A 72,089-nucleotide genomic window follows, 5' to 3' on the forward strand; every position below is an offset into this window, starting at 1 on the left:
TTATTCAACGTTAGCCACCTTTGAAAATATGGTTTTAAATGTTCCTTTCTAATTTCTCTATATAGAGGAAAAACAAGTAAAAAGTGATACTCGTTTTCTATAGCGTGTCCGGTGCAAAACTTACATATTCTATTTTCGCGTAGTATCTTATTATGACGACCTTAGAACAAACGTCGAGGTGTTTTGCTTTCGGGCGATAGCTTAATATGTTGAGATTAAGCTGTTCGTTGAGACGACTACAAAGACGAATCCAACGTTTGCATTTTTTAAGATTAGTACCCGGTTAATGGAACGGAAAAAACGTAGTTCCATCTTTTAACCGTTCTGGATACATTGTGTCTGAATAACAAGTGCCATAACAGCACCTTTTAACCATTTTCTTTGTTTAAAACACAGCATTACGTATAAGCTTATGTGACGAACAACGGCGAGTTTGACGGACAAAATGGCGGATAGAAACGGGCCTAATCTATGCAGTAATCTGACTGGTTAATAAGCCTGTCAATCAATCGGCTGTCGAAAGGTCAAACCAGAGAACATAAGGCGACTAAGACATTTCTAGTTTAGCTGGTGATTCTATTGTAATGAAGAATTCGAGAAAGACCGTTGAGATGGGAACTTTTGTGTATGCATATTGGTATTAAAAGATGAAAACACTATTAATTTATACTATTGATAAATTACGATGTGAAGCATTGATGTACATCATAAACTCGTTGTTTTGATTGACGCCATGGTTAACACACAAGAATCCGACAATCCGACAGCGAATCAGACAGACAATAACAGGACCCCTTATAAAATAACGTAACAAAAGCAACAAAATGATGACACTATACTGTCTGACTTTGCGGTTTTTAACAACTGGATGAAACAAATGAAGGTAGTCGTCAATTAAGATCAGTTGATTAAAAAAGATTAAAAAATCGGCTATGTTTATTGTTATTAAAATATTTCATATACAGTTGTGTTAAATATTCGAATACCTACTGATTCAGATCTTCAAACGTCCAATCTTCTGTTTTATTCTTTTCAGCTGTGAACTGCTTGGATGCTGGCAGGAGATTACGTAGATAGGCAAGCAAACCGAATATACCAAGGTATAATACCAACCCGAGGTTATAAAACTATAACGTTCGATGTTTGATCCCATATCTTAACTCATAGAAATAAATGAGACTTAATTCAGAAAATTGAGGCGAGTTTGTTCGTTGATGTTTATGTGGTTTGACTTCACAGCTGTAAGATTTGCACATGTTTTATTCAAATCTATCGGTATCAATTCGAACTGGAATAGTTGTTAAGTCCCACCTGTACCATTAAGTTATGAAATTTTCATAATTATTTATACTATATTTTTTTCATTTTACCATTAAATTCAGTTCGATACGTTTGGTAGTAAATTGATTGGACAATATCACAATTTTGCAATCACTTCGATATCATTTTGGAACTTATCTGTCTGTCAGTGCGTCCGTCCGTCTTTCTGTCAGTGCGTCCGTCTGTCGTTCAGTCTGTCTGTCTTTCTGTCTGTTTGTCTGTCTGTCTTTCTTTCTGTCAGTCTGTCTGTCTGTCTGTCCAAGATCTTACGGACTATACCTCAGTAGTTGGTTGAAAATAACTATATATGATAGGCCTTCTGATCATCAATACAAATCAAAAAATACCATTGTAAGATAACATTCATAAGTTTTTGCAAACATATATTTTAAGAGTGTGATGAATAAAACATGTTTAAGAATATCAACAACACAAATACCGGTACAAGGTTTGCTAATGATCCTTATACTGTGGCCTGCACAAGCCTTTACATACGTTGGCGAATAATTCTCTTCGTCGCTCGCGCTAACTAAAAGGGTTGAAGTATGTTGCGTTAAAGGTCATTTTGTGTAAATTTGAAGGCAAAATGACATTAAACAGTACTCTACAATCTATACACCAATATGGTCAAGTTCCAAACGTTCGATTGTCTCTGTTTTTTTTAAACAAACGTTTTGCCAATTTGCATGACGGTTGTGAACCGTGGGGTTTTAAAGCCAGACACTAACTAATGTGGGAACCATCATTTTAAAGAGCGTTCAGTATCTTATTGAACATTTTGATGTGTTTTTTTTTCCGATAGTTTTTTACGATGCTGCGAAGCAGCTCGCCTAAGTTATCATACCATGAAAAAATTCTTCACAATGGCGACCTATGTAAAAGACCGAGATTGAGATAGCTCGATTTTTCTAATCGGCATACCTCCATGATTATCATTGATAAAGGTAAAGGAAGCTCAGCTATAAATAGGACAGCATATTCTAGGAAAAAGATTTAATAATAGTTTGAAAACTTTAATTTTAAATCAGTTATATTCAATCCATTATATGTTTATAGATCATTGAAACAACTATGCATTTTCTGTATTGTATTTGACATTTGTCGTGATTCTGTAAATAATTTGCGAATGAAAACGTGTATAATTAACGTTTAACATGAGTGTAAAGAAAACGAATTATTTCGAACCTGACATTTGTAAACGTTAAATGGGCCTTTTCACTGATTTTGGCATTTTTTGAAGTTTTTCATAAAATGCTTTATATTGATAAATGTAAACATTAGACACAGAAAGCTTCAGTAAAAATTCAATAATAAAATTAAAAAAAGAAAAAAAGGTAACCCTCAGCAGGGCTTGAACCACTGACCCCTGGAGTTGGATAAAAGTAATACCCACTTAGACCACTCGGCCATTATTCCAGATACAATCCCTAATGCATTTTATACTTTATATAAGCAATCCTTGCAGTTTCACAGAATAAAACGACAACAACTGAACTCTCCAAATTATTAATTCGTTTCGCGTTGCAACGCTTTATCATTTTCGGGGTTTTAAATCGTCACAAGATGCATATAATCATTATAATGGTTATTTTAGAGCATGGTAAATGTTCAGTATTTCTGTTTCCTCACAAATATCATAACTATTACGAAAATGTGCGAATCTAAAACAATTTTTTTCAATTTTGTCAGTTTACCCAAACGTGAAAAGGCCTCTTTAAAGCGAGTATGGTATATAAACAGCATAATAGCCTTGCGACATATATGAAACTCGCTCTTATGCGTGCTCTCTCATTTTGCATATTTAATCAACTTTTCAGACAGAAATTAAAGAGACACATCTGTGCACACACTATGTTTGATAATTCATTCGTTTATTGTATATTGTTTTCTGTTTTAAACACATATGAGTTCATATCGCGGAGATTTAGTTAACCTTACCATGTGTTCATGGGCGAACTCACGTATTCAAGTCTTATTCGACTATGTGCTCATACCTACTATCGGGAATCATCATGAAATTATTGCCGTACTTAACGAACAAACATGCCTAAGCTGATTGAATTAGAGAAAAAAACAATAATCAAAAAAGAAAAATTATATGTTCATGCACATGGGCATGCGAAATCACGTCCGTACACATAACATCATTAACTAAGCAAAGGAAACAACGAAATATAAAGTTTGGTATGATATACATGTGAAATTAAAGAGCATGGTGCAATTAAAGAGCAAGTCAAGATTTGAATATATCTGCTACATAACGTAATATTATAACCCACAAACATTTTACTGTAACATAACGTTTTTTTTTTAAAGATAAGTGGTACAGAAAAAACACGTCGAAAATCTTTTTAAAGATATTTCTTGTTTTATTTGATCGAGAATGTAAATCGCCTCCCAGTTTCGCTGAATAGGTCAAGTTCCCCACGGGTACTACTTCCCTGTACCCCCAACAAAATTTGTCGAACCCAATTTTTTTCGTACCCAATTTTGTGTACCCAATTTGTTTTTCGTACCCAAATTCTTTTTCGTACCCAAATTTTTTTCCTATCCAATTTGTTTCCTACCCAATTTTTTTTCGTTACCAAATTTTTGTTTCGTACCCAATTTTTGGGGGGGCATAATTTTTGTACCCAAATTTTCGTACCCATTTTTTTATCGTAGCCAAAATTTTCGTACCCACATATACAATTATGGTGATGTAGAAAAACTTAAATTTATGCTTTATATCCATCCTCTTCAAAAGCATCGTCACACCAGTACTGTGAGTACTTTTTTTCAAAACGTTTCACAAAATGACAAGGGTAGAATGATACGCCATACAAACCAGTGACACATCTGATAAAGACTACATATCAAAGCGCTGAAGGAATTGGATTTGTTCGCTGTTGTATAATCTTTGACGCAACTCAGTTTTACAAATTATGTTATAGCTTTTTATATCGCAAGTTTGAAATGACCACAACCCATTCAAATTTATAAAGAGTGCCTTAAAACACAGGTCGAGATGTGTGTGTTTTCAAAATCATTGAGCTCATCAGTGTGCACATGCTAATCTTATTTGACATGCATAAAGCCCCGTTTCCCAGAAAGCAGCCGATATGTACAGATTTCAATGATTAACACTAGACTGGCCAACGTTGCTTTACAACTGTTAAATACACACTATGTAGTGTACCAGTGAGAACAGGCAGATGAGTTGGTTAGAGCAGACACTTTAAGCATTCGTCGTCTGCTTAAATTTAATGGAGTTATCCACACAGGCAGTCACGGGTTACGGTTTCTACCGTAGCTAAGTCCATACTGAATTGCAAAATTGCGTTTGCATTATTTGTGAGCTATAAACGCTCAAAAATAATAAACCATAAGGTGTAAACTCAATCTGTTGTTGTTGTTGTTGATTCATTTAATGTCAATTTTTCAGATGCTAATACTATACACATCTTTAACTATGAAAATGTCGAATAACATTTATGTTTCGTATTTGCTGCATGTCCAATTAGTTCTCACGAAAATGAACGCGCCAATGTTTCATTTTATCGTCAAAACGCTCACATTTCCGAGTCAGTAGTCTAAATTGTGTCGCACTGCATTTTGGTTCATTTTGAGATGGAGAGTAAATTGGTTCCTTTTTCCTAGTTCCTTATTCCTTATTCGAATAAGGAATAAGGAATTGTTTCTTATTCCTTATTCAAGATTAACATATTTGATGTAGGGTTTTAAATAAAAATAGTGCATACAAAGCGCGAAGAAGAAACATGACTATGTAACGTAATACATAAAGTAAAAGTATTTGAGTTATATTTTTTTTATTTACTTTACAAATGTTTGCATTATTTTTCTTTAAAACCCTATAACAAATGTGTTACGCGTGAATAAGGAATAAGGAACAGTTTCTTATTCCTTATTCGAACAAGGAATAAGGAACTAGGAAAAAGGAACCAACTTACTCTCCATCTTTTTGAGCAATTTTCCTCGTCGATTTGTTCAACCATTGAGTAGGTTATTGATAGAGATCAAGTAGTTCGTGTATCGTTCATATTTAAAAGTGCTATGACGATAAATTCAGCTATCCATTGCTTGTTTTTCAAAATTTAAAATTTAAATCCAATATGGCTACGCTTTTTTGTATGATGTCTCTTTCGTGACCAATTTAATGGTATATTAACGTAATGGTTTACCAACAGTTGGTCGGTCCGTGTATATACCGTCTTTTCCTTTTTCATTTAACATTCGAAGCAACGAAACACGAATATCAACGCATATAAGTTCATATTCCGATTTTCTAATGACCGAAACTTAAACAAAATACGAAAACAAAATTAATTTCTTTATATCGTTTTTCGTTGTACTTATTATAAAACAAAAAACGAAATTGATTTCCCTGTTCATATTTTGTTTCAATTCATATGACAAAAATAAATGTTTGAAAATTGGAAATGATTGTTTGATTTCGTTTACCGTTCTTGGTTTGAAAAAACGGTATACAAAAAAAAAACGAGTGGCGTTTGCGGGATGTGCTGCTGTCTTGGGGAGGTAACTCTTTAGTGGCTTTTTGCGCTTATTTTTCTCCCTTACATAAGACTTAATCACTTATTTCCATCAGCATGACTTCCTACGTGCTTTTTTCGTGGAGGTAAAGACACGCCCGTAAGGGACAGAGACGTGGATATTTTCAGTTGTTTTTCCAAGTATTGTATTTTTCCAATTTATAATGATCATAATCTTGATATCGAACGGTTTTCCAACGTACCGGTATTTCATGCAGATCCAGCAGATTAGATAGGGATATAATTAGCCTCTTGTGACACTTCTTGTTCTTTGCCCCTATGCTATGTAAATTCAGTATTTATTTTACAAAAAAAACAAATTCGTTTTAATCCTATTATCATTGGGGAGTTCCTTACATATTAAGAGCTGCAATACCCCGTCCCCTGAATCCCATATTCCTATTTGTATTACCCGTTAGACCCGCATGATAATTTAAGGACACAATAATCGGCGGCGGCTGCTAAAATGTCCCTATGTTTTACTTTTAACGTCACCTTGCATAATAGAATAAATAAAAAAAATGTTTTAATCTTATGGAACGGTAAAGTGCAAGGTGTCTAATATATAATTTCCAATTCGTTCGATTAATAACAAATACATGTTGCATTTAACAACATTTAGCATTGTGATATGTCTAGTGATTTTAGCTCTAAGACAAGAGTTATAACCAAACACCTTATATAAAACCGCTTTGCATTTGAAGAAAATGAAATTAACTTAAACATAATTAATAAATGTGCCAATTTAATAACTTATTAAACAACATATTTAATGTTCCTGAAAGAGCGCCCAAGATATAGTTAATGCTAACAAGATATATACATTCCAATGATATTATAACGCCGCTTAGTATTTTTTCCTTTAAACGTTACGTTAATTAAAGAAGGCGAATATCATGCGTCATGCATTTAGAATCTACTCGCACGTGTTGAAATGTTCCGTTTAAGGCCTTTGTTGTCTCCTAAAATGAAACTCGAATGCCATTATAGAAAAGTGTTTACATTTGTAACAATACGTGTATGATTTGCTGAGTCAATGATATATATGAGGAGCGCGCCATCAAGCGTTCGCTTGCATGATCTGTTAAAGTACATTTATTAGTCGAAAAGTGTATTATTTTATTCGTTTTATACACATCCAGCTCATTTTAACAGTCCTTCAAAAATTGGACAAAATCTGTACACCAAACAAAAACGTTATTAAAAATAAATAAATAAATTTGTAACAACGTCAGAGTTGTAACTTATAAAATAAAATCCATTGACATAATGTGCTATACTTAGCGTTGATTTTTCTGTTATTTGAATGATGTGTTCTCGCAAAGAGTTTCAAATAATTTTATAATTGTTATAAGCAAATTTTCTTTATTCTATAAAGGGAGCACCAAATATAATCATGATGATAAAATTTAAAAAGAACTCAGTGCGTGAACCGATAGCTTTATAACAACATAAATGAATACATTCAGGACGAGTGTCGCAGCCTACATTTGCAACTTGTTGCAAATCACTGGTTGGATGCAAGAACTGCATGGACACCTGGTACGAGAGCCCACCGCCAGCCAGTTACCCGAAGTGTATGAGCCAGGACGGCACACGACGTGCCATGACAGGGCTTTATCAGGCCGTGCATGCTCTTAGGAATAATTCACCATACTAATTGAATGTAAATGTGTATATGTTTAGCAATAATGTGGATTTTTTATTTCATTTCTTTAACAGATATGAATACAGTGTAGTATATAATTCGATTTTTGTTTATTACTTGAAGAGAAAGTCTACGCCGAACAAAGATATTTTATTGTGCAATGATTATTGTAATGCATGTTATACATTAAATCAAATCCAATGACTTGAAACAAAAGCAAGCATGTATAGTGGTATATAACTTTACTGTTGATCTATTTATTATTCCATTAGACTAGCCAAAAAGAGCTGTGCCAAGACTCGTCTATTCTTCCTCTATAATACATGTAATAGTGAACATTTTATTATTCAAATAATAGTTTCAAAGGGAGGAAACTGCGCACTAAGATTAATCATGAGTTATCAACCAAATAAAGCTGCGCAGCGCCCCTCGTTTTCCGTTTTCCGTGTATCGTTTTATCAAATCAAGAACGATAAATGAGAGCAGGCGCTTTGTTTAAATTTTCAAATATTGATTTTTTTAAATTTAAATTGAAACGAAATAGGAATAGACATACACGTTTCGTGTTTTGTTTTATAATTAGTAAAACGAAAAACGATATAAATAAGTCGATTAGTACTTTGTTTTTTGTATTTGTTTCGGTTATAAGAAAATCGGAATATGAACTAATATGCGTTTATTTTCGTGTTTCGTGTTGTCGAATGCAAAACGAAAAACGAAAAGACGGTATGTACACGGACCTTGGTCGCAACCAATTCTTTGTATTGAACCAATATTTTTTTGTCGGGTTTTAAACCCGTGATGTGCAGATTGTGATGGGACAGGTCTTGGCGTAATGTAATATGTCTGAATATGATATGTAGTTATGTGATACTTCGCAGTGTGATGTCTCGTGATGTGATATGTCATGTTGTGATGTTTCGTGCTTTGATGTATCGGCATGTCATGTGCCGTGTCGTGGAACGATGTTTCGTCATAACGTGATGTCGTAGCGTGATGAGATCTGTCGTGATGTGATGTGTTGTTATGTGATGTGTCGTAACGTGATAAGATCTGTCATGATGTGATTTGTCGTTATGTGATGTGTCGTAACGTTTCGTGCCGTTTTGTGATCTGTCATGATGTGATGTGCCGTGGTGTGATAATATATGAGCTGAGGAGTCTAACTGTGATGTGTTTTTTTCCATTATGTCGTAGCCTGATGTATCGAGTTGTGGTATGTCGTGATGTGGTATATCGTTACAAATCATCTTGTTACACTTTGGGACATTTGTCTTTTATTCAGAGCTTGGTATCCCAATATCAACAACGTTTGTATCTTCATTTTTTTCTTATAATTTCTAAAGGTATATTTAAACTTTGTCAAACTTTACGATTACAAACACTGGTGACAGAGGAATTTATTTGTGAATTTCCATACGCAAATCACTATTTAAACATGATAATACATCTGTGATTAACGTTTCAGAAAATAATGCAATTAGAATTAAAGATATGTATGTACATTAGTGCAATTTAAATAAACAATTTGTGCCTAATGAATGGAATATTATTTTATGATGACAAGGCATACGTTTTTCAAATGTGCAAATAAAATAACAAAATGATTGCACTGTAAAATCAAGCCACACGTTCATAGAGAAATTTATTATTAAATACGCTGGATTAATAACAAACCCGCTCACGCTTTTTTCAACAATAATAAATTTATCAACGGCGTTCAGTATTTAAATAATGCTGATATTTCGAATGCAATAAATATATACCTTATAAGATGTTTGTATTAAAATTCCGTCTTATTAATTTATTGCATTCAACCCCATTCGACGATAAGCCCAGAGCGAGAACCAAATCACGATCCCATGCATCTTATCTTAAATACTTAATCTATTCTTTTGTAACGAAATTATTTAATACATAATAAGTTTATTACTTAACCTGACCACACGAGGCGAACGTACAGGTTTAATATTCAAATAGCATATTCAAGCTGTGCTCTAAAATAACAGGTATATCACCAACGAAGCACGATTTAATTTTCTGAATTCAATCTCAAGCTGAGAAAATATATGAATTCCATAGATCTATAACTTATTAAAAAGGGGCCTCTTAACGTTTTGGTTAATTGAAAAAATTAAAAAAAGTTGTTTCAGATTCGCAATTTACCATGCTTTTAAATATCCATTATATGCATCTTTCGACGATTTGAAAACCTGAAAATTATAAAGCGTCATGCGACGCGAAACGATCGAATAATTTGGATAGTTCTGTTGTTGAAGCTATATTTTGGGAAACTCTTTGCGTGAGCCAGAGGGGGTAATCACGTGAAAGTCAAAATTGCGACGTCCAAGCCGAGACAGTTATTTTTCGCCCGTTTTATAACCTTTAATACTTTTGTTTATTTTTTAAATGACGCTCACTTTCCAGCCATATCAGTAAAAAGGTGATTAGCGTTTATTTCGTATTGAAATTATATCTCGACTTTACTCCCCGTAAATTTTCTTAGTGGAGCACTAATTAGGTCATTCCGCTAAGTAATTTCGCATCTAGTAAAGTCGAGATATAGTGCGAACATCACTATGAAATAAACGCCAACAACGTCCTTGCTAATATGGCTGAAAAGTGAGCGGAATTAAAAAAATATAATACAGGTAATAAAGGGTATAAAATGGCGATAAATACCTGCCTGGGAATGGACGTCGCCATCTAGATAATCACGTGATTACCCCCTCTGATGAGCATGGATGGTCGAGTGGTCTAAGCGGGAGACTTTTTACTCCAGGACCCCAGGGGTCAGTGGTTCGAGCCCTGTTAAGGGTTTTCCTTTAAAAAAATTGTTTTCTTGTTTTTTTTACTGGATATTTTAAGGTCAAATGTTTAAATTTATCAATATAAAGCATTTAATGACATGCTTTAATATATGCCAAAATCTGTTAAACTATAAGCTTGGTTATTGAACATCGATCTATTTGGTTCGCCTGTCTAACAATTTGCGACAGAAATCATCAACTGAGCTTGCAGTTTGCAAACCGAAAATCGAATTTGTATCAATTATGACCTTAATTTAAGCATAGGGACCGTTAAGTAAAAATATTCTATTATACTACATATATATACAAGGGATACAACTGTGAAAATTCCTGCACACAACCATGGTGTAAACAATAGCGAAAAATTTGCTTCCAAACGCAATAAATACACCAATTAAACTGTATTACAACAGCCAAGACATTTATCTTTCAGAAAATAATACACTTGGCAATAAAGTACAAGCTTTTCATTGAACTAAGAGAGAAAGTTTCATTCAAAATGCTCAAAAATCCTTACTTGGACACAGGTGTGCACAGCTGAAAACTTAGAATTCTAGCAGTAATTTTCGTATTCCTTTGTTATAAAGCTCTTTTGCTGGTACATATTCCTTGGATAGTTTTTTTCATAGTAAAAAAAAAACATAATTACTATTTAGTAAGCATATTTTGCTAGAAATTCACATCAATCTGCTTCAATTTCACAATGACAATGTTTTACTTTCATTTTGGATAGTTCACATATATTTCAAACATGCGATTTGATTGGTTGAAATTCCACTGCAGTAATAAATCCAACCATTCACGTTCCACGTAACATTACCTGACAAATTGCATACAAATCCTTGAAGATAGTAGAAATGTAAACAAATTTAATATTTACGGTGTTTTGCATATATGCAGTTACATGCAATTATGGAAGGTGTCTACTTTGATTAATAAAGTGTATATGGATAATAAAACAAGGTAAAATTTGCTCAACTTCTCTGTAATTATTAAATTATGAAACAAAATCTGTCAAAGTGGGTGTGCACACCTGTGTCGCATTTCGAAAATTTTACCGTTTTTCATGAAACTTTCGTTTCAAACACAACTATGAACACTTTTACTGCTATAAACATAGTTATTATCTAATAGATAAATGTCTGAGCTGTTGTTATACAGTTTTTTTGGTGTAATTATTGCTTTTGGAAGCGATTTTTTTGCTATTGTTCAGACCATGATGTTGTGCAGGAAATTTGACAGTTGTATCCCTTGTATATATGTATATAGTATAATAGAGTATTTTTTACCTAACGATCCCTGTGAATTTAAGGATTAAAAAAAGTAGTATATATATCCGGATAAAAAATGAGTCTTTTTGGTTTGATATTGTGTAATATGTGTATTAACAAAACACATATTTTTAAAACATATGTAAAAAGTGTATATAGATCTGCTATCTCTTTTAAGGCAGACAGAACATTGAAGAATTCAAAGCAAGCATACAAACTAAAAATTAGCCATACACAATTGACGAAAGACAAGCTTTATTCAATTGGATATAATACTCTGCTGTACAAAGAAATTCCTTCACGTACTCAAGAAATAATGTGTTGATAAATATCAATTAGAACACAGATACTCGTAATTAGCTGATCCAACCGCCCCCACACCCCAGCTGCTGCCCCCTCCAAAAACCATCAATATTGTCCAGTTCTAATACTCAATAACAAACAAAACAAAAGTTAGTCGGAAACAAATAAACATGTTTAACTCCATATTCTACTAAGTGATTAATATTTACTCCAGTATGCCCGAATATCATCATCTGCTTATTGGCTGTAATGGGGAAATTTCTTCTGTGGATGTGTCCCGCGTTGCCAAGTGGTACAAACAACCATTGTCCCAAGGGTGTGCCTCTACACGCAGGAAGTCCAAAGTGGGTACCCTCATAAACCGGAAGTCTCACGTAATTTCATGGATACATGAAAAGCACACCGACAGCTGACGGTGGAGCAGCATCGTTAACAATACAGATTGATTCTTTCGTATTGTTGTGTCATATTTATTTTCGTATAAACCTCTTCAGACAGACAGACAGACAGACAGACAGACAGACAGACAGCCAGCCAGCCAGCCACTACAGTTAATAATATGATGGTCTAAAGCGAGACAACATTTATTAAATACTTACAACATCTCAAAGAATCAAAACTCAAATACGCTACCAACTAAACTCACTTTGAAGTTTTAAAATCAAACTCCTACTAAGTCATTTTGTTCGTTCATTGTTTATATTTTGTTTTGAAAAGTAAAACAGCTAGTGAACGAACACTATGTGCCAGGCAAACATGTATTATAGGTCTAATATCTGGGCGATCGATTAATATCTGCATATCTGTCATAAATCGCTTTTAAATCGGTCCGATATCGGATTTCAAAACGCGGCGTGATGCCGGTACGACCTCGATTACGACATTCTGACGTCGTTCCCTCGCAGTTGTTCCGAGTTGCAAACAACTCGACCCGACATCGCGCCGATATAATTATGTTTATACATCGTTCCAATATCGGAGTTTTATCTCGGTCCAAGATCGGACCTGAAACACGGAGCGATATCGACATATATATATCTAAAATAGAACAATAATATGTATATGTATCACGTGAAGCGTACCGGTAAAGCGGCAATGACTAGGTAAAAGCTGTGCCAGGACTCACGTTGTTATAATAACATGTGAGACACATCTTTGTCTCTTCCTGATTAAAGCAGTTAACAGGCGCAGTAAATTTAAGTCATTTTATTGCATTGAATATTCTATTTAATGCGTTCAATGTTATTCTTCTTTTAAGCATGCCGTCTTTGTGTTTGTTGTCTTTTTTTGTTATTATATTCTTCCTTGCGGTGGATAGAACTGATTATTTTTATAAATGCAACGGCTTTAATTTATATTTAATAAATTTGGTTACACTTTAATCAGTAAAGGCGTTCGTTTTAATACGAACCACCAAATATAGGTCCGTATCTACGGATTCGACGCATGCATCGCAAGGCACAACACAAATAAATTACACGTTGAAAAACCATTTTAATATCAACTGAATCATAAGGTAATTGATACCGTTTCAACAATGTGGAACTATTCAACCGTTTCCACATACCGGTAGTTGGCGACAGATATTGCATCGGATTCTCACAAGGACACTAGTCCGAGTACTACGCTTCAAAGAGAAATTCAACCAACGTCGACGCTGCCCCTTCTGATTCGATCAAATACAACAAATTTGATGATGTCAACGTCTGTCGGTGTGTCTACTTCAAAAATATTTTAGGAGTGACCTTTGCAAAAACGTAACTAATAAAATCAACAACGTCAGATGAATCATTTGTAACAAACAAAACAACTTTACCTATGTCAATTGCAAGTCCGCGATAACAGTCAATCAATCCTTGTGTATTTACGAAAACGCTGTTTTAACATTACATCTTGAGAGATTTTATTTCAATCTACATTCTTAAACGTGGCACCAACGGACTTTAACGTACAATCAATAAAAAATACATATATTTTCGTCTGCCGGAATCAACATAGCCGATGAACTCTAGAACAGTAATAAATTCACCGACGAAATCAACCCCGGTAACAACTCGTACTTCTGAAGGCTCTCAGAGCATTTTCGCCCCACATGTCGTCTAATATTGCCATATCAAAGTTACTCTGTACGAAAAACATATTTTCGCCGCTTTTAGATATTTTAATGCCTTATAGCCAGAGACGGCATGAAATGCGAATGGTTTTGCACAAAGACTGACTTAATGACCACTAACTTTGGAATGGAATTAGCAAAAGCCATTACGACAAACTGAAAAAATATGTTCGGTCTTATGTAAAAGTCATGGCATTTAAACAAAATGTATGGATACACCGGAAACAAACTGACAGCGTATGGTAGAGCTTCATCCAAAACGAGACAGAATAACTTTTGTGTTGTTTTGTTACCTAGATGTTCGTATATATTAAAAAATATACACACTCAAATAACATTGTTACCCTAAGACGCTGTAAAATGAACATTTATATAGAGAGGTTAACTGTACGGGGATGTTACAGTCCCTGAAAATGATTTTTTAAAACTGCGAATTGTTTAATCCATCAGGATTTATTGTCTGTTATACAATCAATAATTATTTTGATATTTATCTAGCCTCGCTGTGTGAAACATCACACGTTAGGTCAAACGTGTAGAATGTTTATAAAAAACAAGTCGTCATAATATTGCGTACGAATTTAATTATGATTTTCTAACCTTAAATTATGAACACGAGTTGTAATGAACCGAAAAGGTCCTACATGCAACATTTGTGTATCTCTTTCAAGCAAGTATTCATTTTGAGATTACGATTAATGTCGCATTTTATAAAAGAAAAGAAACATAATGAATCTGCATTTTAATTTTTAACATTAAACATTTGAATACATTCTTACGGTATATCATATTACCAGTATAAACCAGTCAACAATGTCAGTGAGCGACAACGTAGCAGTTGATTTAAAATGTTAAATGTTTAACAGGTAAAAAAATGAGAGAATGATAGTATAACTTCACCTTATGTTAATTGAAAAGTGGGCTTACATATGATTTTAGAAGACTGCAAAATAGTCTGAACTGAAAGCATTTATCATCTTGGAGTGAAGACAAATACTTTCTAAAGGATTAATAACTGTAATATAATTATTATGTATGAACACTTCAAGTTTTAGAAAGAAACAAAACTGAACGTTTAAGGATTCTCAGACGTGTTTAGGTGCCAACTCCCTCTATCCCTCCCCGCGCTATTATTGTTTTGTTGTCAAACACTCATTTATTTTTGCAAAATATGTTGTACTATATGAACATCATGAATGATTCAAACTCAACCAATAGTGGAACAAACAAAAGTGTATAAAACATTGAGCATTTTGAGGAAATTCACTTTTAATAAAGGGACTTAACAATAGTTCCTATTTTTTACGTCATATAAGGTATTAACAACATAATAATATCATAAATATTACGAACGGTTTGCATGCCAAACGATTTGTACCTGGGTTCTCTTGTGCTAAAATTGAATGCTCTACCTTTACACCGCGAAGGTAATAGACTCTATGAGGCGCGTTCTCAAGTTCATAATTTATTTTCGCGCATATTTGGGCAATGTTCGGAGTTACGTATATTGACGACTTACGGCGATGTTAATAAAAGGTTTAAATATTTAAAATCCCTCCCATGACTTGCTTTTTTAAATTCCATCATATTAATATTTTCTTTCACATCTCACTCTAAGATAAGCTCGAAGTAATTGCATTGAGGTCACGCGCATCTATATAGAATTAAAATGGCTTTATGAAAATTAGATATTTCATACACATGCAGTCTATGATTTGATGGTTAAAAGTGATTCAAATATTCAAAGAACTTATAACATCTTAAAGCGCTGGTTTCAACACTAAAAACATTACCAACTAAATGCACGCTGAAGTTTGAAATTAGTATCTTATGGGGTCAAGATTTTCGTTCATTGTTTATATTTTGTTTTGAAAAGTAAGACAGCTAGTGAACGAACACTAAGAGCATGTCAATTATTTAATATCGGCCCGATATCGGGGCGATTTATATTTGCATATCGGTCCTATATCGCTGTTTAGATCGAGATCAGACTTGCACCACGGCGTGATGTCTGTCCGATATAAAATACGGCATTCTGTCGTCGTTCCCCCGCAAGAATCTCAGTTCAACTCAACATGGCGCCGATATAATTATGTTCGTAAATCGGTTCGATATTGGAGTTTTGCTAAGGCCCAGATCACGGCGCGATTATAACTTAAATAGAAAAATAATTTTTCAATTAATCACGTGAAGCGTCATTGCGGAAATAACTAGATACGAGATGTAATTGGACTCTTTATTTCCGCTCGCGTCGAAATGTCGAAATAATAACATGTGAGCCATACTAAAATGTTTTCTCCCTAATAAATACAGTAAACAAACGCAGTTAATTTTCATCCTTTTATTGGGTTCATGATGTATTTTTTTTTATCTTTTATTGTTTTTCTCCTTGTTGAGCACGCTATTGTTGTGTTTGTTGTCTAATGCGCTCTACTGCTTCGTTAAAAAACGTCTTTTATTCTGCTATTTAGCATTTAATAACGCCTCCAATATTTACGGCAGATAACACAGGCTATTTAAATAAATGCAACAGCTTTAACAGTATATGTTCATTAACTTTAATTCCACTTTAATCAATTAAAGCTTTCGTTTTATGTATATACAAAATTTTGGCCCTTATCTACGAGCTCGGCGCATGCCAAAGTCACTGTAAGACTCAAGATAAATAAAGAAGGACACATTTGAAAGCTATTTATTATCAACTGATTCACAGAGCAATCCATATCGTTTCTACCATGTGGAAATATTCTACCGTCTCAACAAAGCTGGTGAGAGTTCTGGTAATCGTTTTCCTTTATGGGCCTATTCCATTAATAAGTGCTTCGGGTTTATGCTTCGTGTTGGAAACAAACCAGACGTTGCAACAATATTGCGAATGGAGCAACTGGTTTCCATGGAATTGTGTAATTTGCGGCCTAGGCGTACCCGGAAATCTCTCCCTGGCCTCCCGGACACGAAGCATCTGCTGTGACAAGAGACTTCCACCGGAAACCTGCGGCACATCGTGTAACGTAATACAAAATGACGTCAAAGAAACGGGCATATGTGAAACTGAATGCCCACACCTATATAACACCACGGCAAAAGCGAGTTTGCCTAGTGCAAAAGTTGAAGCGCAGACACTACCTTCGACACCAACAGTCACCAGTAAATCGGATTATAACGAGTACACTAGTCCGAGTACTACGCTTCGAAGCGATATTCAAACAACTTCGACGCTGCCCCTTCTGGTGCGATCATCTACAACAAAAGTGGTTGAAAACAGTGCTGGCCACGGGGATTCGAGTTATTTACGGGCGGTGGCTCATACGCAGGGAATGTCTTGCGATGATCAGTGTTGCTATCTTGGGTCTTGGATGTTGTACAGTAGGGGAAGTTTAAGATGTAAGATAGTTTACTATTTCATCAAACGCATACCACTAATCAGTGAATTAAAGCATTTTTACACGCATCTTAATCGTTGTTTATTTGGAGTAGAAGTAACGATTTTGGTTCATCAGAATGCATTATTTAAATACACAGTATAATCATATACGTATTTTAAATGTATGTATAAGGAAATGCTGTCATAATTATATGCAGAAATATATGAAATACTCGATCTATATTTCTCTTCTTAACTCAATCTTTATGTTTTTTTTGTTTCAGTGTGTCTGTTTATTCTAATGTCCTTCTATGTAACCATAGCCACCACAGGGTTTCTGGCCACCCTGCGTATAGTCAGGGTTTACAATAACCGGAAGTCACGTGTGCATACAAGCGCAAAACCGCCATTCAACGACAGTGTGTGATAAAACATTAACACGATAGAAAAACACGGTAGAAAAACGATCTGCTTTATTGTGTCGTTAAGGTGAAAAGGTTTATTTTGGACCCGAAAATTTAACTCAACAAAACACTTTAAAGCCACACACTTTGCCTCTGACCTTGAAATGAAATACATGTTAATCAATACATATACCGGTAGATGCAATTTGAAAGTGTGCATAATTGTCATTAAATCTATTACCTAGTTTCCAAGTAATTAATTATTATTCAAACGGTACCGCTTTTAAAACCAAAAGTAGGATTTCTATACGTATACGTCCTTTTCGACAAACGCGATTATTTTTTAATTTTACAGCGCAAAAAGAAGGATTTCAACCTAGTAACCACCAAATATTTTCTAATTGGCATAGATAAAATTAAATCTATAGCCTAGTTAGCAAGTAATTTATTATTTTTCAAACGATACCGCTTTTAAAACCGTAACTAGGATTTCTAGACGTAAACGTCCATTTCGACAAACGCTATTGTTTTTAAGTTTTACAGCGCAAAAAGGACGGATTTCTACTTTGTAACCACCAGATATATTCTTAATGGCATAGATAAAACATGTTTCTTATTTATACTTTAATTTACTATGCCAAATAAGTTGTGTGGCTTTAATGACCGTACTAGGACTGTTGCTATACTGGTAACAACTTGACTCTCCGTTACGAATGCTATGTAATTGCTGTTGTTTGTCTGTTTTCGTTTATTAGAATTTCTTTGTGTGTTTGTCTCATGTTTAAGAACAGATAAAACATGTATAATGGTTTTAAGAACGACCAAATAACACGCTCCGTCACAATCAATACAAGTTCAGTTTTTAGCCGGATTTTTTTCGAAAAAATCTCGGCTTATAGATTGATGTTGTCGGGCGGGCGGGGGGGCGGGCGGGCGGGCGGGGTGGCGGCGTGCTCGAAAATGTTAAAGTTCTTATTTCATGGTATAACTTTGGTATGCTTGGACCTAGAGTCTTCAAACTTGACATGAAGGTTGGCCAGGATTAACAGATGACCACTGGTCATTTCAAGGTCATTCATTTAAAGGTCAAGGTCACTGTGACCTTCAATATAAAAAATGTTAAAGTTGTTATAACTTTGGTATGCTTGGACCTAGAGTCTTGAAACTTGACATGAAGGTTGGCCATAACTAGCTAGTAACCACTGGTCATTTCAAGGTCATTCATTTGAAGGTCAAGGTCACTGTGACCTTGAATGTAAAAATGTTTAAGTTCTTATTTCATGGTATAACTTTGGTATGCTTGGACCTAGAGTCTTCAAACTTGACATGAAGGTTGGCCAGGATTAACAGATGACCACTGGTCATTTCAAGGTCATTCATTTGAAGGTGAAGGTCACTGTGACCTTCAATATAAAAATGTTAAAGTTGTTATAACTTTGGTATGCTTGGACCTAGAGTCTTGAAACTTGACATGAAGGTTGGCCAGAACTAGTAAGTAACCACTGGACATTTCAAGGTCATTCATTTGAAGGTCAAGGTCACTGTGACCTTGAATGTAAAAATGTTAAAGTTGTTATAACTTTGGTATGCTTGGACCTAGAGTCTTGAAACTTGACATGAAGGTTGGCCAGAACTAGTAAGTAACCACTGGACATTTCAAGGTCATTCATTTGAAGGTCAAGGTCACTGTGACATTGAATGTAAAAATGTTAAAGTTCTTATTTCATGTTATAACTTTGGTATGCTTGTACCTAGAGTCTTCAAACTTGAAATAAAGATTGGCCAGTACTAGAAGATGACCACTGGTCATTTCAATGTCATTCATTTGAAGGTCAAGGTCACTGTGACCTTAAATGTTAAAATGTTAAAATTGTTATAACTTTGGTATGCTTGGACATAGAGTCTTCAAACTTGACATGAAGGTTTGCAAGCACACTTAGATGACCACTGGTCATTTCAAGGTCATTCATTCTAAGGTGTGATAGAAACCTTTTGGAGTGATCATAAGGCTGTCTGGATTTCTGTGTAGGTATGTGAAAGCAAAACAATAAATAGTATTATTTCATCTAAGTTTATTTTCTTACATTTGATAATGAAATTGATGGAAACTTCAAACAATATGTTACTAATTTGCTAATAAAAAAATTGAGATCAAACTTTCCTAATTGTCAATTCAAGTTCATATTTGTGACCTTAAATGTTATTGTTGTTCATGTATATGCATGCATTCAAAACATAACACAAGGTTTGCTCATGCCTTGAAAAGTACTTACATTTCATTTTGACCTTTGAACAATATTTCAGTAATTTAAGTATTGCATTGACAAAAACACGAAAGGTACTTTCCTGTCATTTAAATCAAAAATCCGGCTTCAATGCGGTCATCTCCGACCGCGGAACTCTTGTTAGTATTTATGATAGAGCGTTGGTGAAGTTCATGACGTTATGATTGATAGCCTGTTAATTTTGTTGCGATGGCAAGGGGATCAATCTGCGTAATCTGTATGCCTTCCATTGATATATATAAGTGTGTTTGTACTCTTGATAATTTATTTTTTGAACGTGACCCAACGAATGAATGGATAAAATCGTCGCAATTCAATTGATTGATATATTATGATAATATGACTTAAACCTCCACGTTCATAATCAATTCCCACAAGCTGAATATGGGAATAAGTACTTCCGGTCGAACAAAAATACAGTGCACTTCAATCGACCACCTATCCCTAACATATTTATGAAATAATAATTTCCGTCGGCATTTATAGAACGTGTTCATCGTGTATTCTACGAGCCCTAAGAGTGATACATAATCAATTATTGCGAGTCCGCACGCCGGAACGGAACAAGAAGGTAGTATTCTCTTTTGTTTTATACTTTCTTACAAAAAAAATATTTTAAAGAGGTTTTTCTCTCAAAACCAATCACAGGTTTGCACAGAAAAGCATACCAACTTCGAATGACGTGCTCAGTCTGGTGCCGTGTCTAAAAATATAACGGGGCTTTCCTTTAGTCACTGGAAGCAAAGGGGGGGGGGTACCAATGGGGGAATGCGTATACGTGAGCTGACCGGGTAAAAGTGAGGTTAGAACTTACTTCCAAGATGGCGTCGTTTTTGTGTTTTTCGTGAAGGTGTAGCGGAGATTTTCACCCGGTAAGCCACTTTATATTTGTATAAATGTTTAATGAATACCGATTCTTCGATTCGGCTCTACGGTGCTTTGTTTGTTTCAAGGTCGTAGACGTCGGAATTAATGAGTTATTGAAGAAAAATCGTCCACAAACCTGTGTTCTACTTTCTTGACATTCCAGAAATTTGGTGTACATTTTCTCTTATTAAACACATTATTGACGTACGTGTACAGTAAAATCACGATTTTTTTCATCTCCCCCCCCCCCATTTGTAGAACTGACTTCCTTTTAAACACATTTTGGGGCCTGACTTCCAAATGACAAACTGCTCTTCCCTATATTGCGCGCCTTAAAGATGTTTTATTCACATACAGACAGAGTTATGTGTAATGACAATATTTAACACGAAGATTCTCACATTGTAATCTGCAATGATAACATTAAGACCAGTTCATTTCGTGGAGTAAATCCAGTACTCATTGTGAGCACTGGTTCTCACATACACATGGAGGATTAGCATTAACTCCGAACAAGGTAACGGCTTCAAGAAAGTCTACTTTAAATGGAGGCTTTGCACTAACCTAGAGCAAGGTACCGACGGCGAGCCAGTCTTCTTGCAATGAATGCTTTGCATTTACCCAGCCCAAGTTACCGACTGTGAGACAGTCTAATTTCAAATTGAGGCTTTGCACTTACCCAACGTAAGGTAAGGACTGTGAGCCAGTCTACTTTCAAATAGACCAGTTTCACATTGCTATGACTGTTGCTAGTTTTAGATATCACGTGACGCGTCAAATTTCAGAACGAGGCTGAACGTGTAACTTTCTTTAGCGGAGAATATCGATGATATTATATCAGTTGATTGTTATAATTGTTAACTTTCGGAAGATTCATGAGCACTGACAATAACGTCAAACATAGGCATACAGACATGTGTTTAGTAAAAACATTTATACGTAATTATAATATAAACATTAAAGCACGATTTTTATATTTGTTAAATTGTAATATATTGATAAAAATATGTTACAATAATGCAAACTAGGCAAGAACAATTATACATTCAAGACGAATTTTATAAAATTCAGCAAAGACAAACTAGCGCCTCGAGCCGATTGTGACGAAGATATTTCGTACATATTTTCCTACAATAACCGGAGCATTCGTCTTTTTATAAGGATCGGAGTTAGTGTTCGTGCGTTTTATGAATAGATATCGTTGCAGGAAATTAAAATGATCCGTAAAACTAAATTTAGATTCACAGCGTACATGCATGATATACATGCTGGCGAATTCGACTGTACAGACATTTTCGATTTCAGAATTAAATATCTGGCTTATTTCGCATATTTCGACACATATTCTTAACTTTTATTTTAATTTATATTGAAATATATGTATTATAAGTTTTTTTCACACATTTGATATAAATTCATAAATATTTGAAAAAATCGGGCATTATCGTTTTTACGGCCTGTAACATGTGTTTCTTAGTCACCAGATGAACTTCAGGTAGCATAACGACATACCTTATAAACATTTCAAACCTATCAGTCTATTTTCATGGTAAAATCACTCTTTTTATTCCAATATTTTGCCCAAATGGGCTTTATCAAGGTTTCCTATATTTATATATTATTATTATATTATATAATATATTGATATTTCAGTCTAGTTCAAGGAGTTGTATGAAAATCTATTTTCAATGACTGCAACAGCTTGTCCAATCAATACAAATGTAGCTCATCAAATTGCAATAGTTGTTATTTAAACGTCATGTATGGAAAAAATGTCTGGCGAATGCAAATGAGCTTTGCTCTGGAAAAAACGGGGTTCAATTTATTTGCTTAAATTGTCGTCGCAGATGAGTACAAAAAGGCTATTCAGGGAAGACACTTTCCGTCTTAACTGGATTTTGCTAGGAAGAAACTGTCTTTAAACGAAACAAACTATAAAAGCGAAAAAGTGTCGTCCCTAAAGGCGAAACTTTATGCACACGTCATATGTTGTGTTATAAAAATCGGGAATATTATGACAATTTTTATGACTTTTAACCTTGTGGTACGACATCTGCAAACAATCTTTAGTTTCACTCCATACTGCACGATAAACGCAAACGACTGGCATTTGTAAAGCCAAATTCTTGCGAATGTGGTCGACACAGCACAACACAAACGTTCTCCATTTTTTCTGAAGTACGATGAGGGACTTGATTATATACACAGATATGGTGCTTTCAAGACGGAGACATTAATTGAACACGCGTAAATCATTTAACGCAACATAAGCGCATCGAGGCAACTTTTAGCTCACCTGATCACAACATCAGTCGTGCGTGGTACGTCGTTCAACGTGCATCTTCAACATTTGCCTTGTTAACACTCTTCAGGCAACATTTATTGCCCGACCGTCATGAAACCTATGTAGAAGATTTGTTACAATGATTTATTGGCCGAGTTCGAAACTAGGTCACATGAGGTCAAAAACTATGTCACTAGGTTAACTAGAAAAAGTTTGTAAATATTCTAGAAGTCACATAAAACTATGCATAACTCATGCATGTATAATGTGGCATGTCTGTAAATTGTTTTCTGGGCCGGTGGCCTTTAATTACGAAGTAAATTGTCTTGTCGTGTCTCTTGTCTTGATTGCATTTGATTGTTTGACTATCTAAGTGAGTATATTTGGTTTGACATCAATTTATCTTAACGTTATTGCTAAAACTTACAATAAGTATGATTTTTTTTATAGTTTTTACTCTGTAGAAAGATAAAAATGTCTGTGTGGAAGCAGAGGCTTAAACACATATTATAATATCCGCTTTGAACTGCGCTTTTACGTAGGCATTATTATGTAAAATTTTTATATTTTTATTCAGCATATGTTGGATCAGTCAATCAGTGAAATACATGCCGATAGAAAAATATAATCCGTATTCTGCTACTCGCTGTTGTTTCGATACCGTATCACCATACTACCGGAAACATTTTTTTCTGAAATAATGTCGGCACTGTACGGCATTGAAAAAACAGTGAACCCCTTGTTCCTTAAATTGACTCATCTACTGCAACACAATAAACACAACATATAAGTGTGCAACGGCATAATAATAAAACCAGTATTACGCGTTTCGATTGTTCCAATAGAATTTATAAGTCTTGTGGTTCGTGCTACTTTGAAACTAACTCGAGACTTCGCCAATAGTAAGTTATATATCATAACAGATTCAAATGCATTGACATAATGTAATATTTCGTCAAAATTATTGCTCTGTGTTTTGTTTTTATTGCATCCAATACAAATTATGGCTCAACAATGCGCCAGACAAGTTTAAAGCGAATGCATATAAAATTTGGTTATTAAATAATGAACACTCGTCTTTTGATGTATGTTCTAGCTACATGACATTTTGTGCACATCGAGCAGTCTTATCATGTTAATAACTGTAGTCACACCAACTGATAGGCGTTCAGATGGTTTATACAATATGGACATTGTTTGTCATAAAGTGTCGCCATTTATAGAGCTGCTATGTTCCACTTGTATGTCGTGACATGCCTTTTTTATATGAGCTTTTCGCTCAACCTCCGCGAAGAGATTTGACTGGAACCAGCATAGCTCGATCAAATCTCTGCCGTTATTACCAACCGCGTGATGATAGCCGAGCCACGCGGTGCACTAATTGTCCCGTTGTTATTTTTACTTTTTTAAATTTATGTAATTTATTTATTAATTATGAACCTAAACCTATACACTAATTGCAAAATATAAAGGAAGTGATACTACTTTTTAATATATCAAACTTAAACAAAATAACACACTAAAATCCTTCCAGATCGATAAGGATTTTCTTCTGATGACAAGATTGTATGTATGAGCATGGCACGACAACTCTGCGTGGATATTGCTTTTTGCTACTCAACTCTACTCAATTTATTGAAACTGGGCCTTCCGGCCTAAAATAGATAAATTACATATATATATTTAATACAAAGTTGTGTAGATCCCATCCAAATATGTTTAAGTATAACGAACTACTTAATAGCGCAAACAAGACAGTGTTTAGAAAGTTATCCATGTTAAGTTTTTAATTCTTTAAAATACGAGAAAATGTCATAAAATATATATGTAGTATAAAAAAAAAAAAAAAAAAAAAACAAGTTCAGAATAATGTTACAGCTTTTGCAATTATTACACAACGTATAGAAATTGTGTGGTTACTATGAATAAACCTCGTCCATGTGACGAAAACTGAAATGACGCATGTTTTGTATTTACTTCAAGCACCTGTTGATATTGTATATGAATGTTAATGACAAGGAACTTTATATGCTTGAGTTAATATAATATGGTCTATTTCTAAATAATAGACCTATTTATTGTTGTGCCACTCTGCTGGGCTGGTTTGGTCAGTTTCCTTTTTGTTGGTGTTGTGTAACCGTAAGTTAAAGTAGCGAATTTAACCAAATAAAATTTCTTTCTCACCGTTATCTACACAAGGACGCGTCGTAATTTTTCTCCTTTTAATTATTTCTAATCTAAACAAGTACACGTTTATTAAATCTGTAAAATAAAGTTTGAAGCAGGTAGTTGAAGGGTCTTTCTTTGCAATTCTTGGAATCTTTAGGATGGATGCTGAATTTACGGGGCTGTATTTTATGGATTTTCTGTAGAGTGGATTCGATGGTTGGGAAACAGTGGCATGGTCGCATGGCGCCTTACCTACGCATAATCTTAAGAGCAAAAAGTCAATCCAAGCGTTATGAGAAATCGTAGTTTATATGTATTCATGGATTCAGTGTAATAACCATATTTTCTGGAAATAGGCTAATGTTTGCCTTAGTGGCAGTAAGAGAGTACATTTCAAGCTGTCAATGTGACCTGTTCTGAGATCTTTGGTCAAATGGGGTACATGGACGTAATTGAGAAGCTTCCAGATATATTGAACGTGGAACAATTAAGATTTTTTTCAATTTTTCGCAATTTAAGGTGAAAATGGCTGCTTAAGAAATTCCTATAAAAACGCAAAAATTCTGTATTTATTTTCATGTCAATAAAATAAGTTTATACATTTTTTTAAATCCACAAGTGCAGAAATAAATCCATAGCATACACATTTATAATATGTTATACAGTAACATGTAGTTAATACTACTCAAGAATAAGAATACACTATACAAGTTATATTGGTAACCATGGAAACACCATAAATAATCAAATTATTGTATTCTGTGTATACAAACACATTTTTCTTAGGTTTTTGTTTAAATAACTGATGCAAGAAAAAACTACTTCCATTCAAAATGCAGATACAAAGTCATAGTGTCTGTCTCAATAGACCCTTGTGTTGAATTTCTCTAAAATTAGTTTGCTGTTTGCTGTAAATTTGGATCAGGTAAGAAAACTAGCAATTATATCATTAAATGTTATGACACTGAAAAATATGTCTTAAAAACTCTACCATGATATTCCAAAGTTTGTATCCACTTTTCCCAAATATAATAATTGTTTACAAGGTATATCAAGGATTAAGTTTATCCTGTAACCATGGAAACCAATTTCAAAACAAACAAAAAATTTATTTACAAGATGTGAAACTAGTATCATTTATTTCAAAGAGGTGAAACTAAAATAAGTTATTTAAAAGTGGTTACACTTAAATTATTTATTTAAAAGACATGACCATTAAATATAATGTTTATTAAACCTTGCAAACACTAATACACAGCCTAATTAAACATTGCAATGTTCAATCTCTCAGTAATTCATATGTAATAGTAGTTCAATAATATAAATTTATAAAGAATTCAAAACCACCCCCGGAAACCCGATATGCTGTGAGAAGTTGGATGTGCTAGAAGTTGCCGATAGATTTCGATGAATTTTGGTAGGGTAAGTAAATTCAGTTCTATAATTGTTTAAAGGCATTTTTGAATTAAAAGATATTATGGTGTATGCAAAGGAGGTATTACCATGTATGTTAGAAAAATCCTGGTTAATAATATTCAGGATTTATTGAAATATGGCTATTTAAAGTCGACGATGCAGGGATTTGTCCCATATTTAGCACTTTATTTACAAATTTCTTCAAAGGTATGCCAGTGAAAAAGTTTTTGCAACGACAATTATATTAACCAATGTCCAAGAGTATATATCCGCAAGGGTTTCTTAAAAAAAAATCGTATTGGTGGAAAAATTCGACTTTACATTCAACATGTTGATGAAAAAATGATATGAAATGGTGCTGTACAAAGATGTCGAGATATGACATGTGTGCAGTTCATTTATAAACTTAAATGCTCACTATTACAGCTGATTTATGCCAACTCTGATGCATTGTAGATCAATTTCATGGAACTTTGAGGTTTTATTGTTACGCCCGTTCTGAAGCTAAGTTAATTTCCAGCTTATTTGTATCTTTTTTGTATTGTTTGAAAATCATTGTAAATGTAAAGCAATTGATTCATACAGGTAAAAATAAACGTCCGGTAGGCAATCTAAACATTTATAATAATATTTTCTGCCTATAGTTCCAATTATGGGTAGACTTTCATAAATGTTAACTAAATTTGGATCTATTATACATGACTTAAAGTTGTCAGCTTTGCAAACATCTCCGACAATGCACGCGTGTAAATGTTTGTTTCTTTTCGTTCTTTTTGGTAATGATATTTGCAAAATGTAAACATTTATTTTCAAAACCCAATCCACGCCTCCTTCTTATGTGTATTTGCATAGATAACACGCACACCCTACTGGGTTTTGAAAATAAATGTTTACATTTTGCATATATCATTATTAATATATTAATTTGCAAAATAATAAACGTAAAAATAATGTAAGCAATTATTAAGACATACATATGTCCATTAAGGGGGCGGGCAGGGTTATCGCCCCTTCGTTTTCCTTTTCCATTACTTTTGCCTGTCAAATACACCCTCGAATGGCGACTCAATAGATTTGCAAATCATATACATGTATAACCCAAAACGAAAAACTCGTGCGCTTTCGCGCTAAATCTTAAGCACAAAACCCGTGCAATTTTTGCGCTAAACCATTACCATAATCTCTTTTTTAAATAACATGTATAAAACCATACTATACCGTATTTATCAAACCGATAATATTTTCATTTGGTTTGATTGTTCATACGTTTGTCAAGATTTGACAATAAAACACTTTAGCCCCCCCCCCCCGCCAGAGGTGTGAATACATACTGAATGAACACAATGGGCTCATTCCGTGTACATATCCACACCTCTGGCGGGGGTTAAAGTGGTATTTTGCCCAAGATTGTATTATGTTTAGACTAAACTTCGATTATTGACTATTTTGACATTGTATTTGTGCTGGTTATGCAAGCCATAACAAAAAGCAGCTACACCAAAACAGGCTAGCAATAAAATTCCTATCGAAAATAAAATATTGCTGTACCAGATAGCCAATTTCGTATACAAAACTAACATTTGCAGTGCCTTTACATTAGATATGTATCGCTACATGCCAATGCGAGGTTGTTTTAGACTAATTGAGCGGAGAAAACGGTATGCCTTGACATGTGCGTGCTCAATATCAGGCTGTTCAAGATGTTGTCCGTGTATAAGGTCCATGTGCGTTCTCAATATCAATCGTCAAAACCAATCGGAACTCAACTTTATCTTAAAAATAACGCCATGAGCGATCGATTTATCAATGTTTGTCAACCAAAATGCGTCCACATGAACAACTGGTACTTAAACAGTGCTAATTAGTGTGAAAACAGTGATACTAATGTTAGTCCGTGTTCAATTTTAATTGACGGTTCAGGAAATATTCCATGACTTATCTACTCAGACAGACCAACCAGAGGAAAATGGTTGATACTCGCTGAAACCGCTTACGGCTGGCCCTATGATAGGCGTCAGCCGATTAAAAACAAGGAAGTAATAAGCACCATCTATCATCACCACCGGAAATAGATGACCAGTTAAGCGAAAGTAAACATCACGCAAGAGGTAGGGCTTGTGAAAAGAATAAGTTGTACCATTTGTATCGCGAACGTTTTCCAAAAGCTGTGCTACAAATTAATAGTGGACATATCAAACTTCTATCATAAGTAGTTGGAGTTCATAATTAATACATCCGAGTGTTGAAATAGATCAATCATCTGCTACCTGGTACCAAAAGTTAAGTGGATTGGGACATTTTTTCCCTTTGTCCGAGGAAAGTATACTAATTTTGCCATATTTTTCGATGGGTCGCAAAATGATTTATAAAAACTATCGGTTTTTGCAAGCTTCAGCCAAAAAATATAGTTAGTATGCAAATGTTTGGCTGAAATATAAACTTCGTTGTGTACGGCGAATAGAACTTGATATGTTCGGCTTATAGCAAAATAAAATAGTAAGTATTCAATTGTCACCGAAGGATAATTTCGAACAATTTCCAATACGAAAATCGTCAGGGTACTTATTTGAAGCGTCTTTGAGCCCCATCGAGATGCGTCAAATGCGCACAAATACCATTTTATTCAGAAAGCAGAGTTATCGGTCCGCTGTCCCAAGTACAAATCTTAAGTATCGTCGGCATCGATCGAAAATGACGTACCTCCAGCTTCTCATACTGCATAGGCGTGGTAAAATGGGTAAAACATTCAAATGAATGGAATGTTTTCACTTAACTATTCATTTTATTATAATCAGTTATCAGACTAGTGTTAAAATGCCAATACGCTGCAACTCTTCGCCGTACATGACTTTAACTATTCACCGTACACGACTTTTGCCATAAGCAACTATTCGCCGTACACTACAGATTTCTACGAACAATAATCAAATCAAGACCAGAAATAGCGTTAAGATGGTATCTATTGCCTATACGAACAGGAAATCAACTCCATACAAGATGACAAACCATGAAATCATAACAGAAAAGCTGTTTCTTCGAGAAGTACCCATTTCAAACCGATACCAAGCAGTCCTAAATGTGTGTGAATAACGCTTCATCAATACGAATTGCAATATAGATTTTTAAACATATTAATTTTTTTGTAAGATGCCTTACACGCACTGGTTATCCAGGAGCGCGTAATTATTAGATATTTTAGGTAAATACTAACTGCTCTCCATGGTTGGTTTGTTTACTTTCGCTTCGCTGGTCATCTATTTCCGGTGGTGACGAAAGACGGTGATAAGAAAGATGTACCTGTTTGAAAACTCGATTTCTCGATCGAATCGAGGCACCGAGGCATCGGCGGCCATTTTTTTCTCAATTCTGACCACGTGAGTCCCCGCATTGAACATATATTGGTGTTAAACGTAAAATGTTCATACGATGTTCGGTCTTCATCAGATGTATAAGCATAATTCATAGATATGCACTATATCTTAATCAGGTTTGCACTTCCGAATGAATACATCAGCGCCAGATCTTCATCACATGTTCTTATCCGAATGTATAGCTAGGCAACAGATCACCATCAGATGTTTTAATCAAAGTTCATAGCAATTTGCTAGATCTTCATCAGATGTGCAATTATGACTTCATATGCATGTTCAAGATCTTCGTCAGATGCGAACATTATAATTTGTAGCTATGCGCTAGACTTTTATCATAAAATATAAATGCATAGCTAGGCGCTATGTCTTCTTCACTTGTTTAAATCATAATGTATAGCTATGTACAAGATATTCGTCCTGGTTCGATATTCCTTTAAGTTCAAATATCAAATACCCTACTGCATTTTGCCTGCGGCTCGATATTCGTATTGTAAGAAAAGGGACTGCTGATTTTATTGTTTAAAAACACAACGAAGAAACTTGAGTGATTTTCATTTATTTATAACAACCCAGAGGTACTTTAACGTACAATTTATATTAAAAATAGTAAACTGGTCTCTTTAAATTGAATTATTGTTTTTACTTTAAAGTAAAATAATTAATCTTTGAAATTATGCCAATGATGGACGAGTAAAATAATTTATGTTTGGAATAATTTTTTTAGGATACCTAACAATTTATTCAAAACAGGTAAAATGGATCATCGCATATACAATTTATTCAGTAACGCGCCAAGATGATCGTTTATACGATTCATTCAATAACGCGAAAAGCTGTTTACATCTTCAATTGTACACATTGTTTAGTTTTCTTCCTGTAATTACTGGCTGCACACAAATCACATCGCATTTGCAATAGTTGACAAGCTGCTTACCTTATGGACAAAGTCGTTTACACGGATAGTTTGAAGCTTGTTCTGGTTGAGAAATGGATAAACGCTTCAGTATGTGATATTTGTTATATTTAATATAATTGCGTATTACCTTTTTTCGTAAAACACCTTTACTACGATTTGTTAACGTAATGGAAATCAAAAAGTCATAGCATATCATGGAAAATGTTGACTTAAATAACATTAAAACACGGGAAGTTAAATGGTAAAGCCACACAGTTCGGTGAGAAATAGTTTTAATAAAATGGCTGTGCGACATGAAAACGTAATGCAATATATAATTGAACGGTTTAAATGTGGTATGTGCAGACAAATTACATGGTAAAGGCAAGGTTATCTTAACCCTATAAAAGAAACTGGAATTTCAAAATTTCGTTAATCTAGACGAATGCAAAATACTAAGAAATTGTGATGATCCCGCTTGTCTTGACGTTCTGTGGTTGAAACTTATCTGCATTGCCATCATGAAACAATGCGAATAAATGTGGCGAAGTTTTGTTAATTTCATTTGTGAATGCATAGCTTGTGTTTCTTATGATTGTTTGCATTTCACACGTTTTAAAGAAGCGTTCATTGAGACTACAGTTAAATAGATGAAATGACATCATCATGTTTAGATATGCTCAATACAAGTAACACAATTTTGCTTCGAATGTTTGATCAATCAATAAATATATTCAAATTTTGTTATTAAATTTTTTGATTTAGAACTATTTTTTTGTGTTTACTGCTCAATACACGTCGATTCATGTTGACGTCATCAGACTGTCTCCTTTACATTTTGTGCTGCACTAAAAATCGCTAAATATTTGCGGATTGCTATATTTTACCTTTTTAGGGTCTAATTTTTAACAATGTGTTTGAAAACAAAGCTGCAGGTAAAAAAAAGAATATATGGTTGGCGTTTTTTGATACAATGCGATTTCAAAAGTAAACGACCTTATATTCTGTATTTATAAACTCATGGTTTAGATCTTCGGAGACCCGCGAAATAGAAATATCTTCTTCAGACACTTAGCTAATATTTTTTAATCATGCAATCACATACAATTTGTCATACCATATGTTCTTAAACGAGCTCATGAATTTGTTTGAAAATATGGAATGTTAAAAGGGAGTTTTTGACAGAGTAATATTTCAAACAACGTATATTTCAGAAAGTAATGACGTAAACAAAGTACTAGATTAGAACTACCTGCGCAATCGATAGTTTAAGTACCAGGAAGTTCGAATGCAAGGAGTCGTCAATTTATAAAATGTGCGGTAATTTACAAAAGGAAGTTATTTGTATGTTGTTTTGCCAAAACATTTTATCTTCCTTAAACATGTTAAATGTATTTTCCTAGGTACATTGGATTTGGGCTAAGTACAAAAGAAATTTATTTCGCTGTGTTCACCCATAAAGTTTAAGTTTCGACTCAAGAAACCAAAGGTTAATCACCTTTGCTTCATCTATTGACTTAAATATAAATGTAATACAAATGTTCAAAAGCTGCATGACATTTCTACACACAATCATTTATCTTAGTGCAGAACTTTCAGTCCAAAAGTGCTATGTGCAGAATATGTATTAAAAACGCTAAATACAATAAATCGGATTATAAATTAATTGCATGCAATGCCATTAGAACGGTAACAATTTTCGACAAAAACTGACGTGTAGCGGGGTTCATATACGTAACTTACCTCAGCGCTCCAGATCATGGCAACGCCTGTTCGATCGGCACAATCTGGTAGTCATGTCGTCTAATATATCATACACCGGCACTGCCCTCTGAAGTGTTAGTAGTAGTTGGAATGGGTTTAGATGGTTGTCGTTAAATATAGAACTGGAACGGTTCCTAGCTTATGCTATAGGTTGCGACTGTTGTGCGATATTTTATGAATGCCATGATTTGTCTTTCATAATTGATCGTTTTATAAGCTATTGAGATGAAGTGCACACAATGATATGTATTTTTTTTTAAGATCATAACGCTTGTGTTTCCCCGAGTTCCTTTGATCTGGTACATGCGTGTACAGTATAATACGTTCATCATAACTTATTCGCTCCGTAACAATACGATTACAATATCGACCTCCTCAAGATTAAGGCGAAAACTATGGAAATGAGAGTATTAATGCAGCCCGACCATACATAGACATCACTGTGTCTTCACCATTTAAACAGAGCATATCCCTCTACCATGTTATAATGGCAGATGATGACCATGTGATAATTTGAATCGAAATGATGACGAACATTTTAGCCCCAAAGTAAAAAGGTTATCGGAAAAAGCTAATTGCTGAAAACGAAGGAATTCGATAGCAGTCAGGAAGCATTTTATAAAGAGACACGTGAAATGTGAAGAGTGACGACAACTTCTCAGCCAAGTGTGAATCACCTTGGATACTTATTTCAGACTTGAAGAGACAATAACTTACAGAAACTACACACGTTCAACACTTCGGTTTTTCGAAGAACTTTTGAGGAACACATGCCCCAGAAATCGAAACGGACGCCAACAGTTTCTAGCAACCGCTTTCTTAAAGAGCTTAAAAAAGTGACAATGCCAATGATGCAGCTTTACTTGATTTACAAGAGTTACATGACCGATGTCATGTAAACCTATTTTATATCGCATGACATTCTTATGTGACGTTGTCTTTGAAACATAACAAACATACACAACTCCATTTCAGTCTTCATTGCGATTTATTTCTATTGATTTAACTCTTACACAACTTTTTCCAATGTCCGAACAATATTCTGAACTACAACATACATACGGCGGCATAACGGCCGTGGACTGCCCCGCAACAACAACTTATTGTATGCCTCTTATATCCAGCTGTGTGCGTGGTACTGTCCAGTTACCGTTCATGTACATATGTCACTAATTTGCATAATGAGATTTTGACGAATGTTTCAACTGAAATAAATAAGTGTAGGTTATGTTATGCAATTTAAATGTCAATCAAAATGGAGTGGAACAATATCACAGGTCCAATGGCGTTGATCGTTGGGCTGGTTGTACGTCGGGAGTTGCAGATGGTACATCAAAATGTCGCTAACGGCGAATACGCTGTTGCTGTTAGGTCTGTTTTTCCTTCCCTGTCCATGCTGTGTAGGTGAATCGCATGTAGTAAATACGCTGTTGCTTTCAAGTCGGGTCTATCACAGCCGCCGTGAAGAAGATCAGCCCGTCATTCGTACGCGGTTGGCTTCGTTGATCTGTGTATCTAGGTTCACATCGAGGCTGGTTAGGTCATTGTTGTTCCTGTTGTTTTTGTCGTTGAACCAACCGTCATTGCGTAGTAGTTTCTGTTGTTGTAATTTAATGTGTTGTCATCGTGTTGTTGTTTTTGTTGTTTAATCTATGCCATCGCTTCTTTTGGGACATTAAGGTCTTCATTTGGTCAAAAATTCTTACAAGGTCTCAGCAATGGTAGTTCCCCATGATGTCTTAAGGCTCCAGATTTATAAGCACGTCAATTACACGAACCGCTGCATCATTCCATATGTAAAACGTAATAATTTTGTCCATATTTGCGTCACGCAGTGTCTTTTCGAAGATTCCCAGGCGTTGATTTCATTTCAGCAATAAGGACCATGTATTATGCTTTGAGAGCAAAGAAGTGATGTCCCCTTGCGCATATATTCACGAAGTATAACCTTCAATTCGTTGTGGATATTCTTGTGTGGAAACGTCGATCACTGATTGTATTGTGTTAAAATTCGCATCGAAGTGTTGTTTAAAAACCAGTTATTCGTAATGATGGCAAAAATTTATTAACAAAATATCAGTCAATACCTCAAAACTTACATCAAACAAGTACATGGCAGTATGACCTCTGCCAGGTCATTTACGTATGTGTATTTATGAATCACAATATCGTGTGTTTACTCTGTAAAACCCGACAGGTTAATTTATCGACCTGCTTAAAACTGATTCTGCATTCATATACTTTATTGTTGACATGTGTACGCCCTTGGCAAATTTTATAATGGCATACACCATATATATTTACTTTGACTTTACAAACTGTAACAATTACACTCAACTACATTTACTTTGTGGTGAGACAGATAGTTTTCTTTTTATATTACAATAATTATAATATAATTATTACTTTTATGTCTACCTATTGGCATATCTCAACTTCGAGTCTTATTATCTAAATCATGGGGATGCCAAAGTCTTGATTTACGACCCCGGATGATATATGTTCACACGCAAATTTGTCAGCCATACCACATAGATATAATGCAATAACATTATTCCACCATTAATTCCCTATGTTACCTTAAGTAACGGGTAGCCGATTACTAGCAGAATCGTGCTCCATTAAACTCTTAACTATCTGTTCGCCGAGTAACGGGTAGCCGATCAACCGTAGGCTCGTGCAGCCATTAAAATCTAAAGTAACGGGTAGCCGATTAACCATAGACTTGTGCATCCATTTAACTATAAGGTACATTTAAAACAAAAATTAAATATGCATATATAGTTTGATTTTAACTGCGCTACACGCGACAGAAACACATTTAATTCTTACTTCAAATTACACCTATTAAGACCAACAATAAATATATATACAAATTCCATATACATCTCATACTTATACGCAAAATACATTAAATACATATGAACATTACTTTTTGTATTTTATTGTCTGTCTCACACATTAAGTCTACTTTCCTATTTTTGTTTACATTCTAATTTATTTATCCATACACTGCGTTATTATTGTAAAATTCTTCAAATATTCTACTTTATTCGCACGTCTCTTATTCTTATCATTTATGGTCACGTCCCTAATTTCTGTATTGTAATAATAAAAACGCATTGGGAAAATTGTTAAAATTTGCTTAATCATCTGTATCACACATTGCTTTATTTATATCATGTATAGTTCTGATACTTTCTAATTTCTTTATTTCCATAACTCATCAAATAATGTAAAACTCTAATACGTTCTTAAATATTATTTTATTCTCATTCACTGGATTTTAAGAAACATTTACCGATCAAAGCAAAATTTTATTAATTTTGATACTGATTAAAGCGCATAACAGCGTAAACTCTTTCCAAATAATTCCTAAAAATTGTGTTGTATTGGCGCCTTTTACGTTCTATTTCTAACATAATTTTTAAAATCCCCTCCCTGCAATTGTATAATTGCCATAATTGCCATCAGTTATAAATAAACTGACCTCTTCATCAACTTTGTCCTTTTTCCGTGGCCTGAGATACTGTATAGTGCTGTACTTCACTTCGATCCTAGGTCATCGGCAACCATAAATGACTTTGTGATGAAGTCTTTGAAGCATAATGAACGTACACAATCCCATATAAGTGTTCAAAGCGATTTATTTCTTTTGATTTAACTCTAACACAACGCTTTCCAATGTCATGTCCGAACAATATTCTGAACTACAACAAACGCGCGGCGGCTTAACGGCCGAGGACGCCCCGCAACAACAACTAATTGTTTGCCTCCTATATCCGGCTGTGTGCGTGGTACTGTCCATTTGACTAAGTCAAAATACAGATATAAACAATGAAAGAGTCGATTGTAACATTTGAAAATTCTAATGGGCCGTGTGAAAAACCACGTGCCCAAAGGCAATGACGTAATATGACGCATGCAACGGACTTTATGGACGTTAGCCCGCCATTTACATGAAATTATGCAACAATCAATGGGCCGAATGCATACCCAAGGCATGACTAATCAGCGAAACAAGCAATGGGCAATTAACTTTGTGCATTCTCTTCGTCTAGTTTGACGTTAACATATGGTGTTTGTTTGGATATCTATTTAGGCAGATACGATATTGAACTTGTTGCAAAACAAAAAAAGATTAATACTATCCTTAGTAATATATCTTAGGCACTATGTGACACTTACTTTAATATAAAACAAACACTCGTGTTTGTGCATAAAATACACAAAGCACTATCAGTATTCGAATGCAATTTATTTCAATGTTAAGCTCACCAATTGGTTCATTTTTACAATATTTTGTATACCTGCAGTTATACTGTCCTATGTGTGCTTCGCATCGAGTGTAGTCGCCGCTTCATACCGAAGATGTAAGTACGCTACAATGTAAAATCGTCAAATGTATTATAACGATGTTGAATAAGACACAGAGAGTTCAGCGTAAATTACCTCTTTAAAACAAATGCACAATTGCAAACAGTGACTGGAAAAGCATATATAACGATGACTGTGTGTTGAATACAGATAACTTAACGGACAAGGATATCCGCCTTGTTGGTGGTTACAGCGATTTGGAAGGACGAGTTGAAATTAGAAAACATGGCGTCTGGGGAACCGTGTGTTCATATGGTTTTGGTGTGAACGCCGCCAATGTGCTCTGTAGAATGCTGCACAAAGACCTGCGGTAAATCACAAAGTACACTTTAACAAGACATATGAAAACAAATAATATTTTCAGGTTTTACCTTTAAACATATTTTAATAAATGTATTGTTATTATTATGTCGAGTGTTACATTACAGCACGCATATAAATGTACATACATTACACGATCGCACAAAGCACAATAAATATAGAATGACATAATCATTTAGTTCTTACGTATTTTAAAGGGGCCGTCCAACAGATTTTGGCATGTGATTTAAGCTTAAAGATTAAAGCTTGTCATTAACTGCTTTAAATGCTTTATATTGATAAATTTAAACATTTGAACTAAAAATCTCCAGTAAAAAATAAGAATACAATTTAAAAAAAAGAAGAAAAAACGTTAACCTCCACATGGCTCGAACCACTGACCCCTAGAGTCATGGAAGATTGGAGTAAAATGTCTCCCGACTTTACCACTCGACCATCCACGCTCATGTCAAATGCGGTGGTATTTTTGTAGCTATATAAGCAATCCTCGTAGTTTCCCAAAATATCGATTCGCGTCGAACGACGCTTTATTCTGTTGGACAGTCGCTTTAATAACTGCTTTTAATTTTAGCATAAATTATACTGTGTATGCATAAATTCGAACCAATCATAAACAAAATCTTAATACTTGTCAAAATCTTATGAAAATGCTAGTTTTGTTGTTAGTGTTAGCGGTAGTCCACATCCTTTTATAGTCGGAGATTTAGGCGCCTTTTATACATATACTTTATCGTATACATGCAAAATTATGCCACGAAAAGAATGTATTGTGTTCCGAGAAAAATGCATTTGTGATGAATATAATGAAGATGTGAATTTATTCATGAAGTAAGATTAATTATATTCCTATAAACATATCACGAGTGTACTTCACGTTGGTCTAAATATATGAAAGTATATTAGCTGTATAGTCATTACGTGCAATTGTATTTCTTTTCTTGAAAACAAAGTTCTCTAGAATACTACATCGACGGGCGATATGGTGATGGACGGGGACCTATATTTTATACTTATCTGATATGCTCGGGTTCAGAAGAATCGATATACAACTGTTCCCAATACAGTTCGTCGTCATGCACACACTCCAATGATATTGGCTTAATGTGCGTCGGTATGTTTATCTTACCGAAACTACTAATATTATATTTTTCAGATGTTAAATCTGTTTAAATTCCTTACATAACGACAAAATGTGTTCTTACACAATTGTTAGCAACGTATATGACATAGTCATCATCAAGTATGATTACAATGTTTATCTCATGAGAATATTATACAATTTGAAAATCAGGTTGTCCAAATGCAACACTCGAAACACCCCATGGCCTGCTTGAGCATGTGAACATAACCAACTTCGGTGATGTGTACAGTGGTCCGTGTATGAGAGGATTATCTAAACAAGAGTTCATGTTTACATGCACCCCATTAGGTGGATGGATTGAACATATTAACGACTGCACAAATAACGGTAAAGCCGACATTGTCAATCTCCTAATGTAAACTGATATGATTTATAAGAGAAAAAAGTTATTTGAAATGTATTCCGTTTGCATCACAGATATACGTGACATTCGCCTGACTGGTAAAAGTGACTACTACATGGAGGGGTTTGTAGAGGCGTTGATAGGTGACACATGGCTTCCACTATGTGGTACAACCATCGTCAACAGGCAAACATATTATATTTCATCTACACAGACAGACGTTCTCTGTTCGAAGTTTGGAATGACGTAAGTAGTTGTGTTTGTATTGAATGAATCTTAGAGCATGGTATGTGACATGTTTACAACTGACATAATCTCTGAATATTACATGGGGCATCACTCTCTAAAATGTTTCTGGAAATATGGGTTAGATCAGTAGACAAATATTATACGTATACTTAATTTCGCACGTACCAAATAAAGAACCAAACACTCCTTATATTTAAACCGTTGAAGATATACCACTTTTTTGCTGAAAATCTGAGCATTCATGCCTGTTATAAATCGCATTTTAGCTCCAAAACATATAGTGGCAGCATGAAAACACTTCAAAGTCCAGGTGTTATCCTATCGAAATGTTTTGGAAATGAGACAAACGTCAATCATTGTAGACATTTTATAGGACATGTATGTCAGTATCAGACGTGGATCGCATGCAAAGGTAACTGTGACAGGACGTCCGAAAGGAATACAAAAACATATATTTCCTATGTTAGTTCAGTATTTCCTATATGTTGTATTAGTCCACACACAACATTTAACAGTTGATACGATATCATTATGTTTCGAACTTCTTTATTGCAAATTACTTGTTAAACCTTTTTTAAGAAACATTATTTTTTGTTTGAGGCATTATTGTAGTTTCGAATCAATAAATGAAATGATAATAAGGATAAAAAAGGACGCAACTACACGCTAATTTCCAAAATCAAAATGACATTAGCCAAGAAAATGTCATGTCTTTTAAGATCTAGAAAAACATTCACCTATATGCTTTTTCTGCATGATTTCAATATTAAAACAATCGATGTTGATAAAATGGCTTTTATTTTACAGTTTCAGGTGATACCAAGCACAATATAAAAGCAATCCATTTAGAAAACGGGTCAAGTCCTTATGATGGTCGAATTGCATTATACGTAGATAATGTAATTGGCAGTGTGTGTTTCGACAGCTTTGACTATGAGGATGCGAAAGTCGTTTGCAGAATGTTTGGATTTAGGTGATAGTCAAACATATGTTAACTTGGTGAACGATGTCTTTGAAATTTGGAACGTCATGTTCATAATAAATATTGAACAATAAGTCGATCTCAATATCACATTGTTAATTTTTAGGAAAAAAGCTAATCTAATAATTTAATTCTATTATTAGTGACGAATGTTATAAGGTAATACGATTAAATACGATTGTAAAAAAATAAGTATTAAGGAGTTAAGTGAAGGTGAATAAATGTGGCAAAACATTGATCCGCAGGAAAAAGTTGCTAAGAATTATTTAAAAGATATATATATGTTTAAGGTAATTTCTGTATGATAATGTCCCTACCTATGTATCAGTAAAGTGATACTGGTGTTTCTCAAGCTGAACACTATGGTTACAGTTTTAAATTATGCAGAAGAAATTCGCGTCGAGAAGTTTTCACAAATAGAATTGGTGTTTTTGATTGTTTGCTCCCAAATGCTTTAAAATGGATAACTTAGTGTTGTCGAATTGTCAATATTATTTTTACTAAGGTTCAAGCCATAGAACTGCATAGGGAAACTAACTAAAGTTTGCATTTTATTTATTAAAAAATTGTTTATTTGAAAACCATCAACATTTTTGTCAGCAATTGGGAAATTTGTTGTGTTTTTTTCCGAATTGGGGAAGTGCTGTTTTACGGTACTTAATAAAGAATGAAAAAAATCACTGCATTTGCTTGAAGAACGGTGCTGCATAAAATAACAGTGCTGTATTAAAATATCGGGCCTTAATTAAGGCTAAGTCAGATCACGTTGAAGCCAAATTAACGACCAGAACTTTTGACTGCAAAATGTTATGTATGGTAATAATGTTATTATTCGCCATGTCTTTCCTTATCCCGGTAATATAATATGCCAAAGCTGATAAAGTGACAGTATTACACGGTATATCCTATATGGTTGATAATCTGATTTAATAAGTTTGATATGGTCTGTTAAATAATATAATTTTAGGATAAAGATAATGCTTTACAATACCAAATATCGAAGCTTATTTTCTCAACACGTTTAATATAATATAATGTATCGTTCTAGTGCATCATCGTATTACGTCGATGTCCATGCGATTGTGCAAGACCGATATGCACTAATAAAGGATCTTGCATGCAATGGATATGAAAATCATATCAACAACTGTTCGTATACTTGGCCGAGTTCTTTAAATAAGTGCAAATACAAACCAACTCGTGTTTTATGCGTTGGTACGTAAAACAAATCCACAACGATCTGTCTACATTGATACATATTTTATACATTTCTTAAATAGAAATAGATAGCTGTTATTTTAAAAAATGTGTGTAAAGCAAATTAACATAGAGGCCTCTAACATCACATATGTAATATTTTTTGCATACACATTTATGATTTTTATGAAGAGTATAAACGTTAGTAAATTGCTTTATTTTAAAAAGATTGTGGACGCCTCGATGTACAATATGGCATCGTACAGTCATTCGACTACAGGACAAACACAGTGATAGTTCGTTGTCAAACTGACAATCCAAGAACAGTTCAATACATATGTAACAGAAACGGAACGTGGACAAAAGAAACATCATGTTTGTTTTATTACGTTTGATTTTAATTTTACTAAATTGAACACTATTATGATAATACAATCATGTAATTGAATAAATAGAAATGCGTAGGTCGGTAATAATGTGTTGTTCACATCAAGAAATTTTCATTATCATTTTTATATTTTTCTTATAGCGAACACGTTACCAATCTATCCGTCTGTGTATGCAGTAATCATATAAATTAATTATAATTTAAATTTAGGTAGACCGATACAAATTCAGGAAATACGTCTTGTTGGCATAAATAGTTCTTTATTGGCTGGTACAGTGGAAATAAAGATAAACAACGTTTGGGGAACTATTTATGCTGACGAATTAGGATATAGCGAAGCTCGGGTTCTTTGTGGAATGATGAATTACAGGTATGCGCAGATTGTGAGCAAGCAACTAGCGTTTGCATTTTATTTATAGCATTTCCACTTATTTAATCTTCGAAATATCCGCTAAACCAATACCAACACGAAAACGAAATGGTTATCAATGTGCAATTGAATATAAATAAAGCATTATCATTTTTGGGTTCAACACAACATAACGTTATAAAATTATTATGACTGGATACTTAGGTTTGTATTGACATCATTATATCCGTTGGTTCACAGGTACAGGTACATATATGCAGGATTTGGTCCTGGGACCGGTACAATTCATATGGGCTCACTTCGCTGCACTGGTTCCGAAAAGAACATAAACGAGTGTGTATTTACCAATGAGACAACGTGGAGCTATGCAAACGATGCCGGTATCATATGCGGAGGTAAGTTTATATTGAGCATTCTTTCCATTCAATGTTTAGAGCTCGTAATATTTTAATTGCAGTTCAACACACATTGTTCGTATTATTCATCGGGATGAACTAATGTGATATAAGCTTATTGGCTTGATTGAGTAATCAATGATCCATTTTCAAAAGGGACGTTACATACAAATTAATGAATCGTACATTGTTTGTACTTTCAATAGTTAATGATATTAAAAGTTGTCCTTATTTGAAATTGCGTTAAAGAACAAACCTTTAAACACAATGTTAAACAAGATGTTTTTGTGAAACACTATGTCCCCCTCCCCATATATTTGACCTTTGACATTGAAGGATGATCATGACCTTTCACCACTCAAAATGTGCAGCTCTATGAGATACACATGCATACCAAGTATGAAGTTGCTATCTTCAATATTGCAAAAGTTACGGCCAATTTTAAAGTTTAACGCAAACAAACAAACCAACAATAGACAGGACAAAAACAATATGTCTACTGGGGGACATAAAAATCCCCCGAAACAACACACAAAAAAAGAATGTTGTTATATAATTAATAAAATTTATGCGTGAATTATGTTAATGACAACGTTCAGTTTTATTTTTCAAGATTGTTTAAGGCTTAAATTGTCTTATAGACTATGGAAAGGTAAATATCACAGGCGTTAGGCTGGTGGACGGATCAGGAAAATCTAACGGAATTGTTGAATTGCTACACGGCGGTGTTTGGCGTTCGCTGTGTGGGTCATTATACCAGCCAGACAAACTTTGCAGTTCGTTGAACATGACGTACGTTAAAATATATTCAGATCAAACGAGTAAACTAACTTTGTAAATAGAAAGACATTAGAGTTAACACAGCATTTTATGCAAATGGGATATCTGTTCCGCCCAGTGTAAGATGCTTTTAGTATTGTATGAGTCATATCAAACAGCTTGTCAAAGAAACGGAGTTTTCATGTTTTGGAGAAACTATTACATACATTGTGCGAGATTTGCATGGGAATCATAAATTAACTTTTCAGACATCATAAATGTAACGTTATGTGACAACAAAATTGTCGCTCGCTGCTGTAGCGAAAACAAATAGTGTTTAAGCTTCTGCATCGGAAGTTGAATTATATATTTTGCGTTTATTATATATATATAAGTTTATTATGACTTTTTTTTAATTGCGCAACAAGTAAACATTTACATGTATAATTGAAATTTTCAAAATTTATCATTTTACTGCAACTTGAGTGTTATGGTTTTATTTGCTGATATTCTCAACGTATGCACGCTAGAACATGCAATAATGATCTCACATATTGCATTTTGATTTTTCTCTAGTAGATTTATTTTTGATCTTGATTTGTATTGCAGTTATTTAAGCCATCGCTGCTGTTCAAAACATGAACATAGAAGTGGATTGATATATAGTCCCAGATTATGGTGTTACTCAACAAATACCTACATTGGTGAATGCAGATATGACTCATATTATTATGTCAGGTATCTGGCATCGGGATCTTGTGGTGGTTCAAACATACTAGTTTGCTCAGGTGAGTGTTAATTAAATTATAGCTGGCATCACATTATGTTTCAGTCATAATGTATATGCTCTTAAAAATGTTATTAAAAGTGAAAGAATATTGATCCATTGATTTGGGTATTTTTCGCATAGTCCCTGTTTTGACAAAAATCATTTGAAAAAATGTGAAAAGGCTAATAAATATTTTAAAATGTGTAGTTAAAAAGTTTAGAAACGTTCTTATTAATTAAGTAAGAATTAAAATTTCATCGCATGGATTGGAGTTGAAAAATCCAAACATATTCACCATGTACGCGTGTATCTACTAAAAGTTTGCAAACAATACACATTTTACCTGCTTTTACTCCTAAATACTAAGGTTGTATAATGTCGGTTTTAATCTGTTTATGTATTGTGCTTTTTAAAAGAAGAAAGTTACAATCACTGGGATACCCAGAAGTACGTATCAATGAACCATAACGTTCAGGAAAATATGATGTCGAAATATATTGATACGCTTGGTATATACTGACTGTTTAATGCGATCATCTCGATGGTGCTCTCCCTTTTCAATTCTAAGCGGCAGTGTGTACGCTTGAAATGCAGTCAAGTTATCATAGTTTTCATTCATAAACTTGATCTGGTTTGACTACATGAAAAATATGTTATTACTGTGTCATTGTGTCATTTCATTGTGACAGTACTGATTGTGTTTTCAACGAACTTATTTCAGAATGCCCGAAACTAAATGTGTCTATGGGTAGTATTGTGTACTCTGATGACGGGGCTACCGCTACACTTCTATGTAATGAAGGATATTTTTCAAATATAACATCATTTCGATGTCAAGGTGGCAATTGGTCTGACAATAATATTACTTGTATTTTAAGTAAGTATGATTTTACATTAAAACGCTTCTTCGTTGCATCTGAATCAGATTCTCATAATCAGCTACACATGTCATAAAACCATTTTAAATAACATGCAATTAAATGCAATCAAAACCAACAAAACAACCACTTGTTTATATATATAGTCATATTCATATTTACTCTTTTTTAAAATTATTTTCTCCTATTGAAGGTCCGCCACTTAATGTTACGCATGTACGGCTCGCTGACGGTTTTAACTCAAACGCCGGAAGATTGGAAATAGCTGTAAAAAATGCGTATGGCACAGTATGCGCCAAAGATTTTAGCTTTGTCGACGGTGATATTGCATGCAAATCTATAAATATGAGGTTAACATTTATCTATGCATCTACTCGTTTATGTTAAAACAAATATATTTCCATTAATATCGTAGGATAGAAGCATTTATCCTTTTTGCGAACCTTTGATCTTTGTTATAAAATTTGCTAATTCTATACATGAAACATATCCGTATTGTATTTGTTTTTATATTTTTGGAATCTCCAAGAACATGTTAAGGTCATGTTCTTAAACGTAATCGTTAAGATGAGTAAGTAAGTTTGATACTTAATACTTATAAGGCCTAATGTATTTCATGTAATGCATGTGTTTATAAAAAAAGGGGTAACATGTAGCTTTTAAAGTCTAAGCTTGTATAACGTCATTTTGTGTCAAGCGAAGCGCGCGCTCGTTTTACGCCATAAGGGTATTTTTTAACTCTGGATAATGCAAAGGCATTTCATCTGGTGCGATTTCGGTTAAAATGCTTTTCATGGGAAGAATCTCCTTGATAGTTGTATTCCTTTAGAAAATTGAAGAAATTATATATTGTAAGCTAACATTTTTCACAGACAACCAAGTGGTAATTTGGCCTTTTACACCAATCATGTCGGCTTTTGCCTGGCATGGCATAACGATATTCTGAATATTTCACTGTAACATAATATATCTTTTCAACTTTTATGTTCCCTACTAGTTTCAATAACTATATGCTTTACACTATTTTCTTCATGTCTGTCCGTTCCTATGTTTGTTTGAAAGTCCTTCTTCCTGCAAAACTGGATCCTGAGATTTCTCTAAAAGTACATATGACAACTAAACATTATAAGAAACAATGTAGAATGTAAGCTAAAACCATATCAAAAATTACGATTTATTTTTGGAGTACTTACCATTCAATTGACTGAGTTTATTTGATGTTTCACGTAGTTATCTGGATTTCGTTTAGAGTTTTACAAATCATACACATATACATTTGACATGGCTTCTACTTTTTGCAAGTTACCAGACTGATTAATGTTTTATTTGATCTCTGATCAAGGTCATACCATATTGCACTTAATAAATGTTTATAAATCAGCTACCGTGTCGCTGCAGTCTACAACGTATCATATTTCGGGCCAGGTTCTGGACAAATCTACATCGATCAACTGGACTGTACATCTTCTCGAAACCACATAAAAGATTGTTATTACAGGAAAACGGGCATTTGCGATCACTCAAACGATGTTTCATTGGTTTGCAGCGGTAAGTACAAGACATATATTAACACTATATCAAAAATTAAACCCGAAAAGTGTAAGTAAAAGAGGACTCTAATTAAAAACCATTTGATGAGTATATGGCTTCTCACCAAATGTATAATAATTTGACACACGGCAAAAGCGAAACACGTTGTATAAGCAGTTTGAATTCGCCGTTAAAGCACTCGCCTCTAACGCAGAATACCAGGGTTTCATCTTTATACGCGCTCATAAGTTACCTTTAAGCCATATGATTCAAATTTTGACATAGCAACTGTAAGAATCAGTTTTCTTTGTTCAACTCAATTTAGAATGTGGCAAACCTGTCACGGTCCTAGATGACAGGATGTTTCAGTTCAATGACTCGAACGTAGTTATGTACGGGGATTGTTCGTTTTATAAGTCTTACGTTGGTCAGCTGCGCGCGATCTGCGACAAAGGCACGTGGACAACACTTGGGAATTGCATCGAATACAGTAAGACATGAAACCTTCAATTCATGAAATAGTTGTACTCGTATGGCTTTATACAAAAACATGTTTTAAAATTGTATTTCTTTAAATAACAAGTTGCACAGGAACTGTCCAAATATATGTTACTTATTTACTTCACATCGTAGCCAACCCCAAAGATAAAACGTGAAGTATGAACACGTTTCTATGAATAATATTATGAAATAACAGAATGCTTGTGTATGAAAATTCTTTTTTTTACAAGCTTATACATGTTATTTGTGATCAATTCGTTGTAACATATGTGTAGAACTAAAACACATATGTTCCGGCGTGTTCTTGCAGTATACTAAACTTATAAAAAAGATTAAAGTCAGACACGTGGTAATGAAAATTTTAAATACTTAATCATCAAAGGTAAACCCATGAATGTACAAGGTGTTCGTCTTGTGAATGGGAGAACTCATGCGGAGGGGAGGGTCGAGATGAAAGTATTTGCCACATGGGGTACCGTATGTAGTGCTCACTTTGGGATGAAGGAAGCTGAAGTGGTTTGCAGAATGATGGGATACTTGTTCGTATAATCCATTTATTGCTTGTGATAAACTTCTATTTATTTGTTGATTATTTGAGTTCTAAAACGTTCAACTATAATTTGTGATATTTAAAGCCCTTTAAGCATCATTTAATAAATAATACAAAAACTAAGCAGATACATGCGGTTATGCTAATTAATGTTTCATTACTTCCTTTCCTAGGCGTGCTCAGTCGTTTACTGGGATTGGCAGTAGTGGAGTAGGAACTGGTCCCATTTTCATCGACAAGCTTAACTGTGGGAACGACGCCTCTCATATCAACGACTGTGAATACACCACGTACCATAACTGTTCACACGATCAGGATGTGTCTGTGGCGTGTTCTGGTATTGTTTTTGTAATGGATCCTTTCCGGATTATAAGCGATTGTTTCAGTATTTCATGTTGTGACAACGTGTCATATTTATTTATAAATAAACTTGAAACTTGCTAATTTGATGAAACGCCTATTTATATAATTATATTCAATGGCGTTGTAAAAAACATATATATGTACAAAAAATTGATAAAAAATAAGAGGTATTGATAATATTATGCAGCATTAATTAAAGGATTAATGATCTTAAGATGTGTGTTATAAATAAGAATGCTGTAAGGAACTTAAGCAATAGAACAATACCGGCTACACTATTTAAACACAGTAAAAGTAAAATATTATGTAATAAATTGATATAACTAGAGTTAAGACAATAATTATAATGATAATATGAGCAAATATTTGGCAACATAAAGACACTGTTTTTCATTAACTAAAAGGATACGTAAAAGGATATTTCTGCACTCTGGCGGTCGGATCCCACAGCTACCGGTCACCTGTCATACTTAAGGACACTTCTTTTGGGTTTTAACCTTATTTGAACTATCGTGACTATAAGTCACAAATAGACTGACCAAGTGTGACTACAAGACACAACTTGAAGGTTAAAATTACAGTGTGACTATAAGACACAACTAGAAGGCCTAAGCATTACTAAAGGACAGCTGGTTGATGTAATTCAATCATTGAGCAAAGAAGCCCTAATGATTCTTGGTTACCAGTCACTTGTACAATAAATATCCTTTTCGAGCAAAGAAGCCCGCACAATTCTTTAATTGCTTGGTCCTATGAGTCCTAGTGAAAAATAAGCCCGTACCACTGAGTCTCGAATATTTTATAAATCACAGGTATTCAAATTAAAATAGGTTGTAAAAGTCTCTGAAGAGAAATGTTTTCAAATTCCTTTTGAAAATGTTTATTGATGCGGAAGTCCGGATGCTTGATGGAAGGTCATTCCACAGTTTCGGACCAACAACTCCGAAACTCCTGTCCATGAAAGTTTTTCTCTTTGTGCGTTTCACATCATAACATCCGTCATACGAGACGGTAGATCGTAGGTTTCGTGCTGGTACTTTTTCTTTTAAAAGTTCTGTAAAGTATTTTGGCGCGTTACCAACAGAACAATTATACATGAAGTTCAGTAATTTGAATGTTATCCTAGCCTTTACTGGTAGCCAGTGTAGTTCATACAAGGCGTCTTTTGAACTGTCATATTTCTGTCGGCCGAGTACCAATTTGGCACACATGTTTTGGATACGTTGCATTTTGTTTATTTCGCATTGAGCTGATCCATACAAGATGAGATTACAATAATCTAGATGGGATATTACCAAAGACAAAACGAGTATTTCTGTTGCTTCTTTTGTTAAGTATTTCCTTATGTTTTTGATTTTAAGGTAGTTGTACATGGCTGTACGGCACTTAACTTTGGTGTGTTCTTTAAAATTAAGTGTTTCGTCTAAATATGCACCCAAATACCGTATGCATTTTTCTGCTTTAACAGTGTCAACAGCAATATCTATTTCTTTAGATTGACATTTATTTAATTGGGGTCTACTACCGAACATGATGAATTCCGTTTTTGATGCGTTCATTTTCAGTTTATTCTCGTTCATCCAGTTGTTGATAACGAGTGCACAACTTTCAAGTTCTTGAATGGCAGTTCTTTCAACAGAAGAAGATGTAGGTTTGAATCGCTTGTTTGCGGTGTGGTCGTCTGCAAAACCGTAGACTGTGATGGAGGGAGGAACGACATCAAACAGTGTTCCAGCGTACGTCAGGTAGAGCCATGGACCAAGACAACTACCCTGGGGGACACTACACTCCAAAGAACGTGCCGCCGATAAAGCTGAATTAACACTTATGCGACAGCTTCTTGGACGAAGATACGAGTCTATCCAGTTTAGTGCCGTGCCACATGCACCGTATTGTTTTTGCAACACGTCTAGTAGAATGTCATGATCGACTGTATCGAAGGCAGCACTCAAATCAATGGCGATAAGTGCTGTAACCTCTTGTTCTTCCATACCTTCGAGTATATCATTGACTAGTCTAAGTAAAACAGATTCACAAAAATGGAATTGTCTGTAGGCTGACTGATTTTTTGGAAGGAGATTGTTTTCATTTACGTGTATATTGAGTCTAAACAGAGCAGCCTTTTCAATCACGTTCGATAGAAATGATAAGTTGCTCACTGGTCTATAGTTGGCATAACTCAGGTCTAGTCCAATTTTCTTAAGAAGTGGTTTTACTATTACCTGTTTAAATTTTGAAGGAAAAACTCCTTGACTCAGAGAGAGATTAACCAATTTTGTCACGAACGATAGTAACTCGTTTAAAAATGATTTTAGTACTCTTGTTGGCAATGCATCTAGTTCGCATGATTTTGTTTGAAGATGATTGATGATCTGTTTCACTTCATCTTGGGTTAGCTCCTCGAACATACCGAAACATGGCACTTCCTTGTGATCGGGTGTGAATTTTTCGAAACTTGCAAGGGCATCTCGAATTTTGTTAATTTTATCCAGGAAGTGATCGGCAAAATTTTCAGCTATCGCGGTGTCGCTTTCACCTTCCGACATAGGGTTATCAGTATTTTTTCCTGTTAATTCTGATACAAACTTGTAGAGTTTTTTAGAATCTCCGTGAAAATCAATTACTTTTTGACTAAGCGATCGTTGCTTCTCTGCATTCAACTCGAAAGTGTATTTATTTCTGGCCTTTTTGAAAAGTTCATATTGGTCTGGTTGTTTGTATTTTCTCCACATGCGTTCCAGTTTGCGTGTTTTACGTTTTAGTTCAAGAATGTTTTCATTAAACCCTGGTTTTGCTGCACGACAGATTTTGTTTTTCTCAATGTATGGAGCGTGTTTATCAAGAATTCTACAGATTTCATCTTCAAATTGCTCTACAAAAGTGTCTACTTTTTCTGCTGTAATTGACATTTCATTGAGGTCGTTAGTAAATGCTGAGTGGTCAATGTTTTTAAAAATTCGAAATTTTATTGTTTGACTCTTGATATTTTCTTTTTGTACTTTGGTAACGACTTTAACTACACAATGGTCCGAAAGGGCCTGGTTCACACGAATTGATTTCAATACCATTTGTAGCCTCAGAGATTACTAGGTCGAGTGTATTTCCCTCCGTGTGTGTGCTGAAATTAACATGTTGTTCCGAACCCATTGCTACAAGAGAATTCTTAAATTCAGTCACAACACTGTTAGTTTTGTTGACATGCAAGTTGAAATCTCCAAGAATCATAAGATTTGAATAGTTAGGAACAGTGTCCTCCATGAATTCGAAAAATTCTGTTAAAAATTGATGTTCAGTCCCTAATGATTGTGGTCTGTAAACGCCAATTACATTAATTGTAATGTTTTTGAGAATCAGTTGCCATATACCATGTTCAAATGTCCGGGTATTACTACTTGACACTTTTCGTACAGTAACCCCAGTCCGACAAGTTAAAGCCACTCCGCCGCCTGTTCTATTTGAACGATTTACAGTACTCATTGTATAACCATTTTGATTTAAGTCTGAGGTATCTATTTGGTGTTGCTTTTCATCTGAGAACCAGGTTTCTGTGAATACGGCAAAGTCGATTTTTTCTTCTCTCAGATATTGACCAATCAAAACATCTTTGTTTCTGACAATAGAATGACAGTTCAATGTAAGGCAAGATATTTTTTCGTTTAGACCATTTAGTGTATTGCATTTCTTGGGGTATGAGAGGTTGTTTAAGTTTGCATGTGAAATGTTTTGTGTGCTGTGTCTTTTCAAAGATGTTACAGTTTGAATTTGTGATGGTAAACTTTGTAGATTATTTAAATTTACTCCACTATTTGTGTCCCATACACGTAACTCTTGATCTCTACCGCCTCGGGTACCTTTATATTTCAAAAGATTGTATTGCTTTAAAATGGTTAACGTTCCTTTGTTTGGTATTGTGTGATTTCTCGACATTGCAGATAAATCCAATAATTGGTCCCTATTATATCTAATCAGACACATTGTGATTGCAAGTATGTTAATCCGTTTAGAAAGTGATCACCACAGGTAAAATATTAATCCGTTGAGAAAGTGTTCACCACAGGAAAAATATTAATCCGTTCGGCGTTGATAAAATATTCCCAAAATATTAACACAAATCAAATAGTTTCTACTAATATTCTTCTTTTAGCATACCTTTTTTTAAAGATAAATTAAGTATTGCATCCGTCAAACATTAATGAATATCACTGACAAAAATCACGTTTTTCCTGTCACTGGTATTCTCAAAATAATCCAAAATATGAGAGCACAAATTTTGGCAGCCTACACTTTGGCGCCCACTTTAGTTGTAAATTGTTATAAATTTCGTCCGCCGATTTAACTTGACTGCAGATCTTTCCGAATATGAAACAATAATAAATATTGAATGATGTTAACTTCAGATTGTGACAACGTTGAAGTTCATGAAGGTCGCATACTGACCCATCCCGTCATCACAACAGTCAATGCCACGCTAACGTTTTCCTGCAATGAAGGATTCGAAATGCTGGGAGCAGACACCATAAAATGTGAACGTACCGGAAAATGGAGCAGTTCACCACCTACGTGCATGAAGAAATGTATTTGCAGTTCTTAAATCGATTGTTTACGTATTAGTTCAGTAAAATATATAGGTACTGCTTGCATTCGTTTAGCAAAATATATATTATATATTTTGTAAATGTTCTGAATGCTGTGCGAAACAAAATAGCAGCTACAACAAATGAATATAATAATACTGTACATAGATGTCATTTGTTTTTAGCAAATATGACTGTGTTGCTCGCTGCTTCCGTTTCATCCGGGACCTTGATCGTTACTGCAATTATAGCTGTTTCTGTGTTCTGCTTCAAGCGAAGAAGAAATCGAACGTTGAGCAACAGTAAAGATAATTCAATTTTTATGACAGCCCTTATTAATTCTTTTATAAAAGAATCAATAATTGGTACTCTCTAATATGCTGTTAACTCGTATCATACATCTTAAAGTAAGATAATACTTAATCAACCACACATATATAATAAGTTGAGATAATAAGTTATCAACCTTTAAATATGCAATAGTTTATCATTTATTAAATTGAATAATTGAATTTCTTAGATTACAGAAAATCAATAGATAGGTGCGTTACGACAAAACCTAATACTTACTTGTAAGTTTTATTTACAGTTATTTAAGTTATTTTATTTAAAATAAAACTTATTTTAATTTTCAAAGTGATTACCGAACCGAAATTATTATAAATAAGAAATATTAAATATTGTAATGAACATTGACATATGTTTGAATAAATATTAAACGATCACAGTTTTCTGTTTGCAATTTATTATTATGAGAAACGCAAAGTTTCATATCATACCATAATATTGCGCGGCATTTTTATAATTAATTATTCTTATAATGATCTGAACAATAATGAGGTCTTTAACTGTGTTGTGTACTTTAATTTGAATTGATGCAATGTAAAGTAAAAAATGAAGTACCCTATTGTTTCAGATCATCAGTTAACACAGTCGAAGATGGTAAATTGTTAATATGCTTTTAGTGTTTTTTATGTATTGGCACCTGTGATATGGGTAAATGATCCTATAATGTAAAATAAATCATGAGCTCGAAATTACAATTTAAAATCGTTCTCATTTGTCAAAATGTGAGATCGTAAATTAATGTATTGAATTCTACTTAAAATATATAATCACTACACAGGTTGATATGACCTGGATTAAACTTCTATCTATTATAATAAGAGTGATAAAACATCAATAATGTATGCATGAATTATTACAGGAGCCAATCAAGTTTATGTTAACTCGGGAATGGACAGGTATGTTAATGCATTCATCATTTTATCTTGTAAAATAAACTAAATAGTTGTACTTTTTGTTTGAAAAGTATGCTTTCATGAAACTATTGCACTGAAATTAGTGACTTTTCCTCAAGTAGTTTGAAACCCTTTCAAGTTTTTCTTTAATATTAAATGATTGAACCTCTTGCTCACAATATCAAGATTCTATATAAACAAAAACAATATTTTCATTTACATCACTCAAAGGTTAGAGGGGCCTTTCCACGTTTTGGTAAATTGACAAAATTAAAAAAAAATATTCCAGATTCGCAAATTTTCGTTTTAGTAATGATATTTGTGAGGAAACAGTAATACTGAACATTTAGCATGCTCATGCTTTGAATTAGCCATTATATACATCTTTTGACGATTTAAAAAACTGAAATTTAAAATCGTTGCAACGCGAAACGATTGAATAATTTGGAGAGTTCTGCTGTTGTCGTTATATTTCGGAATACTTCGAGGATTGCTTATATAAAGTATAAAATACATTTCTCTATGTGTGAGCACGGATGGCCGAGTGGTCTAAATGGGAGACTTTTTACTCCAGGACTCCAGGGGTCAGTGGTACGAGCCCTGTCGAGGGTTACTTTTTTTTCTTTTTTTAAATTTTACTCTGGATTTTTAACTGGAGCTTTTAAGAACAAATGTTTACATCTATCAATATACAGCATTTATGACAAACTTAAATACATGCCAAAATCTGTAAAAAAGGCCCATTTAATGCACAATATGGTGTTCAATTTAGTATGTTTAAAACAGGAAAACATCATATTATGTATGAAACACATAACAGCGTCATTCAAACTGTATCGTTTACTTGCAATTCGTACGTCGCACTATCTATTAATGAACACTTGTAGTGTTATAACCGAAAACTAGTAGTTTTAACTAAGTGTTGTCAGTCAAAGTTATTCATCCACAAATGTAATTTTTCAATTTGGTCACAAAGTAATAAATAATTCAGCTGTCACATTGAATGCAATTTCCGTAAACCTTAATATCATAAATAAATACATAGCTTAACTGTTAACGAAGCTCAACTTTTTTTCAATTTTGAAGCTCCAATGAAGACTATGTTGAATTGGACGATGTAACTCCCCGTGGCAGAATTACAGGTTTAGATTCCTTTATTTATTGTATTTTACCAATAAATTAACATATTTTTTCATAATACACTCATGCACAAAATAAGTATCCAGTCTTTGTTGCTCAGTATCATTCATTTATGTTTTAGCTCAGATAACATAGTGACACATTATCTCATTGAGAACCCATAATATCAGCTAAATGCATGTAGCGTATTTGTCCATTTTCGAATACGGGTCCATTCAAATTCCCGTTAGCTAAAAAGAGATTTAGGTCGTGTCTTTACATGCATGTGCATCCCGTCACAAAAATATTCGATATTTTTTTGATGAGGTCATTTTGATGGCAGAGTTTAAGGTGCTTGTACTAGCTTGTTCAACAGTATGGCAGTGTACTCCCAATTTTCGATGGAGCAGTCTGCAATCGTTTTATTGCACACACATGCCTTTTACTCAAAATGTTGTTTTTTTAATGCGATGGTTTTGTCATATTGACATAAGTGATAAATAATATGAAAAAACAACAACACATTGTTCGAATTCTTCACTTTGCGCCAGAGAAATAAGTTTATATCTAGAGCTGTTTATGATAAATATGTTTTTGAAATGTTTCGTTAGTCCTTTTGAGTGTGGTGTGCTATAATTATCTGCAAAAAGAACACGCCAATTTGATAAATTGAAGAGTAAAAGCGTGAAAAAGCAAATGAAATGGTACTAATTAAAAACATATATGATATATTAAAAATAGTATTAGGACTTTATATGCCATTAAAAATAAGTTAAGCTAAAATTGGCAAAATAGTTTAAATTAACAAAATCATCACCATTTCAGACAAATATGTTATATATTTTAAATGTATAAATATTATATTTTTTCAGAGACCGAAAGGTAAATTTTTGCAATACATCAAATAAATTGTATGTATTTATTGGCGTTATCATGATTGCAAACGTGTGTCAGTGTTATTAAAAACTACCCAATTGTATTTTAATATGTACTTCCGAAAAATATATAAATATATATATATTAATTACTTAATTAAAATCTTGCTAAATCTATTAATGTTAACATATAAATGCAACAATATTGTTCAGTCAAAGAGACGGACGTACTGATTAGTTTGTTTCACTTGCAGACAAAAATCGACAAAAACAACTGCTTATGAACAATTGTTTGGTAAGATAATATAATTTATAAGAAACATAAGATATCATATAATTATATAGTTTTGAACGTTTTATTCCTTTTAAAGTAGCACAGATTTAATTTACTTTCATTGTTTTATTTTATTTTCAGACTCGAAAAGGACAATGTAAGTTTAAAAGGCATCACTTAACCGCTGTCCTCGTGTCTCAATAATAACATATTTCGTTAATTACAATAACTCCATTAAATGGATACCTTTATTTTCATATTCTGTCCAATTATATGTCGAGTATTGAAATACACATGCGTAAAACTAACTGTAATTATAGCAAAGAAAATCGTTTCCTTAATAATGTACGCTTTTGAAATCCTTATGAAATATTCACTGTGCATGCAGACGATCAAACAACAACAGTGGTATCGACCGTGTCACAACCAATATGCATAATGCAGGTAAAACACATTACAAAATATATTATTCAATTTCATGTTTATATTCTATCTCATTTATTCAGTTGTCATATTTAAAAAATCTAAATGCTCGAAAAGCAAATAACGTAAGAATTGTAATCAAATTACAACAATAAAAGTATGGAACACGTGTTTTTGTTCTCATAAGCTAACAAACACAATGTAAAAAAATAGCCATAAAGGCATTTTATTTCAGAATGTTCATACAGTTTTAGTTTCTAGCTTAAGTATGTATTTTTATAAACAATTCAGATTAATGGGATGTTAATGTCACCACATTTGAATATTAACAACATGTATTTTTAATCGAATGTAGGTCCTAGCTCAAGAATAGCAAAGCCAAAAGGAAATCGAAAATGACCGAGTTACGTGTCGGGACGAAATGAAAATAAATTGTCGAATGATTGTTTGTAAATAACGATAACAGTTCACGGAAAAAAACTTGTATCATCTGATGCGGTGAAAGAAAATAGTGAATTGCTCGCTTCATTTATTTGCTGTTACCAGAAAGGTCATGAAACGACAGTAATACTGCGAACTTGCATTAAACTGCGTTGGTTTTGATAAAGGTTTGCCTTTTCATTGAGTAAGTCACTTGAATGATGCATTGCTTAGCTTTTTCATAATTATAATTAATGGAAATCATTTCTCATGTATGAAAACGCATTTGGATGTATTATAGTTAATTTAATTCTTTATAGCTGCATGTGTGTGTGTGTGTGCGTGTGTGTGTGTGTGTGTGTGTGTGTGTGAAATATTATGAGTCTATTGTGTATACTGTTGATACATTTAAACTGGGCATACGAGTTAAGTGACTATTAGCCAGACATGTTTACTTAACATTTACATTTATAGTAGCATTTCAAACATATTAATTTAAATATTAATTGGTAAATGCATATATATGTAATTATTTACTGCATAACTTTTAGCATGAGTCAAAGCCTTTGATTGCACTTGAACGAAACATTGCTTATATTTAATATTTAACATATTTTGGATTACAACTCCCATGTATAAAACACATTTTGATGTCATAATAATTAGTTTACTTTTTTATGACTGTTTGTGTGACTGTGTGTTGTTTAATGTGTACTAATACTGTTAATATGAATCAACTGACTATTAACCAGGCGTGTTTGCATAGCTTTTAAATTAAAAGTACAAATTAAAACATGTAAAACAAAATGCTGATTTGTAAACACATACTTTAGTAATTTACATTATTTACACAACAGAAGGTAGCAATACGTCAATCCCCGCCCCCCGGAAAAACGGGCAGTAACGCGCTGGTGACCCTTAAAAGCGGGGTGTTATCGCGGGAATTATCACGACGCTTTAAAGTGATATTATGGGCATTTTTCACTTTTAAATAGAGCTGTAAAAAAAAACAGGTCAAAAGAGTTAGTTAAAATGCGGTTACTGACAAATTATCTGCAACTCATCTTGCTACCAGTTGTTTATTAAAAATATATTTTATATACGATATTTTACATGACTCACCCAGTCCTCTAAGCCGAAATGATCCGTAAAACAAAATAGTGTCTTTGTGTCGTATGAACGAATCTGCACTAAAACAAAATTTAGGTTCACATCGTACATGCATGATCAGTTGTCAAACGAAAGTACGGTTGATATTCAAATGCATTATTTTTTTCTTTCCGGGATATTGTTTTAGTATGTTGATGCTGCATTTACAAATATAAGTGTATATGAAGTGAAAACACCAAAAATAAACAACGGTTGCGATAGACACTTATGAAATGTGAGATGCCCATAATACCACTTTAAGTATCATTAATACTCCAAATAAACAAATATTTCGTGAAATATTTTGTAAAATAAAGGTAACTCATAAAACTTCAGTGTTCCTTATAGCAATAGCCAAAATTTCAACGCTAGGTGTGGTATGGTAACATATATTTAACAAGATACAAAATGCTCGTTTTTATTTTTTGTCGCACAATATATTCCCTTTTAATTTCCTGCAGCGATATCTATTCATTCGACACGCGAACACTTACTTGGTAGATGAAAATGTGTTGAATATATTGTCCCACAAAAAAAGAAAAAAAGCAATTTGTATCGTGTTAAATCTATATTACCAGACCACATCTAGCATTGAAATTGTGGCTTTTTCGATACAGAAAAAATGATATATATATATATAAACTTTATTTTTCGAAATTGTGTACGAAATATTAGTTGATTTTGAGTGTGTATGGGTTTTTAAGAAAATTCTCGTTTAAGCATGACTGGGTGAGGTCTTATGCATAAGGTTTATTTTTAATCTTATTTAATCTTATTTTTTATTATATATTTTTAATTTTAATCCTGAACGATATTTTTTCAGCATTCTGAAGGATAATTTGCAACGCGTAGATCACAAGACAGATAAGAACCGCTATTTTTTAGTGGCAATTTTATTAAAAGAGAGTATGAACTATTTTGTCAAATATTTATAAATTTATATAAAATGTGTGAACAAATTATTATACATATATTTCTAAATAAATTAAAATATAAGTTAAAAAGAACATGTTTCGAAAAATGCGAAATAAGCCAGATATTTAATTCTGAAATCGAAAATGTTTGTAATGTCGAATTCGCCAGCATTCACGTGTGATATTGAAACTCTTCTTTGACTCCGACGCATTCAGTAACTGTAGTCGCATCAAATGTTTGAGAAACAGCGGTACAATAAACTACATAGAATATATATGAGAAAACCATTTTTGCAGACTTTATTTATCGGATTACAGAAGTTTTAAAATATTTAGATAATACGTTAAACAGTGTTTTTTTTCAGGTAACATGCCCCTTTCCCATATACAACATATGTTATAGAATTATTAGTTTCCATTAGCTAAAAAACTTAATTACAACGCATTGGGTTTAGTTGATAGTTGTTCGCTTGCGAACAACTGAGGTTAAGAGCAAGTTATGCAATCCAGATTTGATGATTACCCTTAACCAAATCACTGCCTGCAGTCTGCATACGCGTCGAGAAATAATTCGCGGCGTTGTTTCAGTTATTGAACTACAATCATTTAGAAATTGAAACATTATATGAATATCGTGTTAAATGAAATAATTTTGAAAGGATAATTTATATTAAAAGTCAAAAAACTATTTTTTAGCTATACGTGTCGCGGAAGAGTAAGTTTATGAATGATTGAAAAAAAGTCCAATGGTATTTTTTCGCAGCACAGTTCATTCCAAATCCGAGGTTATTAATAGACGTCGGCTGAATAACAATATAATGTCGAGATTGCAATACTAGAGCATGCGTCTTTTGCGTAATTTCTTTGATTGCGCTTGACTGATTTCTGGTAGTACAACAGGATGGGGGGGGGGGGGGAGATCTCATATGACTGCGAAATGTTCGGAGGTTCGCAATAGACTGATCCCGGCATTCGCTCGAGGTATGAAAACCCCACATATCGCCCCGGAACAAAAACGCCGGTCCATTATATCAACAAATGATAGCTAGATTTAAATCATAGAGGTTTATATGGTGTGTGTTTTTGAAAGGATTATAAGTACACACACAGCCGATTCCTTTTCAACGGGAGAACAACGGAAAAGCTCAATACCATTTTACTAAGTGATCAATAGAACCATTATTTCAGTATGTAAAGCAAAATAAATGTTAAATTGAAAATGTTTTATTGTAATATGCATATACATTGTATCTCATTATGTTTAATAATGATACGTAATATGCTGTTAATTGAAAAAAAATCGTGACAATCGGAAATACATTATCCATATTCGCATAACAAACATTTCATGCGGTGAATATGCGACTAAAAAGTGATAAAAAACAACAATTTTAAATATGATATATAAATGTGTCAACAATCAGACTCCAAAATATTTAAATGATATTATAACTTTTTCTCGAAATCACAAATATAACTTAGGATCTGCCACCCATAACGATATACAGCAAACTGGCAAATAAAGGTAGCCTATTCAGGCGTTCAGGAACAATTTCCCAGACGTGCTGACCGAGTACGGAAAATGTGTGGTTGGATAATTAAACGATTTTCCTCTTAACGTTACACTATACTATTTCGGTAGTGTTTTTGTTCTCGTGTTGAAAGCAAAACAGTGTTTATCGATAGTCAACTATGTCTTTCCCTAACGATTTAGTCACCGAGTAAAGACCCTGAAATTCTGCGTGATAGATTTTAACGCGTAATTGTAACCTGTGCCACCATTTGTGTCTATGTGTCGTTTGAACATGCAGAGAGTAGTCTGGAATTCCGTACATTGAACAGTGTTACATCCTTTACGCTGTGTACATACACAGTGATGCAGCCACATTTTAGGGGATTTCCCTCGAATCAGCCTATAAAATATTCGAATGTAGTAATTCGTGCCTGTTAGTGTTATGCAGAGGTCATTTAAGGTGAAAAGCTGGCTAAAATAGATACGCCGAAAAAGCGCATGAGTGTTCTATACCAATGTTAAGGTCAGAGACTGGTTGACACCGTGTGAACTGCTAGAGCAACAAGTAATGCATAAACCAACAAAGTACGCGCCAACAGCGCTGTCTATATGACTACCCAATTCGTGAGTAAAAAAAAACTGCCCGCAAATTGATTTATTTTTTTATTTTCATCAATTTTCCTATTGTTTATTTTCAATTGTCTATAGTGCAAAACAAAGTTTTGAAAAGGGAATTTCCATCATGAAATTATATTCTAAGTGTGATAGGTATTCGATATTCCCACAATCTTCATTTAATATGTTGGTGATTGCAAATTTTATTTTTTATTAACTGGTTCTCATTATACCATTTTCAACATATTTTAATGCTTTCAGAACGTCTAAAAAGAGACATGTTTTTGTTATTTTGTTTAAGTTATCTCTATAATATAAATATGATGACAAACAGTGCACACACATGTCGACCTGTTCGTTAAGACACACTATTTATAAATTTGAATGGGTTTTGTTCATTTCAAATTTGCGATTTTAAAAGCTATATGATAATTTTTAAAAATGAGTTTCGTCTTAGATTATGCAATTGCGAACAACTTCAATGCCTTCAGCGCTTTGATTTCTTGATGCTACCAGAATGAATCATGATAAATAAAATCGAAACAACGCCGGCACAAATGATACTAATATATATTAATATAATACAGTACCAGCAGATGAATGAACAAGAGCACCGCATAACGGGTGCCACGCTCGGCTGCGAAAGCTTGTCAGAATTTTTTTTAGAGGTCACAGTGACCTTGACCTTTGACCTAGTGACCCAACAAGAGATGTGTTTGTCAGAAAGACAATGCCCCCTACTGCGCCGCATTGAAATAAAATTTCTATTTATCATTTGGCAGGTATAGAAATCACCTCCCTTTAAAGGTTTTTACTTCCCTTGAATTTTGTCCAATCCAACCGTGGGGGGGGGGAGGGTCTCACAGTCAATTATGACCATGTCAGACATCACTGACAACCAAGGCCTGTGGTTTAAAAGAGATCATAACCAGAGTTGATCATGTATCTATGGACATAAGTCCGCAGGTATGTAATGAACATCAAAGAAATTATAATTTTATCATTTAAAAAAAACCTTTGAAAAATCAATCATTTGGTTATAAATAATCAAAATAATAAATCTATACAGTAACTGTGAAAAGAACTTCAATTCTTGGTAAGGAAATATATAGCATGAGATTTATAATTATATAAATTACTTCCCTTGAAAATAATTGTCTGTAACAAATCTCTATTTTTAGTAGCAAATAATTAAAAGCCACTACTGTGACTGTAGATTCACCACTCAAAATGTGTAGCTCCATGAGATACACATGCATGCCAAATATATAAAGTGGCTATGTTCAATATTGAATAATTTTCTCCCTTTTTAAAGCTTATTACTTCCCTTATATCTGTATTTTTTACCATAGACCGTAAAGGATGACCTTGACCTTTAACCACAATGTGTTTGTCAGAAACACAATGCCGCCTTCTGCGCCGCTTTGATTTATTTAACAAAAATATATATGTGGGCGGGTCAGATAACTATGTCCATTTAAAGCTTATTACTTCCCTTGACTTTGTTTTTTCGACCCTAGACCTTGAAGGATGATGTTCACCTTGAAATTTTACCACTCAAAATGTGCAGCTCCATGAGATACACATGCATGCCAAATATCAAGGTGCTATCTTCAATATATAAAAAGTTATGGCCAATGTTAAGGTTTTAGCACGACGCCTACGGCGGACGGCGGACGTCGGACGACGAGCTGGCTATGACAATAGCTCAGGTTATCTCCGAAAACAGCCTCGCTAAAAATTGAGTTTGAATTCAAGTAATATATATAATATTTTAACCATACGATTTGTGATGTACTTCAATCGTAAATACATTTTAATGTGCAATACTTTTTTTGGTGTCTGTTTTTTTTTCAAAACTGTTTTGTTTTCTTTTCACAAAGTTCGTCATTGCTTTTTACCAACGAAGTTGTCAATACTGAATATGCCTATTTACTCCATTTTTTATCGCTAACAGGAATATGAAAACTTAATATCATTTTCAATTGCACCTACCTTAGTACTTCTTTTGTATTTGTATCGACCAGGCATCACCAGCTATTACATGTACTGAAACTAAACAATAACACAGTATTAAAGTCTTTGTATTATGTTACCGCTTTAAATGCTATTTCTTTTTGTATATAGGCCGGTCCGAAGTTCTAGATTTCTGCAAAATAAGTGTTTGTGTTAAATTAAAAGTCGCCAACATTTTTTTACAAATATAGAACGGGGATCTAATTTTAAAGACTTACATTTCATTGGTTTTGATCGAATACGAAATCTAAATCGCATTCAAAAACGCAATAACCAGCTGTACAATTATGTATTATGTGATTATCTAGTCAATGTTTACTCCCAGCAGTTTGGTGATGTATGTTTATCAGTTTTTGTCCTTATGTTGTCTACGGAAATAAATAACTGGTATCAGCATAACACTTTTTATAAATAAATAAATAGATAAATACATACATAAATATAGGAGTTAAATCAAGTAAACGGCGAAGAAAAAATCCCATCGGACCTGTTGGTCGGAATCGTAAAAAAATGGAAAAATCAATTACAACTATATACATATGTATGTATTGTGAATTCATCAAGAATGTGAAGTCATCGAGAATGAATGGACTGTACAAAAATCGGATTTGTTTATACCGACTTGTATACTGTACAAGGAAGAAATTAAAACGTTCCGTGAATGCAGACTGGAAAGCATCTGTCAGCTAAGAAGATACAATACTGTAGTAAACACAAACAATCATACGTTTACCAATTTAATGACGAGTCTTTTTGAAGCATTTGGAGAATTAGGTATCCAATAAATGGTGTATATAATATAAGCGAATGGAGATTTGAAACGATGGTTTCAGGTTATTCCTTCGTGACCAAATGTCAAACTGGTCTATGTCGTAATATTGGTTTACAAAATCTTATTGTTCTTGAACGTTATACTGTTATGTGACTTCATATTGATATGTTACATCATATTTATCTTTGACTTTACCATGTACGAAACCGTCAAATACATCCACTTCATCACATATCGTTGTGGCAGATTAAACAAACACACACATTAATGTAACCTATTATTTCGTATTACAAAGCATTCATCTTTGAATAACCGCTGAGTAAAACTATGAATTTATTTTGACTTACAAATTACATTTGTACCAGCAAATCGAGACACGTTTAATTAATTATTTTTTAAATGTAAAAGATCACTGTCGAATAAAACATATTTTAAATCAATATTCATTGTACTTTAGGTAGTTAAAAAAAAGTTTAATTGCAGAAAAAATGTATCCTTAGGCTTTAAGCAGTGGGTGGAGGCATGCGAAAACTGGCGCTTACTGGGTTTAAGGGATGTTAGTTGGAACTTACTTCAAATATGGCGTCGTTTTCTCTTTTGTTTCGTTAAGGAGTAGCGGATAGTTTCACCTGGTATGCATCTTTATAGTTATATTTCTTTAAAATAAATTGGCCATTTACGCTCTACGGTGTTTGTGCTTCCCTCCGATTTTTGTTTCAATATCGTAGACGTCGGGATAAAAAAGTTATCGCACGAAAAACGTCCACAAATGTGTTTTTTACTTACTTGACCTTCGATATTTTGGATGTACAAATATCATATATCAATATTTGCGCATGTGAATAACACAGGGTATATATAGAAAGTAAGTTTAAATCAAACACTCTGTGTTTATTAGTGTCGAGTAGTTTTTGTTAGTTCTTATATAAAACATAGACTGTAGCCTTAGTTGTTTTATAGTTACCTACAGGTAATTCTAACATATTCTTAACACAGGCACGTAACATTTAATCATTCCCTTTCCATCCAATATTTAGTTTTGCTTGTGGAAAGTTGTTTCTGACGGCTATTACATTTTGGATGAATCATATTATTTGTGTAGGATATTTTATATTCCTGCTGATAACCTTATCGATCAATTAAAATAAACTTCGATTGATTTGATTGTTTGTCATTTGAACCCAACTACGCAACATGCGCGTAGCTAGGCCGGCAACAATGGCGCCCAACGCTCTTCACTGATCGATCAGGTTCACTTGATGGCCACATAAGACGTCGTTTTCTACCGGGTTTATACGTTAAAGCATGCTAAGGGCCCGTTACGCCACATCATCAGGACCAAGGACCATCGTCGTTGGAAGTGCATAAACTGTGTGTGACTTGGTGTATACACACTGACAATCGTGATTAGTTCTCATGACGCATGGCGGTGAGGTGAGCTGTACATTTTATTTTTGACTATTTAGTATATTGATTTAATAAATTGTTCTGGTTGTATCATTAAGTTTTGAAATAATGTAAATGTAATTTTTTGTCCAACCTAGGTTTATGATTTTTATACGCCCGTATAAAATACGGGACGTATTATGTGAAACCCCTTGGCGGCGGGCGGGCGGCGGGCGGCGGGCGGGCGGCGGGCGGCGGGCGGAAGGCATCACTTTGTCCGGACTCTAATTCAAATTGTATTCATCCGATCTTCACCAAACTTGGTCAGCAGTTGCATCTAGTTGATATCTAGGCCAAGTTCGAATATGGGTCATGCCGGGTCAAAAACTAGGTCATAGGGTCAATAAGTGCATTTTCAAAGGGGCCACTTTGTCCGGACTCTATTTCAAATTGTATTCATCCGATCTTCACCAAACTTGGTCAGCAGTTGCATCTAGTTGATATATAGGCCAAGTTCGAATATGGGTCATGCCGGGTCAAAAACTAGGTCATAGGGTCAATTAGTGCATTTTCAACGGCGCCACTTTGTCCGGACTCTAATTCAAATTGTATTCATCCGATCTTCACCAAACTTGGTCAGAAGTTGTATCTAGACAATATCTAGGTCAAGTTCGAATATGGGTCATGCTGGGTCAAAAACTAGGTCACAGGGTCACTTAGTGCATTTCAAGCATTTAGCATGGTGTCCACTCTCTAATTGAAGTAGTTTTCATCCAATCTTCACCAAACTTGGTCAGAAGTTGTATCTAGACAGTATTTAGGTCAAGTTGGAATATGGGTCATTCCAGGTCAAAAACTAGGTCACAGGGTCACTTAAACCATTTCAAGCATTTAGCAAGTGCTCTCTAATTAAAGTAGTTTTCATCCGATCTTCACCAACTTTGGTCAGAAGTTGTGTCTAGACAATATCTACATGTAGGTCAAGTTCAAATATGGGTCTTGCCAGGTTAAAAACTAGGTCACGAGGTCCCGTAGTGCATTTCAAGCATTTAGCATGGTGTCTGCTCTCTAATTGAAGTAGTTTTCATCAGATCTTCACCAACTTTGGTCAGAAGTTGTGTCTAGATGATATGTAGGTCAAGTTCAAATATGGGTCATGGTAAAGTTATCAAGTTGTCCAAAGTCTTAAAACGGGCGTATCTTGTGACAGTTTGGCACTCTTGTTTTTAATAAATCGATGCACTTAAGTTGTCCCGTTTAACATACGTCCCTGCGTTGTGTAAACTGTGTTTTTACTGTCACTTATCCGTTTCTAATCACAGGTACTCGGCGTTAGTTACTTCCCCCTTTCCCCAAGCTGTTACACCCTTCCCAAAACTCTCAAAATTGTCCATTAGTTATATAAAATAACAAACAAGACAGTTAGTCGAATCTGTTTATATAATTATAAGGTATGTGACTTTGACCCTTGAATTTCTAATTTCGGCACACCAGCCCATTTCTGAAGCTCACTTCTCCATAAATTTTCAACCGATTTGCACAGTCTTGGTAACAAACAACGCAGAAGACGTCGAACTAAACGAATAAATCGATGCATGTTTGCAAAAGGGTACCGTTAATCAAAAAACAAACTTGCATCAACATTTCTTAGAAAATCGATCTGATTACCAAGAAAATACATTACACAGGTACACAATTCAGTTGGACAGTCATTCAAATTGTAATTTCTCATCTCATACAATCAAATACAATTAAAATTAAACACAATACTAACATATATATCCATCAAACCCAAATATGTGGCGGCTTTCCAACCATTCAACCAATGCCTTTCGTCAGTGCTACGCCAATGTCCAAGAAAGCGTTCAACAATGCTTTGTTCTAATTGGTTAGTAACGGGGGTGTGACTATCCTTTCACTGGTGCCCGGTACTGTCTATTTACATTACACTAGAACTTGAACTCAATTTGGCGTACTTTGTGTAATGCTTAAAATGTCTCTTAACACTGATCAGAAAAAGGCTCTAAAATAGTTCTAGAGGGACATAATATTGTGCTCTTAGGAGCGGCGAGGAAAGGCATATCCCACCTCGTTCGTGTTATCAAGGAACATTGTGAGAAAAACCACAAAAGGTGTGCCATAACATCAACAACAGTAATTGTGTGCAGTCTGTATCCTCCAGATTTCAATTCCAGGACTATTCACAGGTGGTCGGGGATAGGAGATGGGCGGTATTCCCCAAAGGAAATTTATAACATAATTCAGAATATTGTGAAATATGTGGACGTGTTAGATCGTATTAAAAATACGGACGTTTTAGTGGTTGACAAGTGCTCTATGATGAGCAAAAGGTTGATGGAATGTTTAAATGAGGTATTCTGTTTAAAAAAATCCTTCATTTTACTTCGGTGGCATTCAGGTTCTGCTGGTTGGCGATTTTAAACAGTTGCCGCCCGTGCCTTGTGACGGTTCGTTCTGTTTTGAAAGTGAAATTTTCAATACTGCCTTTCCCTACAAGATAAATTTGAATGAAGTTGTACGTCAGCATGAATGCAACCTCATAACAGCTGTGAATGAGATTTCTCTTGGAGAAGTCTTAAGTGAAACAGAGTTTCGAATGAAAATGCTCGAATGACCTGTCATTGGTGAAACAACAAAACTTTTTTCCACAAACGATTTGTAGACGATTACAATCGAGATAACATTTCAAAAGTTGAAGGCAAACTATTTCAATTGCTATCTACAGATCATGCAGACAAAAATCATTTGAATTATCTAAGGCGCTGAGAAATGTGTGGGTAAAACAAGGAATTCCAATAATTTAATTAAGAACTTATCTGACCGATTAGTAAGTGGAGTGACTGGAATCGTTTTTGATGTGAAAGACAACAACATAATGGTTGAATTTCCAAAAATGAGAGAGAAAATACTGATAGAGAGAGCCAGATTTGAAGGTAAACTTTGTATTTACCTTTGCAGGCTTTCATCAGCAAATACTCCTTTTCACAAAATAATGTTAAGCCATCAAACTCGTAAAAAGTCACTTTTGTTTGTTAATTGATTAACAAAACTGTAGACAGATATGAAAGAATGAGTAATTGTTTTTTTTTAAACTTAAAGCGAGATTATACGATTTTGTCAAATATTTATGAATTTATATAAAATGTGTAAAAAAACTTTTTAAACATATATTTCCTTATAAATTAAAATAAAAGTTAAGAAGAACATGTGTCGAACAATGCGAAATAAGCCAGATATTTAAAGGGATCTTTTCACGCTTTGGTAAATTGACAAAATTTAAAAAAGTTGTTTCAGATTCGCAAATTTTCGTTTAAGTTATGATATTTGTGAGGAAACAGTAATACTGAACATTTACCATGGTCTAATAGAGCCATTATATGCATCTTTTGACGATTTTAAAACCTAAAAATTATAAAGCGTTGCAACGCGAAACGATTGAATAATTTGGAGAGTTCTGTTTTTGTCGTTAAATTTTGTGAAACTACGAAGATTGCTTATATAACGTATAAAATACGTTTAGCATGTGTACTCGGCGGAATAGCTCAGTAGGCTAAAGCGTTTTTACTTCAGGACCGTGGCAGGACTCCAGGGGTCACTGGTTCGAAACCTGGTCCGGGCTATGTTCTTTTCCTTTTTTTAATTTTATTCTTGGTTTTTTACTGGAGCTTTTACGATCCAATGTTTACATTTATCGATATAAAGCATTTAATGAATAAGTTAAAAAATGCCAAAATCTGTGAAAAGGCCCCTTTAATTCTGAAATAAAAAATGTCTGTACAGTCAAATTCGCCAGCATGTATATCATGAATCAACGATGTGAATCTAAATTTAGTTTAACGGAGAACTTAAAATTCCTGCAACGATATTTTTCATACGACACACGAACACTAACTCCGATCCTAATAAAAAGACGAATGCTTCGGTTATTGAAGGAAAATATGTACGAAATATCTTCATCACAATCGACCCGGGGCGCTAATTTGTCTTTGCTGCATTTTATGAAATTAGTCTTCAATGTATAATTTGTCTTGCATATTTTGTGTTATTGTAACATATTTTTATCAATACAATTCAACATATATAAACATGGTATAATCTCGCTTTAATTATAGTTTTTTCAAATAAAAGATTCAAGTTAACCCTGTACCTGTTCAATAATTAATTATAATTTAATGACTATGGAAAAAAATCAGTATATATGTTTTATACACCACACCTGTACAAACATTGAGAATGGAATTGTTTTACGATTGTCTGTCAACCTTTAGCACACATAATTAACACACCAAAAAATTGCATCAATCCATTGTTTAACCCATTTAATACTTGTTTAATGTTCATAAATCATGTTAAGCAAATGTGTCACTATATAAATTTTAATTAATCTATAACCCATTACATGTTTAACACGTATTCTAGAATCTGCATACTATGTATGCATAATCAGATATTTCTGGTGTAATGGCATTGTAAGATAACTATTGTGATATTATATTATAAATTGAACCTTTATATAAAAACAGTGATTTTTTATTAAAACTTTAATTATTTCATCCATAGATATCAATTCTATTATCGTTGAACACACAGTTTAGACATTAATTTGATCATCTCTGAATAAACAGTACAGCAAAATAAGACAGCTCTGTCAAATCAGGATTCACTGTGTTTGATTGCAATAGTGTATAGATCTGCATTCTAGTTCATGTTAGCGTAACTAAGCTATCGGTTGATAATAGATGAATTGTAACTAACATATTTATAGCAGGTTAAATTTTTAATCAACAGGGCTCTTGATAATGGGGAGAAAAAAGGGAAATTAGCAGTCAATTAGTATGTTATGGCTCATAACTTCTTTCTTTGTTTGTTTTACAGTGTTGAGTTACACTGTAAAGAAATATTTAAACCAGGTTAGCTTGTTGTGGCAATTGGACGGGCAAAGTCATTATATGATGCACTGAGGGAGGTCAGCTGCTCGACAAAGTGCTGCATACGACAACCAGAGAAGGTCACACAGTTCCTTGGGCAAGAAGATTCTACCAATACTGAGGATGACAAGAGCTGCTGCACTAGAAAGCTGCGGTATTTTAAATTGATTTTAATATAGCTTGATCTATTTTGCAGCATAGGTTTTTAATTGAATGTTCATAGGGGATGGCTGCGTCATTCTATCGACCTTCATTTGTTTTGTTTTATACAAGGTTCTATCCTAAAATAATGCTATTTAAAGATTGTCTGTAATGGAACGCATTTGTGTTTGTACTTGCCCCATTATAAGTGGATCTCTGTTGATTAAATAAATTTTCAACAAAGACTGAATTTATCATTGATGGTGTTATATGTACCATTTTTAGGTTTGAATTACCTTTTTGCATAATTCAATGAAACCAATTAAGCATGCTTGTAGGTCCTCATAGCATTGGTAGGATAGGAATGTTGGAGTTTTGTGTTTTACTTTTGAGCTTCTGCTACATGTATTACTGTGCTCGTTCCACATTTTGAACCAGTTGCTTACTTCAAGCAATTGAGTAAGCCTCGGATCATTAAGATGTATCACAGGACGCATATCTCTAGGTGTCTATGATTATGGATGTGTTTTGACGCAGGTCAACAGCCCTATTCAAATCTTTCCCTTTTTCACCCAAGTAACTTTGATACTGCTTCACTGTGTTCAGCATCTCTGCATTAAGAATGTCCTCAGCTAAATGGTTTATCATTTAAGAGTGAATGTTCAAAATAAGGTGATATTTAGTTAACTTTCTATGAAGCTGCAAATAATTTCCTTTGTCCAATTGAAAGCAGTCATAGAACATTTGCCACTGTATGGTGTCTCCTGAAAGCAGCCTCGTGTGATGCTTTTCTTTGCCGCCAATACCACCTTAACAGAATGCTATTTCTGACTTCTTTTATTACATGCGACACATCCAAGATGAATTTAACGTCACTGAAGTTGCAAGGAGGGGAACATTTAAAGGATGTATTATTTTCTCCCAAGTTGTATTTCATAAAATTTCTATTGCTTTGTGCTCCATCTTAGCTTGTGTACATGACAGTAAATCCAAAAAGCAAGAGCTTGTCCACGGCATCCCAAAAGAGCCCCTACAGGTCTGTAGCCTGAACCCCATTAGTTATAAAATGGTCTGAATCCTTTCAATCCAAAAAAAACACGAATTGTAAAGCATATGTTCCAACTACTTTCTCATTTTGACTGTCCTAAGAATCGTACATGAATTGCCTTCATCAACTGCATCGGCAAAGCCACACAACTCGACCAAATCTCCATTCTTTGAAATCTGCACGTCTGTCTGGATAGCCATTTCATCAATTATTATACCCAATTTCCATCCATCCTCACGTATGTTTTTTTCTTTTAGCCTTTCAGTGCATCCATTTGAGGATATATACATTTAAGCCAATTTCATGCTTCACCTTATTTTTGTACAAATTAAGTGTTGAAGGGCTTTGCAAAATCATCATATTTGTGGATCTGAATTCCTCATATCATTGTGGTGACTTACAAAACCACTGCTGACAGATTCCTTCAGCTTTTGAGACCATCTTCTAGTAGTGTTTTTCCCAGGCGGGTAAAGGGGCATGGCGCATTACTTTCAAAAAGGGCATTTTAACGCGCAGTTTATGCACAAAAGGGCAAAAACGTTATGTGGATACCTGGTTTTTAGAGAAACATTTAATTGCATCAGAGGCAGTTGTGGGAAAACATAAAAATATAAACAAACACATTTAATGGTAATTGATGTATTTGACTAACTTAAATTAATATTGATATATTTACCTTGCTATGTCTTCCAAATTTTAATGCTGTTTCGTTA

General features: G+C 34.1%; 3 protein-coding genes and 1 long non-coding RNA gene across 4 annotated transcripts; all 4 read left to right on the plus strand.

Moving 5' to 3' along the window:
• The first annotated feature begins 16,684 nt into the window (after positions 1–16,684).
• LOC127879354 (uncharacterized) lies at positions 16,685–18,028 on the plus strand. Its single transcript, XM_052426129.1, has 2 exons — positions 16,685–17,399; positions 17,664–18,028. The coding sequence occupies exons 1-2, from the start codon at positions 16,751–16,753 to the stop codon at positions 17,804–17,806; spliced, it is 792 nt and encodes a 263-aa protein (XP_052282089.1). The 5' UTR covers positions 16,685–16,750; the 3' UTR covers positions 17,807–18,028.
• A 13,039-nt stretch (positions 18,029–31,067) lies between these two features.
• LOC127878560 (lysyl oxidase homolog 3B-like) lies at positions 31,068–39,891 on the plus strand. Its single transcript, XM_052425090.1, has 8 exons — positions 31,068–31,178; positions 37,151–37,207; positions 37,362–37,521; positions 38,483–38,643; positions 38,824–39,000; positions 39,091–39,262; positions 39,532–39,677; positions 39,878–39,891. Exons 1-8 carry the CDS (start codon positions 31,163–31,165, stop codon positions 39,889–39,891), a joined length of 903 nt encoding a protein of 300 aa, XP_052281050.1. The 5' UTR covers positions 31,068–31,162.
• A 1,804-nt stretch (positions 39,892–41,695) lies between these two features.
• Positions 41,696–53,486, plus strand: LOC127878561 (scavenger receptor cysteine-rich type 1 protein M130-like). Its single transcript, XM_052425092.1, has 15 exons — positions 41,696–41,819; positions 42,043–42,202; positions 42,443–42,597; positions 43,239–43,389; positions 43,966–44,144; positions 44,847–45,002; positions 45,197–45,353; positions 46,385–46,551; positions 46,859–47,023; positions 47,417–47,573; positions 47,758–47,921; positions 52,345–52,521; positions 52,707–52,823; positions 53,042–53,093; positions 53,438–53,486. Exons 2-15 carry the CDS (start codon positions 42,189–42,191, stop codon positions 53,484–53,486), a joined length of 1,860 nt encoding a protein of 619 aa, XP_052281052.1. The 5' UTR covers positions 41,696–41,819; positions 42,043–42,188.
• A 2,443-nt stretch (positions 53,487–55,929) lies between these two features.
• On the plus strand, positions 55,930–57,655 carry LOC127879215 (uncharacterized). Its single transcript, XR_008048969.1, has 4 exons — positions 55,930–56,051; positions 56,172–56,187; positions 56,419–56,474; positions 56,809–57,655. It is a non-coding gene; the product is annotated as an uncharacterized LOC127879215 (long non-coding RNA).
• The last annotated feature ends 14,434 nt before the right edge of the window (positions 57,656–72,089 follow it).

The sequence above is a fragment of the Dreissena polymorpha genome, chromosome 4, assembly GCF_020536995.1.
Source record: "Dreissena polymorpha isolate Duluth1 chromosome 4, UMN_Dpol_1.0, whole genome shotgun sequence".
Classification (NCBI taxonomy): domain Eukaryota; kingdom Metazoa; phylum Mollusca; class Bivalvia; order Myida; family Dreissenidae; genus Dreissena; species Dreissena polymorpha.

Excerpts from the sequence above, each read along its gene's own strand:
- LOC127879354 (XM_052426129.1), top strand. The coding sequence starts at position 16,751 with ATGTGGAAATATTCTACCGTCTCAACAAAGCTGGTGAGAGTTCTGGTA. Across the intron at positions 17,400-17,663 it reads CAGTAGGGGAAGTTTAAGAT|TGTGTCTGTTTATTCTAATG; the intron begins GTAAGATAGTTT and ends TTTTTGTTTCAG.
- LOC127878560 (XM_052425090.1), top strand. Across the intron at positions 37,208-37,361 it reads CGCCGCTTCATACCGAAGAT|ATAACTTAACGGACAAGGAT; the intron begins GTAAGTACGCTA and ends TGTTGAATACAG. Across the intron at positions 39,001-39,090 it reads TAACGACTGCACAAATAACG|ATATACGTGACATTCGCCTG; the intron begins GTAAAGCCGACA and ends TTTGCATCACAG.
- LOC127878561 (XM_052425092.1), top strand. Across the intron at positions 52,522-52,706 it reads ACCTACGTGCATGAAGAAAT|CAAATATGACTGTGTTGCTC; the intron begins GTATTTGCAGTT and ends ATTTGTTTTTAG. Across the intron at positions 53,094-53,437 it reads ACAAAACCTAATACTTACTT|ATCATCAGTTAACACAGTCG; the intron begins GTAAGTTTTATT and ends CTATTGTTTCAG.